The following is a 71,692-nucleotide window of genomic DNA, read 5'->3' on the forward strand; positions in this document are numbered from 1 at the left end:
TTCAATAAACCCTTGGTACTTTCTCTTCTCTTAGTCTGAAGCAGTAGGGAGATAGGATAGCCTCGCTACTTTTTTGTGCCAGTTTTTCTGGGAATTTATAGACTGTGAAGCTTAGTGGATTTTCATCTCTTTGATTAGAAGTATCAGCAAGTTGAAGAACATAGACTTATAAGCTAACTTTTTTTTTTGTTTCAAGTAACTTGTTAGGAGCTGACTTCCTAATCTTTCTTTGGAGTGCAAGTTGTTAGCTTGTGCCTATTCTGACTCGCTTTAAAAATAGCCATGAGAAAGAGGCCATAATAGTGTGGGAAGATGGTAAATCATCAACTACTGAAAAACAAACCATGCATCTGTTACACTGTGGAAAAAAATGCCTGTTAAAAAGTTAAGCTGCGGCATGTTTTTCGTCTAGTGGCAGGAAGGCCCTTGAAAGATGTTTAGAAGTAGTGATTAGAATACGTGTGTTTACTTTTATTGCAAGCTTTCTAAAGTACTCTTGTTTCTTGCAGAGACTCCAACCGTCATGTTAAGGTAAAGCAGAAAAGTGCAGTGCTGAACATGCTAAAGAAGTTGGACAAAATAAGATTCAGAGGTCACAAGAGAGATGAGTTCCTTGATTTAGCAGAGTCTCCAAATGCTTCAGACACTGAATGTGGAGATGAAATCCCAATGAAAATACCTCGAACGTCAACTCGAGACAATGAAGAGCTGAGAGACCCTGTAAGTACTTGATTTAAGTATCGTTATATTATGTTACATAGTTGTCAGGCAGAAAAATAACATAAATTAATAATTCTTTGTCCCTACATTTTGGATTGAACACTTGAAGATTTGTGGACTAGGAAGTAAGCTTCCAGTAATAGGTTTCTATTTTGTGGAAAGATCAAATTAATTTCTTAGTATTAGGGTTCCCTGTCCCTACTATTGATTTTGGATGTTGTGGGTTGACAGGTTTGTTAATCTTGGATGTGCTTCTCAATGCTATTTGGTTTTTATTTTGTTGAATTACTAACAAACAGATCTGAAGGAAAGACTTCTTTTCAGTCTGAGGAAGCTCAGATCTGCTCAAATGGCACTGACCAGGACTGTAGGGATAAGACTTCTGGTGACTTCATTGGAGTTAGAGGGCCACCTTATTCTTCACTCCAGGGTTGTATCCAGTAATGCTTCCATGCTGTAGAGCTGGTTTAAACCTACATAGGTGAGCAAGACTCTTCAGGTGCTAAAACTTTTTGGTGCTTGTAAGCAGAAGCAGTCAAACAGACCTGCCTTTTTAAAAGACACTGTTTCAGGAGAAGTTAAATTGTGGTTAAAAGAAAAAGAATCTTGCTTCCACTATTAAAAAATGGCTGTGGATCCTTGAGCTTGGAGTGCTACAATCTAAATTAGGATTTGTCCATTTATCTGTATTCTAGAATGTGACTTGGGAGTCAGAGTTTATACCACCCTATTTGGAAACTCACCGTACAGTTTTTATCCCCCAAATGTGGTCAGGCTGTTGTCTAAAAGCTCATTTCTAGAAGCACAGGGCTTGTTCACCACAAGTGTTAAACTAGAAGACTTCAAACTGTATATGCTTAAGCATCTCCTTTGCGGTTGGCAGCTTGTATCCTGTTCTGTAGCTATTAGGTTGTTTTACATTTAAGTGGGCTTGTATGGTATCACATATAGTCCTGCTTGTATGGAGCTCTTTTTGCCAGAATTTTTTTCCTATGATCATGGAACAAAGAGTGGTAATGACAGAGCATTTTTCAGTCACAAAAAGTCTGTTGTATGCAAATCCTCAAGCTCCTCAGACAAGGAAGGTCTGTTGAATGCCTTTCCTTTGCTCTTACTGTACAAAAGACATCTGTCATTTGTTAAGATGTATGTATTGCGTATACTGGGACTAATCTGTGCTGCTACCCTTCCAACATGGTGTATTCTGAGTTTTTTGTAGGTAAACACTGGCTTATTTTCATTAAACTTAAGGCATATTTATGTGTGGAGAGCAGGGAATACCCTTTGTATCTCATCAGAAGGATCTGGGTGGCAGAGCTAGAGGCTACAGAAACATTTGTCTTAAACCGTAGATACTATTTTCTGTATTTCTTTAGGAGGATAGTAGCTCCAGGATGGTATGGCTGAGGGAACAGCACATTAAACCTGCAGTTTTGGCTAGTTATAAAGCCTTACAGCTACACGTCTGCAGTGATGGTCTCTGTTGTCTCAAATTGTTGAGTTCTGTGTGCCAAGAAGGTAATTTGAAGAGAAACACTTTGCTTTCTGGCTGATCACATACTGTTAAGTAGGCTGTCGTGATCTAAGTCCTTGGGATACAGTTGAGTATAGTTCTTTAAAAAGAGGGAGAAAGAAGGGGAGAGAGGAAAGCAGCAACAGCATCAGACTTGTTGTTTGGTCCTGCTCCTGATGTTTGGGAGTTCCAAACCCAGTGCGATGCTGGAACAGCCTAAGAGCAGTAGCTGTGTTACGGATACAAGCAAAAGTAAACTTGTATGAGGAAAGAGTTCTGATGCATAAGGGATAAATTTCGGATGGGAAGTTTAGGGGATTAGCACTTGGCCCTCACAGACACCTGCCCACTAAGTGCTGCTGCCCATCCATAAAATGAAGGCAGAAGAAATAATCCCCTGTGCTGCAGAGGTGCTGGGAGCAAAGAAAGTAGTGCTTCTGTATTTAAGCCAATATTAAAATAGTGGCTGAGATTGTGTGAACAGGGCGATTCTGAGTTATGTGTCTGTTTCTTATTGAGATCACATGGTTGAACTGTGTCTGAATTGTTTTTAATTCCGTGACTAAAACTGAAATCTTAAATTGCGTATACAGGGTGGTTTTCTTCTATAGGCTCTGTAAGCAACTTGGTATTATACTTTTATTACACTGATCATGAGAAGACCGACTCTTGTTGGCGTCTTCCTGTCTAATACCTTTGGGGAACTGCTGAAAGCATACAAAAGTCAATGCAAGTCTTGTGTGTAAGTTGAAGTTAGGCTGCATGTCTTTTCAGATAGATGTGAGCTGTACTGTGCTTCCACTTCTGTTGCTTCACTGTTTCTATTAAAATCTGACTACAGAACTGATGGGCTTGAAAGAGCAAGATTGGTGGCTTGGCATAGGCATGCAAAATAGGGAGTCCTGGTCCCCTGTCTGCATCTTCAATACATCGATGTCTCTGACTCCACTGTCAACCATTCCCTTGACAAAGGCTTCATCTCTGCCCTCCTCTACTTCTTTGTGGATTTTGTTGTTTTTTGTTTTTACTCTGGTGTATTAATCATTACAGAGCCATTAAAGAAAGATTGCTGTCTCTTAGAACAGTACAGCACAGTCATATGAATGAAAGGCCCTTCTGTACTGTGCCTCAAGGGTACGTAGTGCACTTAGAAATGTGCATGTTAGATGCCTCTTCTTTATGTACATGTCTGAACTTGACAAGCGTATGCAAAAATTTGCCACAATTGGAAGCTTTGGAGTAAAAAGCGTTGTCATAAAAGCTTGTGAATGCAGAGCCCTGCAAAGAAGAGCATCCTCGGTTGTGTACCTGCAACAAGTGAAGTGAACATTCAGTTCCAGGCCACAGATACAGCAGTGGGAATTAGTCTGAACACTTCACACGTCTACTGAAGTAGTGTGTGCAAAATTTACACCCTGTGGAAGGACAGAAAGGATGGCCATATGAGGTCATCTTATATTTTTTATCTTAAAACTGTGAGCTTTACCTATTCAGTTCAATAATAAGCATCCTAACTCGTGTTTGGGTAAAGCACACAGCCAGCTCCTGGTAGGAGAGCCCTGAGGTTGGAAGGATTTGTTATTTTCCTTTGAATTCTCCTCAGTGATTTCTGAGATTTTTTTGTTCAAAAGGTGTCTTAATTTGAGCTAGTTTGGTCTCAACTTACAAGCTGGCTCTTTGCCTGTGTGGGTATTTTCCCCCTCTCATTTAAGTGCCCTGACTACCAGGTACATCTTGGATAGCAGGCACTTTCTTAGGTCTCTGTGGGTGCTTGGACACTGTGATCAGATCATTGCCAAGACAGATGTGTTGGTTAACAAAGTAACTCTTTGCTAAGCATCTCTTTCAGTTCCTGAATGGCTTGCCAGATTTCTTCCTCCCTTCCCTCTTTACCATAGGTGGCTGGCTGGTTTTTTTAAAGCAAGGACATTCAGCGCTGCATGCAGCACTCTTATTTCTACATGGTTTTGTAAAAACACAACAATCACGAAGTAGGAAGAGGGGGTAGCCTGGTCCATTCCTATTTCCTAATAGTGAACAAATTAACATTTGTCATCTTGTGACATTGGAAATTCAGGTAATCTTGCTTGCTCAGTAGTTAGTCCCGTTTATTTAGGGACATCATGGTTTCCTATTCTGTAGATGCAACGTGGGTTCCTTCCTGCTAGATCACAATTCTGCACCTAAAAGAGCTTTAAAACATTGCTCCGGCAACGTGATTTGCTAAGATGCAAATGTTCAGGGATGGGGACTGTGCCCTGAAAATCACGGATCACCCTTGTATTCGCCAGTTCTGGCTTGATTTGCTTCATTTTAACTTATGTCTCGTTGTTTTGTTCTATAGGTGAATTTATGTACTCTTAATGTGACAAATGTCCTGTTTTTATAGAAGGGAGAAAATGTTCAGTACTATGTAGAGGTATATGAATGAATTCAGTGCAGAGGAGGATCATGTCCTCTCCAGTAGAGGTGGGGAGAGAACAAATTTGTGTTTAAACCCATGGAGGTTCTGCACTAACCTGACAGTAAGTGTTGCAAATCGAAGTGCTCTCATACCTGGCATATTGTACTGAGTCTAATCTAGTTATGCAAGTTCCCAAACAGTGTGGTAGGATTAAATCTGAGTTATTGTGGTTCAGAAAACATTAATTTAATTGCTGTTCCAGTACAGTTTGGCTTTTTCTGAAACATGTCAATTAAAACCTTAAACACTTCTGTATCAGTCACCTCATTTACAATGATTGGAAGGTATGAAGCATGGTGCAAACTCTACAATTAAGATAATAAAGTCTCTAAACCTGGCTAGCACTAGATTTATGTAAAATATAACTGTGTTTCAGGAGCTTGCTAATATGGGTATGCTTCCCAGAATTGCTGCTAAGGATTCATGCAGATGCTTTTGTTCTTCAGCAGTGTTGCTGGGTTTTCCCTTTCCTTACAGCAGATAAATGCAGCAGCCACGGGGAACCCTTTCGTAATTTGAAATAAGAAAATGCACATGAAGTGTCAGTTGAGAAACTTGGGAGACTATGACCTCTCTAGACAAGCTCTGTAGTTTGTTGTATTACTGAAGAATCATAGAATAGTTTGGGTTGGAAGGGACCTTTAAAGGTCATCTAGTCCAACACCCATGCAATGAGCAAGGACAGCTTTAACCAGATCAGGTTGCTCAGAGTCCCCTTCAACCTGACCTTGAATGTTTCCAGTGATGGGGCATCTACAGCCTCTCTGGGCAACCTGTTCCAGTGTTTCACCAGTCTCATCGTAAAAAATTGATTCGTTATATCTAGTCTGAATCTGTGCTCCTTTAGTTTAAAACCATTACTCCTTGTCCTATTGCTACAGGCCCTACCTGACTTCTTTTTTCCCCACCACTTTGCTGCTCAAATGAAGGCAAATTAAAATTTTGTATTTTAAACTACCTCTTCCCTCTGTTGCGTCCCAGCCACTGCTGGGCCCTGATGAATGACTTGGGCGGGTGGTTATGACCCTGGGCTTGGCATGCCATGTCCTCACTGCTCCCCATACTCTGTGTTTGAGAGCTGCTCCTCTCTAAGTTAATTACAAACTTGGAAATGAGACCAGCATTTTGTTAGATATTCCTAGAGAAAAATTATCCACGTGTGATGTTGTGCAAGTAAAATAAAAGGAGGGGGTTGGCCGGTTACGTTTCTGTGTGATGCTGCAGATGGAGAGGACAGATCTGCATCTGCTCGGTTAAGAAGTGACTTAGACCTTTTCCATGGCTGTACAGTGAAGGTGGTGTCAGTGCTTAGTGCACAAAACAAAATCCCAGGGCTTGGAGGACAAAGGGGGTTTGGGGAGGAGAAGGGAGGGAAGGCAGAGAGCTGTCAGGTTGGGAGGTGCTGTTATGAAAAGCCTGAACTGCAGATGGCTTGAAAAACACATTTGTGGGTAGATGCGGTTTTTCAGATCCGGAGCTGGATGTGGCTTGGAGCAGCAACTCTGAACTCTGCTGGTGGGTTAGAGGCAATCTGTCGTCATCAGAAATCTTCCTTTAACCTCTCTGGCTCTGATTGTCTGCGCTCGACTCTGGCATTTTGCTGGCTTCCTAGGCACCACTAAGCCTTGTGTGCTGTCTTCACTAAGTAATAGTGATTGCCAACATTTTAAGAGGGCTCCTGTATCAAATACTGTCAAAGCTAGAGAGGCAGAAGGAAAAGCAGAAATCTTTGGAAGCCTTCAAGGCTTTTACTGTGAGTCAGAAGCAAGAAAGGGCGACTGTAGTTCAGTTGAAAGTGTAGTTAATCCAGCCCAAGTCCCAGCACTAGCCTGCAGAGGCAGCAGAAGAAAGAAACACTACCCAGATAACGCTGGAATTAATACAAGATAATTTTTTTGTTAACTTGTGAGTTGAGTCAGTTATGCTAACTTCAGACAGAGGTACTTCTTGAATTCAGAGGCAGGCAGTTGAGCTCCAGCAAATGTACAGATCTTATTTCTTGTTTTTAGTCCGTTAACATCTCTTGACACAATGAGGTGTGTTTGGTTTGAGGAAAAATCTTCTGGGACAAAAGAAGCATCTGGTTAAATGTCTCCCATATCGCTGCCCTGGACATGCTCAGTTTTCTGAATGCTCCTAACTTGTATTCATTAGTACCTTATGGTGTCGCTAATTTTGGAAATTGCATGCTTTGTTTTCCACCAAACTTGTATCACTGTATCTTACTACTCTGGTTAAACCATTTTATTATTATATGATAATTGCATGATCTTGCTCCTAGTAATCTTAGCAAGCAGCCTTATGTTTTAGCTTAGTGGATATTTTTTTCCTTTTTTCTCTAACTTAGAAGGTCATTGTAACCTTTTGGGGTTAGTTTAATTACGTGTACCTGCTGATTTTTAACCCATTAACCGATGTCAGACTTCTTCTGTCCAATGCGTTAGCAGATACACACATTTGGAAACTTTCAGAAAGAGTTCTGTTCACCCATGTCACTCACTCCCCAGTCCTAAGCATCTTTTGCTTTTTCCTGCTTCCTAAGAGGCATAGTCAAGTTATCCTGGGCTTTGATTAGTGACTTAATGTCTCTGAAGAAGCAAAAGTGGAGCTCGTTCTCTAGATGGATTTCTGAAATGTAGCTCATCTCTTGGTGAAATACCTCCCCGGGTGCAGGTGGAGATCTGCTCCCCCGTGGAGCTCCATGGGTGCAGGGGCACAGCTGCCTCACCAGGGGCTGCACCAGGGGCTGCAGGGGAATCTCTGCTCCGGTGCCTGGAGCACCTCCTGCCCTCCTTCTTCACTGACCTTGGTGTCTGCAGGGCTGTTCCTCTCACATGTTCTCACTCCTCTCTCCGGCTGCAGTTGCTGTTCTGCAGCAGCTTTTTGCCCTTCCTAAATATGTTATCCCAGAGGCGCTACCACCGTTGCTGATGGGCTTCGCCTTGGCCAGCGGCGGGTCCATCTTGGAGCCGGCTGGCATTGGTTTTATGGGACATGGGAGAAGCTTCTAGCAGCTTCTCACAGAAGCCACCCCTGTAGCCCTCCTGCTACCAAAACCTTGCCACACAAACCCAATACATGCGCAGAGCCTGGGTGCATTCCTGATGAGTGCAGCATCTTGCTCTTTGACCTGTACGTGATTTTACTTATTTATCTATTTATTTATTTTTAAGTAGTGGCACTGTTTCTTTAGACGGCTCCATATGAACTTCTGCATGCTAGGAGCAGAGATTGTCCGTTTGTACCAGATGTGGATATACAATATAGAAAGTCTTGGGCAGCAATCTGGATTTTAATAATGCTTTCCTTTTGCCTGTCTGCAGAGGGTGTTGTAAGGGTGCTGCTGTTTGACTTCAGCCAGATCTTCCTCCTTGGGGCTCTCCAAGTGTCTGGCAAGTGATAACACGAAATCTTCCAATGTCAATAAATGCGACCTAGCTCTATAGATAAGAAATCAACACAGAGACAAATTGCCATCCTGTGCTCATCTGAAAACAGACAGCTGTTACTATTCAGCAGCGGCTGGAGGGGTTGCAAATGGCTTGTCTTACTGCACCTCTCTGGCGAACGTGTGAACGGGAAATCTGGAGCGCAAGGAGGAGGACGCTGTGCTGCAGCTCCCCGTGTGAGGACTGCTCTGGGGTCTGTCCATCTCTGCTATGGCATGGTTCATGCTGGCTCCAAAATGGGAAGCAGTGCAGGGCTGCTGCTGAGCTAATAGCTTCTGCTCCTCACCGGGGCTGGCAGCGTTGGCAGAGTGCTGTGTGGGTGTGACTGCTGCTTTCAGGACTGGAAATAGCATCTCTGCCTGGCACTGTATTGAGCAAGCCCAGGTGGGGAGTTGGTACCAGGTAAATGCCATGCGGTAAATGCCTACAGAGTGCTAATTTGCCTGTGTAGACAAATTCTGAGGCTTAAACTCAGCATCTGTTCGGCTCAAGCAAGAAAACAGATGTTTAATAGGTATCTCCACACTGTTTTATTTTAAAAGTACAAATCATTCCCCAAAGCGAAAGTACTTTGCTGCCAGTGAACTTTCAGTACATCTTTCCTAAACCGTAGAAAATGTCTTTTAACTAACTTTCTTGTAAACTAGTTGAATTTATAAATATATGTAATTTAAGCTGTCATGGTTAAATGTATGCAAGCTGACTTTTGAAAGCAATACAGCTCCTGTATGTTTTCAGAGCTCAAACAAGGGGTAGGGGAATGGTTAGGATAGGTAAATAAATCCCTTCTTGTCCTGCGAGCACGTCTTAGATGTAGGCTTCTGTAATCTTATCACTTCAGTTTTGAGTAAAAGCTGTTGGAGAAGCTCCTATAATTCTCATTGACAGACTTTTTGTACCTGGTGGGGACTGCACACAGTGCCTGAACAACCATTACCTGGGAGATGCCCTTCACCCACCATTTATCTTGCTTCCTGAAAATGTCCACTTTGTGGGAGAAGGACAGCATCTCCTGCCTTCTGCTGTGTGGGCTTGGGGTTTTTCTGTGCTCCCTTCATGGACACGGCAGTCGTCACTGCTCTTCTTAACTAATCAAGTCACGCTTTAATTCTTGTGTTCTTCAGTATTTCTAGTGCCAAGTTGGTTCAAGGGGTGCTGGTAAATCAGTCGAGACGCATAATCTGCTGACTCCCCCCTCTCCTGGCCTGCCAGGATGAACTTCTGGGCACCAACCACATCCTTCAGCAGTAACTGGGCCGTACTGGAGGTGGAGGAGCAGCGGTCCCCTGCACTGATCTTCCCTTGCAGAGAGACCATGCTCAGAATTACACATCCATAAATGGATATTAAAATATACAATATATGTTTTCTAATACCTCGGTGAATATCTGGAAAAGTATTACTTTTGCTAGCTTCACAATTTTATATGTAAAGTATGTTGCATTGACCATTCATTGAATGGGAGGAGGAGAGGGATGGTGTAAATATGCCTTTTAAAATAACAGAAAAAAGGCTAAATGATGATGCAGGAGAACTGGTAAGGGGGATAAAAAAAAAAAAAAATCTTTGTTTTCTGTAACTCCCTCAGGTCTGCAGAAGTGCTTTTTGTAAACACACATGGGAGAGATGCTGTGCATTTGATTAGCTTTCACTCATTTTGGTAGTTTAATGCTGAATAAGAGGTATGTAGACTTGTTGATGCTTGCATGTTTCTTTCGTGGCTGTTTCTTTACTGCCCGTGCAGTAAGTTGATGTATTTAAATGACAAAAAAAAGGTGCCTCTGAGCTGTCAGTGTGTTCTGGCTTTCTTATAGGCTGGTCCAGGGACCATCGTCATGGCTTCAGGAGTCCAGGATTTTAACAGAACGGAATCTGACAGACTGAATGAGATCAAAGGTCACCTGGAAATAGCCTTACTGGAAAAACACTTTTTACGTAAGTATAAAATTAATGCTTTGTGGAAAGGAATGGCTTAAGCCTGCTGAAATAAGGCTTCTCTAAACTATAGAAGTTGGCATCAGAATTCTGAGCTGGGCTGATGCACGGATAACATGTGGGCTGATGCGTGGATAGCACGTGGGCTGACACTTCTCTAGGAGGAACTTAAAAACATTCCCAAGGTTTCTAGGTCACTTGGATATTTTTTTCCTCATTGCATTCCTCAGAAAATACACTACATGACAAAAGCTGCTTAGTTGAAGTCTTGGTGTTGACATCTTCAGGTTATCTTAGAACTAACTCAGCCTTAATGTGGTTGCAATAGGTGTTTTTTGTCTAGTAGTAATTGTAAGAAGGAAGAGATTTCTGAAGGGGCAACCAATGCATTTCCTTGGCAGCTGTTTCAAGAAGTAGTATGTCGTAAAACACATATCTCTTAACGGTATATGAATTACTGGTAAGTGATGTAAGAAATACAGATGAGAGTATCTGTAGATTTCAAGTGTTACTTGTTTGGTTTTATGTGTGTGTGTGTATATATGAGACAAAATCGTCATTCATGGCTAGAGGCACCCGTAAGACTTCGGGGATTTTTATCTCAGCAGATCTGAACTGCTGACTTGTAAGACAGGATAGTTAAAACCAAAAAAATGGGAGACAAGCATTCCTTTAACTTGATAGAAGTAGAGATCTCTGTAATAAATCAATGAGAATTCTTGCTCAGTTGCTTCCCAAAATGGTCATTTTAATGGATTATTTTTGAACTTCAGAACATGAGGGTTGTGTTTGTGTGTTTGAAGCTTGTCAGATATTTTCTAAGGGGTAGAAATAACAAGGCTATAGATTCTATTCAATTTCTGGATTATAATCTTAACAACAAAACTTGTATTTTATCTTCAGCATATTCTCAAGGATTTGGAATTAATTTTCTGTGACTTTTTTATCATTTGGCAAGATTTCTTTGATATTTTTTTTTCCTTGTGAATGAGAGGGAGGCATGATAAAGGAGACTGGGCAAGAATTTATAGTGAGCTGCTATCAGCCTCCGCTGGTATCTGGAAGAGGTATCATGATTGGAATATCAAGCAAAAACTGAAAGCTCTGTTTGACTTGCCTTGTTGGTTTCAGTGATTTATTTGAATTCTTATTTAACTGTGCAGTATGGAATTACCATGTACTCCTTCCAGCCCCAAAGACACATTGCTTAAGCTCCTGTTACCAGACTGTTTTTTAAACTAGACAGGACATTCGTGATTTCCTGATGTAATCCGATGTGTAACAGAAACAGGACTTCCCAGAACTCATTTCTGTTGTGAACTAGGACATGCTTTTTTCTATAAAACCATGGTATGGTTCCCAAACATTTCCATGGCTGGTGAATCTATTTTCAGTCCGTAGTATGTGGTTACACACAGGGCACACATTTTGTGAATATGTGTGAATATTTTTACTCTGCAGGTTCTTGCTGTTGTTTGAAAACCATCTGATCAACTGTGTTACTACTTTTAGCTGAATCTTTTTCTTTGCACAGACCTTTGTAGCAAACTCCAAGGTAAAGGGTAATGAAGCTCACCCTTTCACGGAAACTTTGAGCAGATGGTTGGAGGTTCAGGCCAACAGGGCAGTTCAGATGAGTGGCGTGGGTCAGTCCTGGGTGGCTCCAGCCCCTGCAGCTAGGTTAAGGGTTCTTCACCAAAGCCTGAGGTTTGATGTAGGTGCAATTATAGTGTTGTTCTGGCAGGTTGGTTGTAAGTCTGTATGTAAAAACAAAAGAAAGAATGATAAAGTGGTAGAGAAATAAGCTCAGTAAACCTTATCCCTTATTCCTCTACACCCCATTCAAAATTTTGGGCTGAAATACGTAACTCTGTCGGTTGGAGTGAAGTAGAAGCTCACTTTTTGGATATGGTTCCTGTATTCTTCTATTTTCTTCCTCCTGCTCTTTGAGGGGTTTTTTTTGTGGTTTTTTTTAATACTAGAAACGCTTCGTTATTTTTTTTTTCCTTCCCAAAAGTGAGCTGATGGTAAGCAAAAACAAAAATTGAAATGTGCAGTTTGTTTACTTTAATTTGCCCTCGGAAGAAAGCCTGATGATTACTTTTTTTTTTTAAAATCCTATTGCTGCAATAGGTGTTTTTTAAGAAGGCTAGTCACTCAGCTGTATTTGCATAATATTTTTAATTATGGCATTCCTTAAGGACACCTTGCTATAATTTTATTATTACATAAACCGTTTGCCACTTCCTCTTACTCTGTTTCCTCCAGCTAGGTGTGCAAAAATCAAAGCAACTGTTAGCATGTGGGGGAAATATTTAAAGTTCCATGGATTTGCTTTTTAATGTGTTGGTTTTCTAATTGCTGTCAGCCTGATCCTGTAACTTTATGTCTTCTATACCTCTTATTTCTATAGGTGTGTTATTAGCCAGGAGGTTTAAAGAGGAGAGATTTCCTCCCAGCTGTATGCTGTGTATAGTGTACAGATATACAACACAGCTACAAGTCAGTGTGGGTTTGTAGTTGCAAGTACGTGGCTAAAGGAATAGCAAACTGGTAGTCTTCTCTAAACTCCATTCAGCCATTAGTAGGCAGAAGTAAAATGTGCAGTTTGGCTCAGTGTTTTCAGTGAAACGCATCCCAAACCTAAGTGTAGCCTCTGCAAGCTGCAGAGGAAATCTGGAGCAAGTAGTTACTGGAGACAAACAATTGTCAGTAAAGGGAGAATATCTTCATCTAAGTTGCCAAATGAATCTACTCCCTAGCAAGAGATAATCTAAACATCCAGAGAGGTGAAGATGGAGAGGAATTGCTTAGCATGTTGCATAGCTGTAAAGGCAAATAAAATGTGACTGGAAATGCGAGGGGTTTAAGCTGCAGACCGTCAGGATGATGAGGCACGCGGAGGAAGGGATCTTGGATAACAACGTCTTAAGCAAGGGAGGGATCAGCTGACTTCCAGCCAAAAGGGCTAAAGTTGCTTTTCCTGTCTGTGCGGGAATGGCCTTAATCCCTGTAATCTAATGGCTCCTTCTGAGCCATAGTACAGGAATGCTGAAAACATTCAGTGCATGTTGGGTCTGGCGAGACAGCAATATTGGGGTGGGTTCCTGCAGAACAAGGCTTGAACACCTGCTGAATGGAAAGAGCAAAGTGCTCAGTCTGCTGGACCTCCAAGTGCACATGGATGGATAAAGTTTTGTCTTGGAGCTGTCGCCATCAGAATCATCCATTGCTAAAGGACTTTGTGTATTACTATACCTTGTTTTTAATGCATGTGAACACTGCCTTGGTTCAGGGTTTGGAAGGCAACTACTGCACTGGGGCAGCTAAATTAATGTGCCAAGGTTAGTAGTGGTTTAGTGCTTCCATTTCAAAACGTAGTTGTATCTAAACAAGGAATAAAAACTTGCTTGCTGTTCTTGCATTTGAAAGAGAAAATGACAGGCGGTATCTTTTTGGGTTTGCACCTCATTGAGGTATACGTTCTGCTTTTCTTCCCATCGCTGTTTTGTGCCTGCTTATGGAGGGCAGTTTTGCAGATATCAGCATTCTGGTCCCAGTACTACAAGGTGCTTTGTAAGCACGTGTGCATCCTGTGGTTTAAATGAATTATTAGCTAATTCTCATTCAAGGATGTTCAAGCCTTTTGCAATGCTAATTTTAGCAGCTCAGGGAAGAGGAGTTGGTGGTAGCAGCAGCTAAGAGTAAAGAAACCAGGTAGCTGTTAGAGAGGAGAGTTAGTCATGAACTAGTAAATCGAAGAAACACCACATGAGGATGAAGAGCTTTAGGAAGAAATAAAGTCCACTCCCACAAGGATTTTGCATTCCGTTCTGTACAGCAGGGTGTGGCAGGAGTCTCTAGGGGCTAACAAAACCGCTGGTTTTGGTTATGATTTAAATACCAGCATTACAAAAGAAGTCACGATTACGCTGCTTTCCCATTGAAATTTCTGCTCCCCCACACTCTTCATTCTCATGTGCCTTTTTAAACCATGTATGTGACTGACTCCACAGTGTTTTGTCTGGCTTCTGCTTTTTGGTATAAATGACCTGATGATTCTTTGTAAGAAGAATGACCTAGCAGAATACAGACCTCATGAAAGTGGATCTCTAGAAAACCATATGTGGTCCTCAGGGTGTTAGATCTGGGATGTTAGAAAGTGGTAAACCTTAGAGGTGAAATATGTGGTGGGGGTTGTGGCCAGCAAAAGACCTGTACTACAAAATCCTGTTCTGTACAGAAATGCTAATACCTCCTCGAACAGCCCTAGTAATTGTATGCAACAAATTGACTGTGAAGCTGAATCAGAGTCCAGTTGCCAGCTGTGTCAGAACACCCTTGGTGTAATTTCTCCTGACATAAGGGTCAAACACCTGCAGTAGCAGAGCTAGAGAAGAGCAGAGGAATAGTTTCACTGCATTGGTTTTGCTGTCTTCTTACTGACCTGGCAGCCTATAGTCACCTTTGGTTCAGAAATCTTGAAGCAGAATAAAGAGTTGATTTGTATAGCAGGTGAAGACTTTGCTAAGAGAGTAAGTAGCTGCTGTGTTTATCTGAGGTACCCAAATACCAGCTGTGGGCCATAGTTGCCATTCCTGGCTAGATGGTCAACCCTGGCCAAGGGATCCTGACGCTGTAGCACAAGCTCCTAAAGCGTGCTGATGCTGGTGAACTTACTCTGGGCTTCTCCCATTCAGCTTAAAATCCTGGACTCCCAGACGCTAACAGGGTGTTCCTGGGAGATCTGCATGTGTCCCTTGTCCCTGTGGAGTTCCTCTGATGACGACTGTGGTTTATGTATGGTGACTGGTGGGGAACCTTCTTGAATGTTTTCCCTGGGCACCCAGAGAAGACGCAGGAAAAAAAAAGATGTGAGTCCAGGCTTTGCTGCAGAGCTGTCTGTTCACCAGAGCTGCTCTCACTTGCTTTGTACTAACAAAATTGATCAGAAGTTTTTCTAGGTCTGACTTCTAACTGAGAGGCTTTTCATAAAACTAAGGAAGCTTATTAAGAGGTGTAGGAAAGGTCTTACTTATACCCAGAGATGCTTACATGATGCACCATGTCTACTGAGTTCATGTGTAGCCTTCCTGGACAAAAAAAAAAAAAACCCTCCAAAGCTCTGGCTCAGTTTTCCTGGGAACACTGTTGGAAGAGGCAATCATGAGCAGGTTAGAGCACTTGTCCGGGCTTTAGGAGGCCTCAATACAGACGAAAGAGATTCAGACCTCCATTTCTCATCTGCAAGGACTCTGCTCTGACTGGTGTAGGATGGGTTGTGCTCTTGCTTGCTCTCAACTTGGCTTCCAAGAGCACAAGTTTCCCAAGACCAGGAGGGAGGGAAAGAGTGCCACTCCAGCCCAGCCCAGCAGCAGGCTGGAGTCCTGGGCTAGTCCTTGTTCCAGGTCTGGCTTGTGCAATCTGCCCTCATCATTGGGCCAAGCATGTGAATGGTGGTGGTGTGAAGATGCCAGAATGCTGGAGAGCCCAACCCAGGAGGATCACGTGCTGTCACGCCACCTTTTCATGGGGCTGGTTAACCAAAGTGCAGCACTGGGCTGACAGAGACGTATTGTTTTAGCTCCTCCACCAGCTCAAACAGATGCCGCCTACGCATCGCGTTGTGTAGGTGGGGTGTGCTCTTGCTTCTGCCTTTTTTTGGGTGCCCAGCTTGGCTTCATGAATTGTGGAGTTAGTGTGAATGCTCAGGCAGGGCAGCAGTCAGCACTGCTGTGCCTGTCCCTTTTGTATAACCGGGCCGGAGATTTTGGGAGCCCCATGCGGAACCTGCTCTTCCTGGCTTAGTAACATAAAAGCCTTGGAAGAACCTACTGCTATTCCCGAGCCAGACGTTGAAATGTTTATAGTCTGTTTCACTTCTGCCAAAAACAGGGAGTGAAAACAGTTCCTGCAATAATGACAAAATTTTTGCAGTTCCCTCCATTTTGAATGCATTCTGCAACTCTTCTGGCAAGTTTAGTCTCTGAAATTTCTGAAAATTCATAGAGCAGCAGTACTTTTCATTACTTTTAAGCTGGCAAAAGTGTATCTAGCAGTAGCAAACTTCCCACTTGATGTTTTGAGAAGGGGATCTGTCTCAGTAAGCTATTGACTTTTAAGATAGTTCAGATATTTTCAGGAAGCTTAATTTAAAGTCCTTCTGTAATGAAGGGGTAATGATCCTGTGTCTGTTATAACACAATAAAGCTCCACTGAAAACACTATATGTAACTGTAAAGTTACTAATTGGTTGTTAGCATAACTGTTCTGTACATGCCATAGTAATGACATCTTAATTTTTTCTAACCTCACCCACTTGAAGTGGGACATAACAGGAATGGTGAGAGAGGAGACTAGACCAGTTTGCACACAGAGGAAGAAGATATTGTCAAATACGACGTGCTTTGTAAATCAGTCTCCCTCATCACATAAAATAGAAGAGCACTTCACATGAAACTCTGCTATTGAGGTGAGGAAAATAGTACCAGGGGAATGTTAATTGCACTGAGAAGCAGGATGATGGTTCAGACTTAGCCTTCCCTCTGCTGTATCTGGATCAGAGTTGGCTTGTTTCCTATCAGCGTAGAGAGAGCCCACGCTGCTCCCTGCCCTGTAGGTGTATGCAAAGAGGCTCAAAAATTGGTCCTCAAAAGCTGTGCTTATTGTTAAGTACTGGAGCAGGAGCTCTGCCTTTGAAAGAGCAGAGGGAGGCACAACAGAATGATGGAAACAAAAAAAGTAAACAGAGGGATTGTTTAACTGCCAAAACTCTGTTAGGGGCTTTTTAAGGCAAATTGGCATGACTGTTTCTGAATATGACAGGTCACTTCTTCATTCTGATGTGTGCAGGTAAACCAGACTGAGATGGAGAAAGGTTGTAGTGAAAATGTGGTTTTTATATTTAACTGTTTCGTTTCTCCACTCTACCAAAATGCCTATAATAAAATGAGGTAGAGAGGAGGAAAGGCTATGCACTCAAATGTAGTTCATCTTTAAAGTTTCTGTCTGCTACTTTGGCTTTTTATGACACCAGTATTCCTATTAGAAAAATCTTATTTCCCCTTTTTTCTACATGAAGGACTCATGCAAACAAGCAACAGGCCTGACCACAAGGAAAACCATTAAATTGACGAAGCAAAGTGTTCTCAAATGCAAAAACCCCCAAATAGTTCTTCCTTCAGTTTTCCTTCTTTGCTGACTTGTTTTTGTTTTTGTGTCGCCCCCCTGCCTCCTATCTGATTAGCATTTGGATGTCTTACTTTTTGTCCCCATCCATAGACTGGTTGGGTTAAAAAAAATCTTCATATGTTTTTAGTATTATTTTCTTCTACGCAGTGTAGCTGAGCAAAGATCAGCTGAAGATAAATTAGTTCAGGATGAGTCTTTTGGAACAATAGGAAAGGAAGTTTTTGAGGAAGGAGGAATGAGAATTCGTTGAGGATTAGTTGTGTAATAGTGTGTGGACAATGCATTTTAATCCCTATGTAGTAGTAGATCATGTGAGATGGTGGTTTGGGTTTGGTTTTTTTTGCACTTACTCTTGATTTTACTTTTTCCATACAGGGGTTTCTTTGCTCACCTAGGACTGCTCACCACTGAATAAATAAGTTGTTGAATGATACAAAAAATAGGATAGAAGTTCACTCTTGCAGTGGGGAATTTCACTGACACTAACTGCTGAAGGTTATGGAGGTGATCAGGATTTGTAGACGGCTCTGTTCCTTCTAAGTAGCTAATGCTTTCACTGGCACCTTAAACTGTGCTCCTAGAAAGAGGAAACTGTAGTCACAATGTGTTGAGAATAGTTTTTGTGCAGTACTGTCTATGATACTGTAACATTGGCTGCTGTTCCACTTCGTAGCATCCCTGGTAAAGGAAGTCCCTGCACTGCAGGTAGGTGGTGGTTCAGAGGGTACTGCCACAAGTCCCTCTTCTTGTGTCGATGGAAGAGTACCTCTTCCTAACCGTCACCAAATGCAATGCTGGGCTCAGTAACTCTTCCATTTCACTTGATGTAGCTGCTAAACGTTCATATATGACACTTAGCCTCCTCAGTGTTGCTTCAGAAAATACCTATGGCAAGATAAAGAGAAAAAAAATTATTCTCGTCTTTGTGGTGAGTTGTCATAAAGAACCACCTCTGAGTTAGACAAAGTCTGGGAGCTGCTGCCTTCAGTGTAACAGGACCTCCCCTTAATCTACTTCTTTTTTAAAACTAAATGGTGTAGTATGGAGTCCACATAACACATAGTTACCTAAAAAACATTCTGAGGAAGCACTTGGCAAAGGAGGGATCAGTGATGCTGAAACCCATCATTATGCCTCACCAAGTTCACTTGTGGCTTTTCTGAATTAAAGGGAATAGAAAAATAAAAATCTAGAGTACGAACATAGGTTGGCTTTAGTCTGTTGGGGTAAAAGGGTTGCTGGACTTAGAGTCAAAATAATGTGGATTCCTACTTCTCCAGCAAAGAATGTGAGGACAGTGTCCACAAAAACACAACATGAAGAAGTCTTGCTTAAAATGCGGTCAGTTTACAATGTTGTACTGAATTGTCTTGGTAATGGTATCTGATGTTTTTATAGTAGGAAGGAATTTCTGAAACTGTGATCAGATAATGCCACAGTCGGGCTGCATCTCCCACCCTCTTCCCACTGTTGCTGCTGTCCATTCTTTGTCCAGCTCTGGAAGAGCTATGAAGAACAAGAAAGCTGGTATCCGTTTCAGAAGTGACCACCTAACCACAAAAGACAAAGGAAGGGTTAGACAGTCAACCTGGAGTTTGGGGCTTGAGAAGGGAGATTTTTAGGTTCTTCCTTCTTAAAATGCTGAGAGTAGTCCTCCTAAGCAGGTGAGCTTCATGCTTCCCAAGCATGAAAGAGGACGTGAACCTAAGAGGTGACTTAAAGAAGAAAGGACAGCTAATAAAGTGGAACTGCTAGAGTGATGGCCTTAGGCAAGCCCTTTTCTTTCCCAAGCATCTGGCATACAAAGAAGTAGAATGTTTTGCAGTGTCTGGGATCAAAGGCTATTATTTTATCTGAAGTAATTTGGATAGATTTGTGGTAGGTCTTTGGCAGGCTCTGTGGTTCTCAAGTCACTGGTGGAAAGGACATAAGCCCTGGGGAAGGAGATTCAGAGACTAGAAGAAGAACAGGTAACAAATGGCACACAATTAAGCTGTATCCAGTTATAGCTATGAATTGTGAACTTGTCTCCAGAGGAGTATATGAATTACAAAAGAACTGTAAACAGTTAAAAAACAGGTTAGGGGTTTCTATTGTGGGTCCTTCCTCCATCACTGCTTGTTGGTCAGACAATGTTCTTTGTATGTCTTTGCTTTATCACAAGTGGTGGAGCCGTTCTGTCTTCCACAGCACTGCCATTTGCCACTGGTGTTTAAGATAAAGACTAAAAGCTCTTCATTGTCTATGATGATGAAAATAGACATGTTTTCAGACTCCTAACATCTTGGTTTAGTTGGGACAAAGTTAAAATACTAGCTTTTTGTACGAGTTGGGAGTCTGGCAAGGGTAGAAGCTGCCTGCGCTGGAGAAAACTCCCAGTGTCTGGCTCCGTCAGTGCGGCTGGCAAGATCCAGTTTGATGGTGTGTGGTTGGGATTTAGTGCGTTTAGTACCAATTAACCAACATACCTGAACTCTGGTAGTGTTCAAAGGGTTGTAGGGAGATTTGCCATAATTAACATAGACGTAGAAGGGTTATTTCTGTCTTGTTAAGTATTGGTGTTTCCCCATGTAAATATGATGGAGTGCATGTGCGCTTTTTGGTATTTCTATTTTTTTAACTCTGTCTCCTTAGATTTAACACTAAACTGATCTGGTAGGTAGTAACAGCGGTCTGCAGTCCCTAGCTATGCTCTGAAAGATTGGTCATTTTGTCCCGGGGGGATTTTGCAGCATACCTGTAGGCCTACGAAGGAATGCTATTATGTAAAAAAAGCTACTAGGAGATTCCCTAATCCACCTCCAATCCCCCTATTAAGGGAGACAGCCACTTCACTACACATGCAGTATTGAATTAGAAATCCAACCTGCTACCGTGCTTTCCCAGCCTGATGTATCATCCTTCTTTTCTAAATATTACTCAGATACTGTTCAGTCTCACCTGAACTGAATACTTTGGTATTTAAGAGCTTTTTATCAAAACATTTCTTAGAAGCTTGTGTATTCCGGGGAGCAAACTGAAATTTTTCAGTTGCTCTAGTGGCTGATGACATACGATGATGCAACGAAATGCTGGGTAGTTTGTCTTTTAACAATTGCATAGTATCAACTAAACTTTTTGAATTGTTAAGTCTTTAAATTTAAATGATCAAATCCTGAGAGGGCAGGTGCAACAATTATGTTACACCTAATAGGGGATAATATGCTGTAGAAAACCTGAAATGGATACTTTTTTTGGTAACTCGTGAGATGCATCGCTGATGGTGGTCTTTCCTACGGGGTCAAATCTCCTAGGGCTTACAGTGCAATAATATGCAAGTTAATGTGTTGAAACACTATTGTTGCCTTTGCTCACGTTTTTCTCTCATTTTTAAAGGTGCAATATTATTCAGATATTATCCTGCTTTTCTATACAAGTTGACTGTTAGAGAGATTTTAAAGCATTTTCTCAGGGTCACACCTGCTGTCACAACCTAAAGGGTTGCCCCGCCTGCAGGTATGTAGAGATTGTGACTGTGGGTTGGTAGGATTCTGTAACATACAAGGACAGGGAGTTGTTTTACTCTAAATTTCTCTACTTTATTACAGATTTCCACAAATACCACAAAAATCACCACTAGCAACTATACCTGTGATTGATAAAGCAAATATATATGAATGAAAAACTATGTATGTGTGTGCGTATATATATATAAAGCTGTTATAAAGTATTGGCAGCAATCAATAGTATGGCAGAAATCAAGAAGGTGTATGTTATTACAGGTTACTGCAAACTTAGCAGTAGTGAAGCAAACTTATCAATAATATAGCAGCAGAAATAGTTATGCTAGATTACTTATATGCGCATATATATGAATGTTCACAATAATACCAGTATCAGGCTTATTAGACAGATCTCAGAATATGCCACATCATCCCAGAGGGGGACCCAACCATCCCAGAAGTGGGAGGACAAGCCAACCCCCCCCAGCAAGGGTCCAAGATCTCTTAGAAAGTTTATGCGGCGAGTTCAACATATTTAGGAAAAGAAAAGTATGTGCAGCGCAGGAGGTTCTCACAGAGAGAAGCTTCATTTTGGATAAAAATTAAGTCATTTTTATATCATAGAGAAATAAGGAGGTATAGGACACCAGCACTTCAGCAGCCAATAGATGCTGTTAATTTCTGGTTTTCACTCAGAATAGCCAATAGATGTTTTCTGTTCTTTCAGGCCAATTTTTATTTTTCCAGACTGTTGTCCTGTTCTTGCAGATAGAACAGCCAATGGCGGTTACCAATTCTTACTTTCTCAGGACGTTTTCCCCTTTTTCGAGACTATTTTTCACCTTTTCAGTTGGTAAGTTGCTGTTACAGTTCCTTGTTTTTGCTCTTGTCAATGGTATCTCAGGATGTCTCTGGTTTCTAGGTACCCAACTGTGTACTTGTAAGAGGCCAGCTGCACTTCTTAAGGATGCTTCTGGTTCCCAGGCTGGCAGGCATTTTCTCTGTCACCATTTCAGCAGACATTTTCTTCTGTTCAATAATTTTCCCCTTCTACCCAGGTCACCTTTATAGCTGCGCGCATCACCCACATGTCCAGTTAAGACATGGACTGAGCCTCTTGTAATATTTTAAAGTTTCTTTCCCAGGTAGGTAGTTGAGATTGATATACCTGGGAGGGAGATTATGGAAGCTGATTAACCTTGGACCTGAAGCTTGACCTTTTATGTTTTAGCCTTTAATATGGGTGTGGAGGATGATTGAGTTTTTACTGTCTGAAGATGAAATCCAAGGAGCATTCTGTTCTCATCGTCAAGGAGGATACTGATCTGTAAAGCTCAGTAGACAGACACCATGGTGAAATGTTCTTACCGGCTTTTCTCAAGGGTCCGTGACCTCTGCTCTTTGTGGCCAACTTCACTTGTTCTGCAGGAGGACCCCTAAGGGCTAGAGAAATGTCCTCTGTAAGTTCAGTTCAGCTTGGCCAAACTGTAGATTATTTCAGGGGAGAGAGCAAGGAAGAACACTTCCCCCTGCCCCGTAATTTCTGTTGCTAAGCAAACATAAAGTATTTAACCAAACACAGAGGTTTTACAATGCCAGACCACACTGCTGCCAAAGTAGCAACAAACACTGCTTTAAAGAGTTGGAGGGGCGAGAGCAGTGGTAGTGGGGTGGATTTAAATTGCAAAGTCATGTAATTGAAAGTTAGGAAATGCTATGAAATGTGAAGCTGTGACAGTCCTTAATGATGAGATGCTGTATTTTTTGTTTTGTTTTATAGGAGTTCTACCTCGTTTGTTGCGTACCCTTTAACTCTGCCTCGTTGCATAAAGAAATTCTGTATCTCTGGCACTACTTGTCCTCCTAGTGGTCAAGTTTATGGGGGTTTTGTTTTGTTTTTAATATAACAAGATGTAGCACAATCAGAACAACTGGAATTAAGGAAGCTGGAAGATCTGAGTAGACTTTCAAGGGCATTGGGGTTAATTTACACTACTTGTGGTTTTCTTATGTACACACAATGCATAGTCACTTCCTCTTTAAAAGAAACAAAAGTGCTTAATGAAGAATTTTTTCCCTTTAATGGTCTTGAGAAGATAACATCCCTACTAAGCTTTGGAATTTTTTGTGATATCTTCATGATATTGCACAAGCTCCAGTGCATTTGAAGTGCAGCAGATGTTTCACCTCAGCTGTGTGCATGCCCTTGTTCTGGAACAAGGCAAGTCCTTGAAAGTAGGGTAAGCTAATTATAAACATAGTTTTCTTGTAGGATTTAAAATTCCGTGTGGACACATAATTAGAAACAGCTCCATGTATAGGTATGCCCTTATGTCCATATCTTTCCATTTATTTACAGGAGAGACAATACCTGCTGCAACAGTGAAAGTTCCCTACCCTACCCTACCCTTGGGAATAAATTTTTGTTTCAGTTGCTGGAGGATAACTTGGTTTCTGGGGTCACTAGCAAAGCATCAGTGGCGAGATGATAGCACTCCTTTCAGTTTGGTGGAGTACAACCTGTAGCCTCATGGTGGAAGCTGTTACATTGTACTGTCCTCTCAATTCATGCATCTTTTTCCCATCTCTCCTAATTCTGTGCTCTAAACCTCTTAGAGCTGCAGGAATACAGATAATGTACCACCACCGAACTTGCACAGCAGATAAAATGATCGGAGATACTGCACAAGGGCCTCCTGCAGAGGGGGGAGAGTTTATCCGTTCTGCTGAATATTTGCACTAGGGCTTCAGACCTTCTCAAAACACATAATGATTGGAGTCGGAGAGGCTCAGATATCAAAATTATCTGATTATCAAAGATTTACAAGGCAATATGTGAAAAAAACAGAAGAGGGTAGAACATAATATACAAATCCTGTAAAATGACATAAAGTCTGAACCCCTGTGTCTGTGTTGATAGTGGAATTAGCAAGTATTTTCTGTTCTGGATTGCTTTAAGCTTGAAATACACCTGCTGTTCTACTATTTATTGTCCAGATTGAGCTTAAAAAACAGTCCAGAGACAAAATGTAGAGTAATTTTTGTTTGGGAATCTCTCTCTCCCCCCCTTTTTTTTTTTTTACACAATCTTCTTTTTGGCATGTCTCTTGTATATATATGTGGGAAAAGTGATCAGTGATAATGACCCTGTTGTAGCTCTAGAGTAAAATAAGGTCATGAACAACAATACTGCCAGTGACAAAAAAGCAAGGCTAATTAGCCACAAAAAAGTCTTATGCATAGTTGATACTGAGTTCTTATGAAAAAAGTTGTGAGAGTGTGTATATGTGTTTGTATAAGTAAATATATGTGTGTGTATGTATGTGTTTATATATAAATCATTATATGGAAGTCAGTAGGGCATACTGTAACCTCAGAAAAGGGTAAAAATCTGAACTTGGTTCCTTGTCTCATAACCCCTTCTTAAAACTGTAAGATACTCAGGTCCATAATCGGACCATTGACTTCTATAAAAATACAGGGGTGCCAGAAATTGTTGGATAGAGGGTTATAAGGCATCATATAACTTTATGTGAGTATATGTTTGGGGTTTTTTTCTACCCATAGACATGCAGGAAGAAAACAGATACTTTTTTTTTCTTGTTATGACGACCAGATTTAGCAATAGACAGCCTTTCCTGCAGGTTATTTCTTTTGGGAAGTGAAGGGTGAAGGGTACATCACGTATTTAGATGAAGGTAGCTTGTACCAAGGGCTTATTTTTTGACATCTTGAAAAGAAAACTTTAAAGTTGTTTTTCCTCCTTGCTTTAACAATTGTAAGTAAACATTTTCTACGTGATACAGCTGTTTGCTTTTTATGAAGTGTTTCTAGCTGTTGATTACTTGTTTTTTCTGGTGAATATATTTGGTATAGCACAGATTAAAAAAACCCCACCTAATCTGTCATAATCAGGTTTTAATTTTCTTATAGAAATACTTCAGGGTAACTAAATCTTTTTCTTCTCCCTTAATTAACAGAGGAGGAGCTCAGGAAGCTGAGAGAAGAAACAAACGCTGAAACATTAAGGCAGGAGCTAGAAAAGGAACGGCAGAGGAGATTAGAACTGGAACAAAAAGTCAATGAAGTACTTAAAGCAAGGTAAGAGAAATATCTAAAGCAAGGTAAGATAAATATCTTCACTGTAAAGCTGAAAGCCACTTGAGATCTCTGACTGTCTCTGAGGAGTTCTGGTGAAAGCATCCATTTCCAGCCTAGGCTCTCTTAAAATAGATTAGTAGCTCACAGAGAGAGAAGCTGTCTATGTTTTCCTGTAAAAGTACATCTTGTACACCCATGTACGCCTGAATTACTTGACCATACCTACTGCCCTAGCTACAGAGGTGTCCTGACACTTGTCTGGGTGAGATGTTCTTCATTTCACCTTCTCTGATGCCCTCCCTCTGGGATCCCTGTAGTCCTAAGCCCTTTCAGCCTTGAGGACACCCACCTTGATGATGCAAAGCATCACATTTGATGTTGTCTCTCCTTAGTCTGCCTAGCTGCAGGGACTTTAGATCTTAAGACCATAGCAGCTGCTTGGTGGCCTTGTTGGTCTAGACCACTTGTGTACGCAGCTGCCTGTGTTACCTTCCTCAGCAGTAGCTAAGATTACTTGGCTGAGTGGTAGAATCTGTGGTTCACCATCAACTACTGTCATCAGTAGGCGAGCAGCTCCGGTGCTGGCATGATTGTCAGCAGAGTGCTCCAACGCGGTGCACTTGGGCTTCCCAAATGGGGGAACCTCAAGGGAAGCCAAGAGAGCCACCAGGAGCCTGCAGCTCGTGCGATGGGTCATTGTTATAGGAGATTCCCTTCTGAAGGGAACAGAAGGCCCAGTATGCAGACAGGACCCACCTTAGGGAAGTACAGCTGCGTCCCTGGGGCCCTGGTTAAAGATGTGAAGAGAAACCTTTCTACCCTGGTACAGCCCTCAGATTACTATCCAGTATTGATTTTTCAGGTAGGCAGCCATGAAGTTGCAATAGGAAGTCCGAGGGCAATCAAGAGAGACTTCAGGGCCTTGGGATGACTGGTTAAGGGATCAGGAGCACAAGTAATGTTCTCCTCTATCCTTCCAGTTGCAGGGAGTGATGAGGGAAAACACAAGAAGAGCCGGCAGATCAATACCTGGCTCCGAGTCCGGTGTCACCAGCAGAATTTTGGGTTTTTTGATCATGGGCCGGTTTACATGACACCAGGCCTGCTGGCGACAGACGAGGCACACCTGTCTCAAAGGGAGAAAAGGATCTTTTCACAGGAGTTAGCAGGGCTCATTGAAAGAGCTTTAAACTAGATTTGAAGGGGGAAAGGGATAAAACCAGGCTTGCTAGAGGTAAGCCTCGGGGTGGCATGCCAGTGTTTGAGGGACTGTGTGCTAGCAAGGTCCTTCGGTCTCAGTGGAGGTAGGGGATGGAGATCCATGTGACAGTGAAGGTGGAAGGGTTATGGATGCATTAGAAACCACGGAACCACCTGAGAATGGTCACATAGGAATTACGGTTTCTCACTCCAAAAAGGTGGTGGGATCAGTAGCCCAGCTGAGTGCATCTACACCAATGCACACAGCATGGGCAACAAACAGGAGGAGCTGGAAGCCATTACGCAGCAGGAAAACTATGATACAGTTGCCATCATGGAAACATGGTGGGATGACTCAAACAACTGGAGTGCTGCAATGGATGTCTATAAGCTCTTCAGAAAGGATAGGCAGGGAGGGAGATGCAGTGGGGTAGCCCTTGTATATTAGGGAGTGTTTTGATTGTCTAGAGGTTAAGGATGATGGTAGGTTTGAGTGTTTATGGGTAAGAATCAAGGGAAGGCCAACAAGGCAGATATCATGGTGGGAGTCTGTTATAGACCACCCAAAAAGGATCAAGAGGCAGACAAAATATTCTAAGCAGCTGGGAGAAGTCTCACAATCACTAGCCCTTGTTCTCATGGGGGATTTCAACTTACCAATGTCTGCTGGAAATAAAATACAGCAGAGAGGAAACAATCTAGGAAGTTCCAGGAGTGTGTGGAAGATAACTCCCTGACACAGCTGGTGAGTGAACCAACTAGGGAAGGCACCCCGCTGGACCTGTTGTTTGTGAACAGAGAAGGACTTGTGGGTGATGTGATGGTTGGAGGCTGTCTTGGGCATAGCAATCACAAAATAGAGCTTTTGATTATTGGAGAAGTAAGGAGGGCTGTCAGCAGAACTGCTACCTTGGACTTCTGGAGGGCAGACTCTGGCCTGTTTAGGAGCCTGGTTGACAGAGTCCCTTGGGAGGCAGTCCTGAAGGGCAAAGGAGTCCAGGAAGGCTGGACATTCTTCAGGAAGGAAATTTTAGAGGCACAGGAGCAGGCCATCCCCGTGTGCTGAAAGACAAGCCTGTGGGGAAGACAACCGGCCTGGCTGAACAGGGAGCTTTGGCTGGAACACAGGAAAAAAAGGAGAGTTTATGACCTTTGGAAGAAGGGGCAGGCAACTCAGGAGGACTACAAGGGTGTTGTGAGGTTATGCAGGGAGAAAATTAGAAGGGCCAAAGCCTAACTAGAACTTAATCTGGCTACTGCTGTAAAAGACAATAAAAAAATGTTTCTATGAATACATCAGCAACAAAAGGAGGGCTAAGGAGAATCTCCATCCTTTACTGGATGTGGGGGAAAACATAGTGACAAAGGATGAGGAAAAGGCTGAGGTACTTAATGCATTCTTTGCCTCAGTCTTTAAGATCAATTGTTCTCCAGGTACCCCACCCCCTGAGCTGGAAGACAGGGATGGGGAGCAGAATGAAGCCCCCATAATCCAAGGGGAAATGGTTAGCAACCTGCTACACCACTTAGACACTCACAAGTCTATGGGGCCAGAAGGGATCCACCCAAGGGTACTGAGGAAGCTGGCAGGAGTGCTCACCAAGCTCCTTTCAATCATTTATCAGTAGTCCTGGCTAACAAGGGAGGTCCCAGTTGACTGGAGGTTAGCAAATGTGGTGTGCACATACCAGAAGGGCTGGCAGGAGGATCTGGGGAATTACATGCCTGTCAGTCTGACCTCAGTGCTGGGGAAGGTTATGGAGCAGATCATCTTGAGTGCCATCAGGCAGCACGTATAGGACAACCAGGTGATCAGGCCCAGTCAGCATGGGTTTATGAAAGGCAGGTCCTGCTTGACCAACCTGATCTCCTTCTATAACAAGGTGACCTGCTTAGTGGATGAGGGAAAGGCTGTGGATGTTGTTTGCCTGGACTTTAGTAAAGCCTTTGACATTGTTTCCCACAGCATTGTCCTGGAGAAACTGGCTGCTCATGGCTTGGACAGGCGTACTCTTCTCTGGGTAAAAAAATGGCTGGATGGCCGGACCCAAAGAGTTGTGGTGAATGGAATTAAATCCAGTTGGCGACCGGTCACAAGTGGTGTTCCCCAGGGCTCAGTACTGGGGCCAGTTCTGTTTAATATCTTTACCAATGATCTGGACAAGGGGATCGAGTGCACCATCAGTAAGTTTGCAGATGACACCACATTGGGTGGGAGTGTTGATTTGCTTAGAGTAGGAAGGCTCTGCAGAGGGATCTGGACAGGCTGGATTGATGGGCTGAGGCCGAGGCTCAACAAGGCCAAGTGCCGGGTCCTGCACTTGGATCACAACAACCCCATGCAACACTACAGGCTTGGGGAAGAGTGGCTGGAAAGCTGCCTGGCTGAAAAGGACCTGGGGGTGTTGGTTGACAGCCGGCTGAACATGAGCCAGCAGTGTGCCCAGGTGGCCAAGAAGGCCAACAGCATCCTGGCTTGTATCAGGAATAGTGTGTCCAGCAGGAGCAGGGAGGTGATTGTCCCCGTGTACTTGGCACTGATGAGGCTGCACCTGGAATACTGTGTCCAGTTTTGGGCCCCTCAATACAAGAAAGACATTGAGGTGCTGGAGCGTGTCCAGAGAAGGGCAAGGAACCTGGTGAAGGGTCTGGAGCACAGGTCTTATGAGGAGCGGCTGAGGGAACTGGGGTTGTTTAGCCTGGAGAAGAGAAGGCTGAGGGGAGACCTTATTGCTCTCTACAACTACCTGAAAGGAGGTTGTAGTGAGGTGGGTGTTGGTCTCTTCTCCCAAGCAACAAAAGCACTAGCACAAGAGGAAATGCCCTAAAGTTGTGCCAGGGGAGGTTTAGATTTGTTATTAGGAAAAAAATTGTTCTCTTGAAAGGGTTATCAAGCATTGGAACAGGCTGCCCAGGGAAGTGGTTGAGTCCGCATCCCTGGAGGTATTTAAAAGCCATGTAGATGTGGTTCTTAGGGACATGGTTTAGTGGTGGACTTGGCAGTGCTAGGTTTACGGTTGGACTAAATGATCTTAAAGGTCTTTTCCAGCCTAAACGATTTTATGATTCTGTCGGGAGATAGTGCAGGCTGTGTTGGTAATCGTGTGCGATAAGCACTGCCAGTTACTTAGAGGTGACAAGCAAGAACAAACAGGTGAAACTTTTTGCTTGGAATACGAGGTTTCCCAGTGCCATCCAAACTCTTCTCAGCCTGCTGCTTCCTTCCGTACTCATCCTGAGTGTAAAAATGCCTTTCTGATTAGGCCAGCAGTCCATGTCCACTGGTATTCTGTAGCAATGGAAGTAGGAGCCATTTATAGGTAACATGTGAGCCTAATTGCTTTCTGTGGTCTGTTTACCTCCTATTCCTAAGGAACCATAGAATCATTTAGGTTGGAAAAGACCTTTAAGATCATTGAGGCCAACCATAAACCTAACACTGTCAAGTCCACCACTAAACCATGTCCCTAAATGCCACATCTACACGTCTTTTAAATATCTCCAGGGATGGTGACTCAACCACTTCCCTGGGCAGCCTGTTCCAGTGCTTGATAATGCTTTCAGTGAAGAAATTCTTCCTGATACCCAGTCTAAACTTCCCCTGGTGCAACTTGAGGCCATTTCCTTTCAACCTATCACTTGTTTCTTGGGAGAAGAGACCAACGCCTATCTCACTACAACCTCCTTTCAGGTAGTTGTAGAGAGCGATAAGGTCTCCCCTCAGCCTCCTCTTCTCTGGACTAAACAACCTCAGTTCCCTCAGCTGCTCCTCATACGCATCCAAACCCTGTATTTAGAAGTATCAGAAGATACATTGCTGCCTTTTCACTCACTTCAGTATCTGTTTGCAGACCTGTTATCCATGAATTTATTTAACCCCCTCTTGAAAGTGCTGGAGCTGTCTACCACTGGAAGCTATGGAGGCACTACATTACAGAAGTCCACTCTTGACTCTAAAAAAGAAATTTATTTTCTTTTCTTTTTAACAGATTTCTTAGTGGTTTCAAGAAGCGCCCCATTGTTACAGAATTGTGAGATTTGGTTCAGCAGTCATCTTATTTACCATCCTTGATCAGTCCTTTCCTCTCTTACTCTTCTCCTCTCCAGACTGAAGAGTTCCAGTTTTCCCAGTGTCTCCTTAAGAGTCCTCCATCCCTTTCATCACTTCAGTTGCCATTCTTTAACTGTTGTGTCTTAAGATGAAGAGGCTCAGTTCATGTAGTATTCAAACTGTGGGTTCGCCAAGACCTCATATAGAAGACAAATTAGGCCTTCCCTCTTATCCTCAGTACCCAGTACAGTGGGTTTTTTTTGACTGATGTTTCACGCTGATAGTTTTCCATAATCACTGGTTCCACGCAAGGTTGGTCCATGTGCAGTCTTGACCTGAGCTTCCAAGTTTCCTTCTTGGAAGGGGCTCTGTAATGTCCTTGTGGAGGAGTTTTGTTCCCAAGCTAGCCCTGTGACCATGCACTTGGAAGGTGATCTGGATGGCTCTGATCTGGGGGGGTTTTTTGTGACGTTTTACAGTTGCTCTTACAGCTGGGAAGTGGGAGTGCATTTTTATTGCTAATTATGCTGGTTGGTCTGGCTGTATGTACATGTAACTTCCATTTTGTGTCTAGACTGATGTTGCCTGGTTGAGTGGGCTACTGGGGACAGCGGAAGAGGACAGACTTGGACCTGTCCCCGCGCTGAGCATACCTTTAGCTCCATAACAGCAGTACAAAGCAATGAGTATTGTTTTCTGCTATCGGTAGGTAAAGCTGACACTTCAGGATACCTTCTGTCTCTGACTTGCTGCCTTGGAGAAGTCATTTGAGATGCAAATTCCACGTGCTTCTCTTTGAGCATGGTACAGGTTTATACCATTAATGCTGGCACAGGCCTTTAGGCTTTGTCCCGAGAGCAGGTATGCCTGGGCTCTAGGTGACACGCCAGAGAAGGGGGAGAGTGATCCCATCATTGCTGGGAGCCTGGAGAAGGATGAGGAGCTGCCTTCCTCTGCAGGAAGGTACTCATCATCCTGCCCTATTTCAGAGTAATGAGGATGGCCCAGGGTCTGATACGGCCCGCTGCGACTTATGAGTACATGTGTTTTACAGAAAAAAGAGTTTGAAGGTATTTGTTTGTCAATATTAGTGTCAACATCTGTGTCTTGTTGGATTGTGGACAACAGCAAATCTCTAGCAGGCATGCCATTGCTAAATTAAGGTAGCATGATCTGTCTGCTTCAACTCTGTATTCCCATTTAGATATCCTAAGGATTACACTAGCCCTTTAAGCTTGGGTATTGCACTTGGGGATTACATTCAGCCAATTATCCCCTTTATCGGAGTCTTTTTCTAACTAGTCTTGCTAATGTTCCAACCTTTTGGGGACAGTCAGGTATATGTAAGATGACAAAAAAAGACTTTGAAGGCTTTCCCAGTTTCTACCCAGAAGAAGAAAAATCAGGTTGCCTATGGTTTTTCCTTAACTTATGCTCTATTGCGTGAAATTCTTTTTCACTGCTTCTTACACTTTTGCACTTCACTGCAGGTGTTTTAAAATACTTTAAGAACTACAGGCAAAGTGTTGGCTAACACAATCAAATACATAATAGGCCAAGTTTACACCTGATGAAACTTAATTTTATTAAGCAAAGTTACTGCAGAAAGTCATCTCTGCTTTTGTTGACAAGACTAAATTTGCCCTGCTTATGTGTTAGCTAATTTTTCATATGCTCTTTAAATAGATGTGCATATAAACATATTTGCATGTACTCTCCTTTTTGCTTACAGAAGTGAACTACTAATGAAAACCAAATCATGCTGTGGTGTAAGAAGGAAGAAATTATTTTAATAGTTGCAGCATTCAAAAGTAGCCATGAAGTAGATCAATACATGTAGCTATATAAATACATGCTGCAGAGTGTTCAGCAAGGAGAAAGCAATAAGCTAACAATCTAGATTTTTTTGTTTGTTTGTTTTTGTGAAGAATGTATACTTCTTTCATTGAATTGTTCACAGGGAGGAGTGGAAGAAGAGGATATTTAGTGATTTTGTTTGTCATGGTGTTCATTGTCTGTATGTCCGTGTATTCAGAAACACAGTGGCCTCAGCTGAAGCTTTCCATAGATGCACTTTGGGACAGCCCAGCATTTGGTGCAACAGCTGAAGCTTATGACATTTTGCTAGTGCAACAATGCATAAATAATTTGGAATAGTCTGTGTGAGCAGTGCTTGTTTAGTGTAAATTGTGGACTGTTGCTGCCTTATTTTACAAATTGTGAGCTAGCTCCATCACACAGAAAAGAAAAAACATTAACCAAAGAATGAAGTTTTGCAACAACACCTACCAACAAGCTGTGACTTATGCAAACCTTTTTATTAGTACCATTGTGAGATATTTTTAAGAGGACAAAATAGACAATGCTTCTGCATAAGCCACTATTCCTTCTGTACCACTTACCCTGGTTAACTTTTCCTGACCTCTTGTTAAATTATGTCATCTTCCACACATGTTATGTTTTGAGCACGGCTGAATTTGTATGTTGAGAAGATGCCTCAGCTTGAGCTTGCTCTGGAGGCTGGAAGTGTTCCCTCCTGGAAGGATCCTTGTCAGGCTGGAACTCCACACAGGTAGCAGGAACCTGAGACCCAGGCCAAAAGTTTCTTGCCCTGCTGCCATGCTGTGCTGGGATTGCTGACATACATACGTGATTGCTGACATACCCAGTTGGCTGAACTTTGTGCATGCCTTTATTTTTAACTTAGTAGATTTGGTGACAGGCTGCTGCTTGTAAAGTAGCTCCTGTCAAGAGTTATTTTTAGGGAGTTTTTTCTGCCCATGAACATTTAGATCTTGTACAACTCTGGGTTGATGATACTTCTTCTGAAACCTTTTCTTTTGTTTCTGAAACTACCAGTTTAGGACACTAGCCATGTAAAATGTGGGAGTATCTGGTGAGGAGGACAAAGGCTTCTGAAATGTTTGGTGTATTTTAATGGGAAGGACACACAAAACATATGAAGTTGTTTTAACTCAGTTTTGTGACAGCTCCTCAGGCTAAGAAGCCATGTGTACTCAAATGATTAGTCTTTAAACTAGGCTGTGAAAATACCTCCTTTATGCTTTTTTTTTTGCATTTCTGAGGTTGTAAGATGCTTTTGATGGAAATGCACACACATTCACATTGCTTTGAGCAATAAGAAAGATATAATAGCCTTGACTGGCTTCCACAACAGCTGTCAAAAGAATGATGATGAGTTGCTTGTGAACTCAGTACTCAGAGTCAGCCTGTAGGAAAATTGCTTTTAATATGTCTGAGAACATCCCAGCAGTGACTGGACCTGTTGTGTGCAGCGAGTCTGGTCTTCACACAGTTGTTCAGGAGAGTCTGTTGGTTCATACACGCCTCATCTCGCAACTGTGGTCAAGGCCAAAGATGCACAAACCCAAAATGTTTGGTTAAGGTAAATGGCCTCCAGTGTCAAGGCTCCCTTAACTTCTGTGTCATGCTTGCAGCTACAAAAATAATCCTTTGGTGCTATTCTGTGGGGCAGCATCAAGTGGATGCTTCATCAGTGTGTGCTGGTCATTTTTGAATGCTACACAAGTCATGAACAGCTCTAACGGTCATGCTTCCCTGACTTATATATTAAAAAAATAAAAATTGGCACACTTGTGTTTGTATATTCTCCATTGGCTGTAGTTGCTCTTATTTGTTTTAATCAGCCTGTGCTTTTAAATGGGTGCAATCTCTAGTTGTGTGAACATGACCTAGCCTCAGATTGAGGATCTGTTGGCATTACTAATCACACCTTTTTTTTCTGGTTGAAAAGCATGGTCCCAGAGAAATTCATGCAGCTTGTTTTCTTTGGTGCAGGCTGCAGTTAGGAAGCCTGCATAGAAACTCAGCCTTTTGTGGTGTTTTGGAGACCATTTATGTTTTCCAGCCTTTTAACGGATCTCTGGCATGAAGAGTGGTTCAGAAGCTGTAGGAAAGATAATTCCTCCCCTCTGTAAGTGGTCTTGATGTACTGGCTGTTTCAACATGACCTGGTTTTGGGATTGAGCTTCCTAGTGGGTGTGCAAGCATAAACAATGAATTCTGAGCTTCCTGGCCCAAATCTGTCTGAAGTGGCTAATTATAAACTGATTCACAGGTGCAATAATGAGCTGTCATTAACCTGATGATTCGTAAAGGTCAGGTTCTTCATGGGGAAGGAGTAACAGGCAGATGGCAAGTAAGGCATTGCCAAAATAAACAAAACAAAAAACCACCAAGAAGGGCCAAAGCCAAACCATCATGTGCTCCTGATGGAGCCCCGTGAGGCTGCTATCCAGAACTGCTTCTTGATGAGATTCTTTGGATTTTTTTCCCCCAAGAAACATGGGGATTGATGACTCTGTGCTGCTTCTGAAAATATATCCTAGCATGTCAAAGGAAGACCCAGCCTGAAGGCTATGATGGTTGGCGGTAGCAGGATCCTTTCTTGGCTCTGTCACTGGAGCGGTTCAGGTGTGACACCTCCCAGTGCCTTCGCATGACTGGAACGGGTTGCGTAACTGGCTCCTGCCTGTGTGAACCTGCTTGTGAATGACTACCTCCTTTCTTCCAAAATGTGTCTTCAGCTTCAATGAAGCACGGTGGCAGTGACAGATTGAGGATGAAAGTGCCCACCTGTATGCTATAATTGTCTGATGTGCTGATAGAGGAAAACAAGACGCTGCTATGTAATAGTTTGTGCAAACTGGATCACGTTAATTGCTGTCTGTCTTTAGAGAGGTAGAGCTGGAAATGGAGGAGATGCAAGGGTGTGGGGGAGAGAGTAACAGGAGGAGGAGGTTTTGGGTGGGGAACCTGTGGTTTGTATAGAAACTGAGGAAAAATAGCACAGAAACCAAAGTTAAAGTTTAGCTAGAAAAAAGAAACTGGTGTAATTTCATGTGGCTTTTGAAAAGAAGAGTTGCTGCAAATATAGAAGCTGTGTGGAAAAGTCCTGAAGAGTTGTGAAAACAACTGGCTTTGAAAGCAGAAACCATTGGATTCAGCTGCTGCACACTGATAGATGTCCAGTCACGATTTTAAATCAGTAAATTATTTCTGAATGTTCCTTTTGGAAATGAATGAGGATGTGGAAAGCTCATTAACTATGGGAAGTGCTTGGAAGGAAGGGAGGTAATTAGTTCTGTAGTTTCTCTATCATACTTGTTCAGACTGCACAAATTCATAATGGCCTTTTCCATGTGTGGACAGTACAGCGAGATCTTCCCCTAATGTACTTTCTAGAGGGACATCAAGAGAGAGGACTATATCTCCATCTGTATTGCTGTAGTCTGCCCAGTACAGTGGGATCTCTCTTCCTGCTCTCCATTTGCTGACCAGGGAACCACTTGGTTCCCTTCCTGAGGAGCAAAAGATGAAGGGAACATTTGAAAGCACCTATATTGTCTGATAAATGAGTGATAATGAAATTGCACGACCAACACATTTTGGTTTCAAGCAGTAATCTTTCAATCATACAACTCCCTGTCAAGTAAAGCTTGCTGCAGCTGGTGTTATGTTGTCAAAGCTGCTGCTTCATTAGAGAAATCTTTCTGTAGGATATCTACATGGATGGCTGAAGACTTTTGGACTGAAGCCTGAGGTGTTCTCAAGACAGGTTGGCAGTTGGAGGCTGTGGATAGTGCAGATGTAATTTGAAGCCTTGTGCATGTGCAGAATGGCAAAAGCATTTGCGTTTTCCAAAATCTGTTCACTTTTAATGGATGAGGATATTATTCTTAACTCGTTTTGAAAGATGAGACCAATGATGCCTGCTACTTGCCATATATTTATAGAACGTGTTTGTCTCAGTTTTTCAGACCATTATTTAAATTTTGCAAGTCTTTAAAAAGGTATTTTTAAAATTGGTTGGTATCTGTGCATTTCAAGAGCTTACAACATAACGTTTTAAATAATTCTTGACACCCGTTCCTCTCATTGTGAAGAGGAGTGGTGTTTGACACTAGTAATGATGGCAGAATTGAAGGTTCATGCATTAAACTGTGGTTTTGTTCTAGTGTTGTGGTTATCAACTAGCGACACGGAATCCCTTTTAATTTATTACTGTGGGAAAAGTCAGGGCTCTGAAGAGTTTTCCTGGCAGGCATTGCAATGAATATACAACACAAAGGCATCAGTAATGCAACAAATTTGATACTAAATTATTTAGTTGTAAGATGAAATTGAGCTGTCGGTAGCAGGAAATGGCTAAACCATGTGTCTCCTTCCAGTGGATGGTATTTCCCTGGATCCTAAGTGCAATGTGCAATGAGTATTTTGAATCTTGCAAAAGGGCATAAGTTTCGTTTTCTCTTGTCGTGGTTGTATTATCTCAGCTATGGAAACCGTGGAGGTTCTGGTGCTCCCTTTACCTAAAAGGGAAAAAATTCTTTATCTGTAGCATTTCTCATTGTTTCCGTTTCCTTTGTAGGACGGAAGAGGTGCCTGCAGCTCAGCAACCTGCAAAGCCACAGACACAAGCCAACGGAGCAGGTAATCTTGGTCAGATCTCTACTAGCAGTCTGATTCAGTTGGATTTTTTTTTTTACCCCTTTCATTTGATCTTTAGAAGATCAAACCTTGCTGAAAAACTCCTTAAGCAGGCTTCTGAAGAAGCCAAAAGTAAAAGACCATTTGAGCAGCTTCTTACCTCTCCGTACATGATTCTGCATTTGCTTTTTGTAGTTGACTTTGCACACCTGAGCAGGGAATTTATTTTGTTTTGTAAAGCCTTTAGGAATGTAATGAAACCTGTTGCCTGACTTCATCATTCTTGCATGCCTTGCTGATCCTTGACTTACCAGAAAACAGGTGTAATACATAGAAAAAATGTTCTATTTTGTTCTCGACTGCAAAAGTTCTTTTATGCCATTAACTGTATTACTTCTTTCTTTTTTTAAAAGAAAAGACCTTCTGGGGAAGGAATAAGCTTAAGAGTTCCTCATTTTTTGGACACCTCTGCTGTCGTCTACATTTCTCAAGCTGCTGCTTATTATGAATTCAATAATATAGTGATTTCCAAAAGAACTAAGGCAACAGGCAGATTCTCAATCTTTCAGTACACTTAAGGGGTGTGGGGAGGAAAGTTTGATTGAGACAACTTAGGCTTTTAAATCTGCGGATTAAATTTGAAGTTGCTTCTCCTGTACTCCCATAATGTCAATACTTTCTGTTATGTGAACTACAACCTGCCATTTTTGTATGTTTTGTGTTCTCCAAATCTCTTTCTCGGTACTATCTGAAGTATTAGCATGTGGGAAGCTACTTTATATTTTTTTATTTTCAAACGTAAGTGTTGTCTCGGCTGCAAACTGCCACTAAATTCCTTGTTTTTCTAGGTATCGCTGCTATTTTTTATTAAATGGTTTGATTCTAACTTCTGAGCACCAGTAACTTTTTCTCACATGCTTAAAAGCACCATTTTGGCTGTTGTAGTTGACTGATTAATCTTTCACGCTTCTGTTTAATCATATCTTAATTTTATGGACTTCTGTACTAAGTTTGGTCCTGGAATAGTTGTGAGCAGTGTCCTCTTAGTGACATTGCTGTATTGACCTACCTTTCCAAAGAACAGTCAGTCTATTCCTTCTAGACAGTGATTTTCTGAGTTACAGGTAAAGCAAAAGGTGATTGTTTTGTTCTCACCTGTGCTGCCTTAAGGCTTTTACCCTTATATTATTTCCATATACCCATGTATTTATGCTATATTTTTTCACCGAAACTGACATACAGAAAGTGCGCATTGCTTCATTACTTTGCCATATAAGACTTTCCAGGCTTATATATGACTATATGTTCCATATATAGAAAGTGGCATATACAGCATAATTTCTGTAGCCTGGCTTTAGAAAAAAGAAAGTGCATGGTTTTTTTATATATATATGTATGTACGCACACACAAATGTGCACATACACAATCTTTACAGCCTATAAATGGTTGGAAAGTGGTAGTAAAAATGCTTCTTGCAGAATCTTGCTTAAGTTTCCACCTCCCTTTCCTGTCAAATTCGCATGGCTGCAGGGTGGTTCTCCTGCTGTCTGTTCAGGAGTGTTTTGCTTTACACTTGCTTTTCTTGAGGTGACCCATCAGTACAATAGGAGCACTGGGATTAACATCAGTCTTTTGTTTACAGGAGCCTCTTAACCAGCAAATGTTTTTACAGTGCTTGCTAAAAATTCTTGTTTGTTAGGATGTTCAAATAATCTCTGTACTTCTGGTAATAAGATGCGTCCATGTGCCATACTTACAGCAAAGCAGGAGTCACCTTCAGTCTTATTTTGCCAGCTTAGCGCAGGGCTTCTGTGCAATGGTAGAAGTAAATTGCATAGCGAGTTTCCGTGAAGAGTGTTGGTGAAGGGCAGGAAAGCTGTACAAAGTCTGCTTCCCAATGAAGCATGGTGTGCGGGAACAGGGGCAGGCTTTGTATGAAGATTTCTTCTAGTATTATCCTGATGCTTGGTGCTTCTTTTTCGCAGATAAGCGTAGCCACACAGTCTGTTCAAGACTCCAGAAGTGGTTTTGTGACAAATTTGGGGAGTATGTTGAGGACTTCAGATTTCAGCCGGAAGAGAATACAGTGGAAACAGAAGAGCCACTTAGTGCTAGAAGGTAAATCTCTGATGCGATTATGAGAAATTGTTGGCTTCTTTAGAAGTTGCTTTTTTTCTCTCTTTTCTTTTATTTACAACCTTTTACATGGTTTGAGCGAGTGTGTGTGTAACAAGTAATAAAACTGAAGGTACAGAACCATCTCAAAAGGTTTGTGAATGCTTTGGCCAAAACATGAAATTAGAAGTTTATCTGCTGTCTGAGGTAGAATAAGAGTTATATTATTTACCACGCTTCCATTATATGCCCCTTGAAAACTGTGGACAAAGTCTTAATTAGGCTGGAGAGCTTTTACATTTCAGTTTTTGATCTGATGCGAGGTAGGCTGTATTAGTTACTAGAAATACGTTTCATAACAGGCAAGAGTGAAGCTTTATACACAAGCATCTAATTTATAGCTGTGAGCAGTATTTCAGGGACCAAATGTGTACTACTTGCCTATTTAACAAGTTGCTTTTATCCATTATTTTTCAGGTTGACTGAAAATATGAGAAGATTAAGTAAGTACTTAGCAGTGTTTTATTTTCTGGAAGTAAAAATAGTTCTTAGCAACCCTGTTGGAAGGATTGCTGCGTTTTAAAATACAGTGTTTTGAAATAGTTCTGCCAGTTCATGAGCAGAAATTATTCTGAAATACTGAATTAGTGTTTGGAGTGCAAAGTAATTTAGAGGAGCAGTAGTAGAAGCTTGCCTTTAATCTCAAATTACATAGGGTATCTCCTGAACTAAAAATAGAATGTTAATTAAAAGGTGTAAACATGTAATGAATGAGAACAGAGTATTTGTCCAATGGCAAATGTAATAGTGTTCATACACTTATGCCTGAGCAGCAGCTCAGTTCATTTGCTAGTCTATTAGCTTATGCTTTCCAAGAAAGAGGGGTTGGACTATGTGTACCCTGGGAGTGTGTTGCATTTCTTTCTCTTGGATAGCTGATAAATTATTTTGGAAGGTGGAGGATACAAGATGGCAGGTAAAACAAAGTAGTTAAGCCCTCCAAAAGTTCTGTGCAGCCAAGAATTGCTAGCCTGAAAAAAAAAATGGTTTATGTGTGCTCCAAATTGGTGAATTATTTTAGGGGGGAAGGTGAAGTTGAAATAAGGGTCTGTAATCTCCATGTAAGGTCAGTTTTGTTCTCCTTATTCTAATACTGGTATTCATCTAGTTTCATTTGGGAGAATACTTGTGACCTGTTCTCTGTGGTGGATGTGCATTGCCTTCAGAATAGCTTTAAAAAAAGCAGTATTAAGCTTAAGCTTTTAGTGGTTTTTAACTTCCACTAGGCAAGCCACAAAATGTAGATCCCTGTTGCCCAGGGGTACTTGATGACCACCTGGAGCTCCCGAGACCCTTGGTTGCTCTTAAGGCCCCTTTTGTCACCAGCAGTTTCCAGATGTTGACCTTCCCTGCAGGTTCGGTGTAGGATGGTGGAGCAGCACTTGAGTCCATGACCTCCTCCAGTGCCTTGAGGATGCCCTTCCACTTACTTCATCTGCTGCTTTGGTTGTACCACTGATGCTCGGAAATCTAGCCGTAGTTGTTTAATTACTTCCCATAGGGAATGTATCAAGGACAGCTGAATTTCAAGCCAAACAAACTAGGACAGCAAGTCACAGGCTGTCTTGAGGAAAGCTTTCAAAGTTGTGAGCTGTACTGCAAACAAGGGCGGGTACTCCTGGGGCCCCCTGCGCAAGAGGAGTCTTCAGTCTTCTCAGCAGGGAAGGCAAAACCGGTGTCTTCCAGCAGAAAGAGCAAAGGTCTTGCAGCAGCCCTCCTGTTTTCTTGTGTCCCCTAGCTAGTTTGCCCAAGTGGTAAATGCTTAGAGGAATAGAAAAGGGTAAAGGACAAGCGTTTTTTAGGGAGCTGAGGAAGAGCTCCTCTTCCTGTCTCTGGCTGGCTGTGGGCATCTGTGGGTGGGAGCGACGCCTCTCCCAGCACGGGTTTGTCTCCTCTGCAGTGACAGCGAGAGCAGAGCTCTGCAGGGGTGGGAGATGAACATCTTCAGGCAGAGAAGTCCTGTGTCTCTTGGCTTAGGAAGAGTAAGCAGCAAAGTGCTACCAATGGATAGACTCCTGCAGAAATGTAGCCAAGAGCGATCTAGCCTGGTTTTAAGCTAGCTTGGTCAAGCAGCAGCGAGTTGTTCTTCGGTGGCTTGGAGTGCAGTCAGGCTGATTTACCTTGTTTTACGGTGGAATGAGCTGACCTGTGCGGAGGTCTTCGGGGGTTAGTATGAACAAGGCTCAGAACAGACTGCTATCAGCATTCAGGGTACCTTTGTAAAGGATACTGATTTTTTTTTTTTTTTTTTGGTCTATACTGAAGAGTTTAGACATAACCTTTGTCTTGAATAATATTAGTTTTTGAAATGCATTCCTTAACTGATTGTTCAGTTACATCGATGGATTTCGTTTTTCGTTTTTCTTAATTTGGATATGCCTCTTTATCATTACGTCTCGAATTTTCCTATTAATTTTCTAATTTGGTTGTTTGTCATTTACAAGTTATTTAACCACTGCCAGCTAATTCTAACAGTTGTGGTTTTTCTCTGCTTCTGTTTAGAGAGAGGTGCCAAACCTGTTACTAATTTTGTGAAGAATCTTTCTGCCTTATCAGACTGGTATTCTATCTACACTTCTGCTATTGCCTTTATTGTAAGTTATCCTATTCCTCCAGGAGACGTAAGAACTTTTAGAACGTATTATTTACTGAAATTCATTGAAACTGAATATCTGAGTAGGGGTTGTGCTACATTTTAAGTCAAATCAAATAGTGTAATTTCATTTAACACAAAATACCAGTAGTTGGCACTTCAGTTATATTTCAAAGCTGCTTAAATTATGTATTCTGGGTTTATTGTAGCATAGTTTTGTAACTGTTAAAGTAACTTACAACAATCTGGGCATTGTTCTCTCATTTCTTGTTCCTGTCTCCCAGTCCTGTAATTTGACGGTTACTTCAGCCTCTGCAAGATGTCTTGATGTCTAGGGTTGAAATGCTGATAGCGGCTATGTTTGATAAGAAGCTATCGTTCACCATCAGTGCTCTTTGCCATTTGTTAGGATCATACTTACTGATGAGAGACAAAATGCCTTGAGTATCACTTAATGTGCAGACATGGGGCCTGTGAGCTAAATTCGAGCATTTCCATGCTATGTAAGGAGGTGTGCATGCCACAAAGTGACATAACTATTTAGTGAAGTTTAGATTTGTTCTCCTTCTAAATATTAGTTAAATGATTTAAATTGTTTTGGTCATGGTGTATGTGAAATATTTTGATACTGGAGGAAATTATTACTGGTAGCTGCAGCTGAATGAACCTCTTTGGTGAAAATGTCACACAACTTTTCATTAAATGATCCCTCCCTATAAGTTATAGAGCCCTATTTAATGCTGCTTTGCATGGCACAGCTGAAGGAATTTTGAGGAGGAGACTTTCCCCTCCTGGTGCCCTGTGTCTGTCCCTTCTCCTAATCTACTGATTTTTCTCTCACCTCTCCCGACAAACCTATTCTTTCAGATAAAAGCTGAAAGAAGAAACTTCAGCTGAGAAAGCTCTGGGACCTCAGAGCCAGAGTGATGCTTCATTTTTTGGGGTTATCAGTAAAAAACCTAACGTCTCTCGGCAGGGAGGCTGGAGTCTCTGTATTTCCAGAAGCTGGGAAAGGGACAGAATACCTTTTGAAGTACTCTGTGTTTGTACTTGTTAGTTAAATAAAACCTGTTTTCCTGCAATCATTTTAAGCTTGGTAAAAATATGGGGTTTAATTGACCTGAAATAATAGAGCGAGAGTTTATCCTGTTGCCCTGTATGGGGCTAATTGTTATAACTCTTCTACTATATCATTGCTTCAATTGCCCTAGGTGACATTAGACCATATCATGGTCACGTAGCAGATTCACAGACTTTAGGGTTTACTTTTTCTTTTTCCTACCCCTTCCTGTAATTGCAGTGTTGGAAATACTCAATACTCTCTCTCAAGCAGCTGAGAACTATTTAAATGTCATCTCTGGAGATTTGGTTCAATCTTAGTTTCCATTTTAGATTCATGAATGCAGTGCTGTTAGTCATGGTGTGGCTGAAATTTATTAATTTTTGTATTTGAATTGCATGATTCTGAACCTAATAGTACAGTGGGAAAGTGTGTTTCATGCAACTCACTGTACCCCAGTTTATAATCCACATCTCTCTTTTTTCTTTTTTTTGTTTTTTCCTCCTTAATCTGCAGATTTACATGAATGCTGTGTGGCATGGCTGGGCCATTCCTATGTTCTTATTTTTAGCCATTTTGAGGTTGTCCCTAAATTACCTCATAGCCAGGTATTTACTTAAATACTAGATTATTCTTTTGTAACGCTTTGCTTGAAAGATGTTTTATTATTCTTGCATTGAGTTGTAAACTGTTACTTTCTCTGACGTTGTGAGTTAAGTCCAGCAAAGTGAAATTCAAACTCTAATATCCTTAATTTTATTGCTCAGTTTCTATAATTTTTTACTGTTCTAAGGAATTATCCTCATATCCTGTGACTTGGGTCATCATAAATGATGCTGCATGTTCTCAAACAAATCCTTCAGCATGTTAAAATTTAAAAAAAAAAAATCTGCAGCATTCAGAGTAGTTGGAGAACGTCATCTTAAATATTGAAGTCTGCCGCTTTTCCGTGGAGAGAATTTTCACCTAGGCCTAAAATTGTAGTCTTGCCTTTTTCAGTAGCTCTTGGCATACTTTACCCAAAGTATCTTCCATTTGTAAATTCAGTCTCTATTAAAAATTAAGAGGTTTTTTTAAAATGTACATTTTCTGTACTGAGAGGATCTTTTTAAAATGCTATTTCAGGCTGATGGTGTTTTCCCCCTTAAAATGGTGGAGAGGACCTTAATGTGCATATTTTAAGATAATTTTCTGCCTTCTTAATTGATACTTACTGTCTGACTCTGTGCACACAGTTCACTCTTGTTGTAAAACCCACAAGCAGTGATTCTGTGTAGTATCTACCTAGCTAATTTTTTTTTTTTTAAATGTATATACCTTTAAAGCTCTCTGTGGTTGGTCACTTGTGCTTTGGTTATGTTGAGGATTATTTTATTATTTTTAAGCCATAGTGCTTATTGCAGAAAACTACTTTTTAACCTTTTGCAAATAATCCGTGTTGGCAGGTGGAGAAGAAGTACTTGCTCTCTTTAACTATTTCCATAACTTCTAGGGGTTGGAGAATACAGTGGAGCATTGTGCCTGAAGTTTCCGAACCCATGGTAAGTCTTTGATCGGTTTGACCTGTATGCGTACACTAAAGGTTGCACCTTTAAAACATTCCTCTGCATTTATGTGGGTAGTTGTGAAAGGAAGGAAGAACGAGGTGCAAATAAAGACACTACAACTTTTTTATTTCTCTTTCAATTTAGAATTCTTCTCTAACAGCACTTTTAGGTTTGGGTGTTGCACCCTAAAACATTCCAAACTTGAATCACGTTTCTGGAATCAGTGTTAATATGCCAGCTTGGGACAAGTTAGACCCTGTGGGATCTTCAAGAAGCCTTGCATTCTGTTTTCTTTGTAACATTTTGAAATTAATGTTTGCATACCCTGCTTTAAGCAGGAAGGATTTTAAATGTTACTGTACAATGGAACTCTTTGAATTTCAAACCTTTCACTAAGACTTAGTGAGGCCTTGCTTCCAGGATAATTTTGTTACTCTTAAAATGCCAATAATCTATTTAAATAAATAAATTAAAATTATCTAGATGTAGAACTTCTAAAAAAAAAAATGACGTTTCTATGCTAGACCAGAAATAGGTCAGTTTAAACATGTGGTCACAGACTGAAAATCATTGTAACCGTGCTGCTCCAAAGACTTACTGTGTCTTTCACAGCCTCCTATTAATATGTTTGCATATACCATGAAGGAAGAGCATAAAGAACTAAAGATAACCAGCAATGAAAGACATAAGCAGTAAATCTGAAACAAGGGAGGAATTTGGTAAATTTAGAGACTGTTTAAAGGGAGAGGACTATTGCCACGAATGTTGAGGGGTTGCCCTGTCATGGGGTGTTTTGTAAAATACCAGTTTTATCTGAGTTGAAAATTAATGGATTGTCTCTTTCTTGCCCAAGGAACCCCCCAAAGAGGACCTGACCGTGTCTGAAAAGTTTCAGCTTGTTCTAGACGTGGCTCAGAAGGCGCAGGTACTGTGCTGCTCTTGGACCTCTCTGGCTGCTTCCTTAGAAACAAGGAGGTTCATAGCCCAAGTGGTCAAAGGGCATTGTTATACAGCATGTGAAAACAAACACTCAAACAAGCAATACTTTTCTTGAATAGGGGTTTTTGCCTACGAGCAATAGAGATCTCAGTAAGATTCCTGGAGCTTCTGAAATGGCACAATGCTTCAGAGAACTGGTTGAGGTTCTCCAGTCACAGCTCTGAGTGAGGTCTGGAGGGGAACAGAAGGAGCTTCTGACAGTTTTTCCCCACATGAGCTTCTGATAATGTAGATCCAGGTGGCAACTCTTACCAATGTAAGTGTGGATCCATATCCCAAATCTGCTAGTCGCAGAGCTGGTGTAGGAGACCCTATGCCTTCAAGATCTAGCTGAAGGCTACTGTCTGTTTAGCTGTGTTAATTCAGCAGTTGTACAGCATCTCTAAAATAGCCTGTTTTAAACACCACCACCACCCCCGCCTCAGCCCTGAAATCTGCTGCTTGTGTGGGAGAGGGTGAAGGAAGGTTTTCTCCCAGCTCCATTGGTTTGATGAGCTACCCTAGCAGCTGAGTGACTCCACCATCCAGTTGAGCTGCAGCCTTGTGCCATATCTAACAATGTGCCATAGCTAAAGTAGCTTACCTTTCTCTTGCCACTCGCGTATGCTCATCTCCTTCCTTCTGGTGGTGGTACATATGTTTGTATGAACACCTTTGGAAATTTATTGGGAAGATGAAATTTACAGGTGCTGTGACAGCAGGGATTGGTCAGAGAAGATAGCTGAATAACCCTCTTAGTCCTGAGCAGGGGTCAGTTTGCATCACCAATTGTTGGAATTACATGGAATCTAGTAACTCCAAGGGTGTGTTATAAAAACCTGATAGTGGTGTGTTTCCAAAGAAGTTAACAGTCCAACAATTGATGAACTCGGTAACCATTTCCTGAAATATCAGTGCTCGAAAAGTGTGAAGAAGCTTCCTGTTTTGTTACCTACTGACAGAAGCTCTTAACTTTTAGATTGACAGCTTAATTTAAAATTTTTGCAGCGATGTAAACACTTTCCAGTCGTGACAGTGGGGTCAAATAGCTTCTTCACTTCTAACAATCAATCAGGAGTTACAGAACAAGGTGTTAAATAAGGTGGAAGTCATTGAGTATTGCTATGCTGTTCTGTATTTACTCAGTTATGAAGTACGTAAACAGCTAAAAATGAGTTATAAAAAGTCACTTCTGAGAGTTGCTTATTATCAACAGAGTAAGATAACTCTGTTGGTTTCTATTATGTGGACAGAACTCCAAAATTATGCAGGACTTGGTTTTAATTCTCTTGCTTCTTATGCAGAACCTTTTTGGCAAGATGGCAGACATACTGGAAAAAATTAAGAAGTAAGTTACCTGACATGAGTCTTTTTTCTTCTTAAAACAAGACTTGACCAATGTCTGGAACACTAGTAATAAAATGTTGTTTCTTTTTTTGTTTTCAGCTTGTTCATGTGGGTCCAGCCAGAAATAACACAGAAGCTCTACATTACTCTATGGGCAGCTTTTATTGCATCCTGCTTTTTGCCCTACAGGATTATTGGGCTTGCAATGGGTAAACACAATAAATAATTGACCTGTTACAGTCTAGACTTAGTGCGTTACAACTTAATGTGATCTTCAGAGGGAGAATTTTAGATCTTAAGAAAGGAAACCCTGCATGAATAAGCAATGCAGTGTTTTAAAGCATTTTCATTGTGCTTGGCATTGTTTGTCATATGCATTTTGAAAAACATTGCTGAATACATAATGTAATAGAAAAAGACTTGGTTAATGCATTCACTTCTTGAAGAGGGGAAGTTTATGTTGAGCTGTTAGCAGAGGTCTTCAAACTGTCAGCTATAAGGCTTCCAGGAAGTGCTATATTTTGGGGTTTTTTTTGCTCACACATCCTTGCAAATGAAAAATGTGGGACCAAATGAAAAATGTGGGACCATATAAAAGGCACAAAGATGACAGGGTTGGAAAAAAATGAAAGGGTTAATGGGACTACTTGTAAAACTTGGAGGGTAGGCTGGGCAAAGTGAACAGATTACTGTGGGTGAAGTTGCAGATAATTAAACTCTCAACTGGGAATTGGGAAAAGAGGGTTCTCGCTACAGCATGAGACTGTCTTTTCTCTAAGATATGAAGCCACGTCCTGTGAACCAAGAATTCCCTATTTTTTTTTTTCATTAAAGTAATGATATGATCAAATGAGTTACTTTTAGTGGCACTGAACTTCAAACTGTGTTAGTTTGAACATAAATGTAGGTTTGCTTGACATGACAATTGAATTAGATGCGTGAGGAATTATTTTTTTACTCTGACTCTTAGAAAGAGACCTGAATTGCATTCAGTAAAGTTTTGAGGGATTATTCCAAGCCCTTTTTAATCTGGCAGAATGCAAGGAAATATCTTGTACAAACTGGAAGATAGATTTTAACGTAGTACATGAGAGCCCTCTGTTGCCATTTAAATTCTTGCAAGGAGCTGCACAGTTTAGTGCTCTGGTGTGTTTTCTGTTTTCATGTTTTCAGAATGCTTCTGGTAATAAGGAATGTATGTTTGAATTATTTTAACATTCTTCTGCAAAATAAGAAGCTACCTAAGTGGTTTAAAAGAACTGGGGATGGGGAGGAAGGAATCTGGGCAGGGGAGGAAAAGAAAAATAATTTCCTGCCTTTGGAAGAAGAATCAAAGTATTAAAACCAAGAGAATGGTTTAGCACTATGACTGAAGATACTTACAGAATCTGGTTTCATTCACTAATTTGTTAAAACATGATCAAAACAGTGATGTTCTTAATGACCTTTCAACATGCATACTAGAGTGACCTTTTTTTCAGGACTTTATGCTGGAATCAAGTTTTTCCTTATTGATTTTATCTTCAAACGATGCCCCAGACTAAGAGCTAAGTATGATACTCCTTATATCATCTGGACAAGTCTCCCGACAGATCCTCAGCTGAAAGAAAGGTCTAATGCTACAGTATCAAGGCGGGTAAGGCTAATAAATCTTTTTGTCCCTCTGTTCCCAACATCTGAAAATCAGATCCCTTTCTCCCTTCCCCTTTTCCCCAGTGACTAGAGCACATTAAAGGCGAGGTTAATTAAATCCTAACAGTCAACGTTAGTTCTTTTTTTTTTTATTACTTTCAAGATCCACAGAGTTGGAAATTGTATGAAGCTAAACGCACAAAAATAACACCATCCATATTCATATCAATTTCTGTAACATACATTCAGTGTGATTTTATTGTCAAAATTTAGTCTTTTTGTATTCCCTTTCTCTGTTCTCAGGCATTCTTTCTTAGTGGAAATTCAGCTGCTTGTGTAGATTGAAGAACAGCTAGTTAAAAAAAAAGGCTTGAGTATAATATTCAGCTTACTAGTGGGATAAGCATTAACAGAGGTAATAGAGTAGTTTACAGATTTGGGCATTATGTCTTATGGTTATTTGCATTATATGACCTTTTAGCATAGTGGTGATAAATGACTTTTTCATCACGTTGGTACTCCAACAGTATATTTTTCTTTTGTTAAAATCTCATAGTTAAATCTTTAAGTATTGTGTTTTGTGCGCCTTTGCAAATTGTTTTGTGGCCTCACAAGATAACTTTAAAGCAAGTCATGCTTTTCCATATCCTGAATTTGTCAATGTTTATTAGTTTAAAAAAAAAAGTTGTAATAAGACTTCAGTCTAATCCCATTTTAGCATTTGCTTAATGCCTCTTATCACAATACCTAATTGCATTCATGGAGTATCTGAGTACTGTCAAAAGCTCCCTGACTAAAATGTGCAGCACTTAGTAATAATTCAGCCTGGGTACACAACTGGAGAGCAAAAGGGATAAACATACCAACCCTTGGTTGTTAACCTGTGAAGAAGAAGACGAGAAAGAAATATGGGGTTCTGGGGGAGATGGAGCAGTTGGTGGTAAAATGAGAACTGCAGCATAATCTGAGTATTTCAGAAGGAAGTAGAAGAGAAAGTCTCTGACAGAAAGTGAGTCTTTTGCTCCTGTTTTCCAAGGGATGAGAGAGGTGGATGAGCACTTGGACAGAGCTGCCTGTAGCCTCTATTTCTCTTGCTTGCAGAAGATGGGCTTAAAAGTTTCTGTGTCTCTCGAGCTTACAGGTTATCATTCACATGCTGTGGTAGTTGTGGCAGCTTCTTGGTGGGTCTCTCTAATCTGCCTTAGAGGTGGAAAGGCTCTGAATTGCTCAACTTGAATCCATAAACTTAGAGAGTAATTATCCCTTCTGGCTTTTCCTTTTGGCTTAAGTTTTGACAAATAGACCAGGGTTTTAGTACTACTGTGTCTGACTTGATGGGCTTTGCTTGTCTCCCTGGAAAGGATGTGCAGGACAGCATTATCTGCTTCCAAATGTCTTTGAAAACATTAACTTGGTCTCAATAATTTTAGACAAACTGTCTTACCCCTTGAGAGATTTCTGGAAACCTTGTAGTATAAAAAATAGATTTTTGTACAAAAAGGTAAAAACCAAATAGGTTTTTCATTTTTTTTGTAGAAAAGACAGAGCCCAAAGGAAAGGTAGTGGCAGCATATGTGCACCTGCTTTGGCTTCTTATCATTAAACAGCGTACAAGACACCATAAACCTAGACACAATGCGATATTCGTTGCCTATACCACCACTCTGACCCCATGTCCTTAGAGAGCAATCCTGATAACGGTATTTGATGGGTGAAAGTTGTATGTCAAAAGCTGATGACAGATCAAGTGAAAAGGAATACCTCCAGGTATTCCTACCTCCAGGTTTTTTTTAGGCAGTCAGGACTCTTCCGGCATTACAAATCCAACCACTTTGAGTCAGATTTAAGGCTTATCAAAATTGGATGCAATGCTTTTCTTTTAGTAATTGACCATAGGTTGTCTCCAGCCTGGGTGACTATGGATAAATTAGCTGCTGCTTTTAAGGGCAGAGGAAACTTTTGCCTGTTTGAGGAAGGACTAGAAGTAAGGGCAGAATGTTCTCACATCTTCAGCCACTGGATGGGATGTTGTACTTAAATCTCTTTATGTAATGGGTAGGTAGGAAGCAGCGTAGCAGAGAGCAGGAATAGTCCTCATTCCAGCGCAAAAAACATTAGACCTCTTGCCCTGACCTTTTGTATGTTTTGGGCCATGGAGCTTCACCTCGTTACATGCATATGGAGCCAAACAACTTGTCCAAGAAAGCGTTCCAAAGATTCGTCTGATATTTACTTGCACACAAATTGCTGGAGAAGCTATTCTTTTCCTTGGTTCCAGGGGCTCCGTCATTGCTAAGGGCACAGCAGAGGGGCAGTGACTGAAGCAAGAGTACAGTTATCATCAACCATTTGCTTTCCATGTCAACTTTCTTTATTCTTTTCCCCCGAGGCATCGTTGTATTACAGTTACCCTAAAAGCTGGATGGTAAATACCCTCTGTCATGCCTGTTTTGTCAGTCTGGTTTCTAGTCAGTGGTTGCGGTGTGCATTTTTTCATTTGCTTTGGATTTCTTTTGTTAGTGCTAAATCCTGCAAAGTGTCAAGTGCTGCCAACTTATGTGCAAAAAAAAGCAGCAGAGGCTGGGTGTCCTCCAACAACATCGGGCCTTTACAGAAGAAAGGCTTAGTCCTGAGCTTGCATGTTGTCAGTTTGCCAGTTGTTTAACTGCATGTGTACAGTAGGACTAAGAACGGAGCTGTTAATGCTTCAATGACAAAAGCCAGCCTTTGGAATCATGTAGTGTCCCACCAACATGAAAAAGCAAATGCAAGCAAGCTTTCCAAAAGAAACTGCCTGCTGTCCTTCCAGAAGCAAGGCTTGTTTGCTAGGGCAGTCTCCAGTGATTCAGGAGCTCTGTTTAAAAGTAGATTTTACTCAAATACTTTGGTTTTGAGAACTCCATGCTACCTTTCCCCCCCGCCCCCCAAGGGTGCTGACAGCCATTCTGATTTCATTCCACATGTCAACCATCTCCAAATTCAGTGCATCTTCAAAGCAAAGGAAAGCTCAATGGCTCTAACGCAACCTGAATGAATTGAACTGGTGTGCTCTAACCACTGATAACTCTTCTTTTTTTAATTGTGTGTAGTCTCTTGGTTTGCGAGCAAGATATTGCAGCTTCACTCAGTTCATGTTTTATTCTATGTATTATAGTGTTAAATAGACTTCACTTTTTTTCTTTTGTCATTGTCACATTTGTGTTGTTTGTTTCTTTTCCTGCTAGCTGTCAGGGCATGAAAAGGTATGGATCGTAGCGTGGAAAACCTTTCAATTTCAGCATATGTGTTCCTAATGAGCTGATGCAGTTTTGTGTGTTTTTTTCTTTGTTTTCTCTTTTTTCTTTCTAAACTTATTTTGTGCAGTAATATTTTGTGCTTGGTCTGTCTCTTGAAGACAAGCCAAATACTGATAATACATTAACTGTTATTAGGCCCACTAGTATAATGGAATTGTGTGCAGTGACTTAGCTCTATCTAATCAGATATACCCTTTAATATAGAAAAATGGTGTTTTAAGAGAGGTACAACTAGCACCATGTGCTTTCACCCCTGCAAAGGCTGTCCATCAAAGGGCAGCACTTTGAAAGGTGGTCTTCAGATAGCACATTAGAGCTTTGTGCTATAGCAATAGTATAGTGCAATAGTCCAAAGTTAACTTTATTGAAGTAGTTAATGAAAATTGTTGCATTACAGACTTTTTTTTAGGAAGAATGGTTAGCCAAGTTATTTTTAAGAGCACAGCTTAAATGTCGCTGTTCGAATTTTGGAATCGTGTTTATTTTTCTGCAGCTTCAAACAGCAGCATCCAGAAGTTACGTGGGCTCAAGTGCCCCAACCGGAATAAGCAAAGATGAAGACACAAGTCGTTTTCATACCACCAAGAGGGGGAATTTCCATGAAGTTTTTAACCTGTCAGAAAATGAGCGTCCTTTGGCAGGTATTATGCAACAGGGAGGCTACATCAGTAGAGTATTTTCTAACAAACCAAGGGTAGTTTAAAGTTGAATTCCCTTTCTGTGCAATGTACTGGTATAAGCTTTTGATTAAAAAGACTTGCTTTAAATTAGGATGAATGCAGACGGTGTCTTTCATTTCACATCCTTACAGTTCTTCGAAAGAGTGCACAGCCTGGTGTGCCTTTTGTGGTAATGCAAATGGAGTAGTCAAGTTAAAGGGAATAATTGTGGGGGTGGTTTTTGTTTTGTTCTGGGTTTTTTTAAGCCAGCATTAAAACAGATGTTATGCTGTTTAAAAATGCCTTATTTAGGCTTTTCTTTGTAAACACTTCTAGTTTTAGGTATCTAATTTTCAGTGTTTTCTGCTGTTTTATAAGGAAACTGTTGGGGGTAGTGCCTGTCTCTTTCTTAAAGTAAGATTTCTTTCTTGTTATGACTTTTTCAGTGTGTGAAAATGGCTGGCGCTGTTGCTTGATTAACAGAGATAGGAAGATGCCTACAGACTACATCAGGAATGGAGTTCTTTATGTCACAGAAAAGTGAGTCATTGCACTCCACACATTTCTTAGGAGGGAAATGCAACAGACATTAAAAAAATTGAATCTGAAAGTAATCTTTCAACAGTGTTTTGAAACAAAAATGCCTTTTCATCATGCTTTGAAACCTCAAGAAAGCACCAAAGGAGAGGGAGAGCTGAATCTGGGGTGTGGTAACGCTTAACAAATGTGGTTTTGCCTTGGAAAGGCTTGCAGAGGAGTGGAGAGTAGCTCCATGTAGTCAGTTGTTAGTAGCTGCAGTTCTTGATGTGGATAACATGCTATCTATATATACACCAAAAAAAAGAAACCTAAAAGCTAAGTGTATTTTGAGAGTTCTGAGCAATGGTTATTTGGCAAATACTCTTAGTTTCTTTTTTTAAAGCAAATTGAATGTACAGCTTCCTTGAAACAATGTGCAACAAAAAGAAAATAGAAATTCAAGCCTTGGTTTCAAAGCTAATACTTGATTTTTATCTTTTTTAATCCTTACTTACCACCCCCCCAGCCTCCCAGGGCTGAATAACTATCATCACTACTGTTTGGATCTTGCACTGAAATTCCTTTGGAGTGTAATGAATGGAAGTAAGGCTCATCTGTATGCAATGTCACCTAGTGATGGAGACCACTCTCCAACGTTTAGAAATCTCAGCTTTTGTCTGCATCACAATAACATGAAACTAACACAGTGTTTTCCATTAATCTTCTTTTAGGATGGTAAAATATTTATAAGCCTTTTGAGATTTAGTATTTCAACTGTTTAAGGATATACGTGCCTCCTGTGTCTTTAAAATGCTTGTCAGGTTTAAGCATTCAGTGCAGTAATATAAATACAAGCTTTTTTTGTGTGTGCATGCTGTATGTTCTGGGCTTTCAGACATGTTATCCAGTTGCTAGAATTTATGAATGTTTGCTCTAAATTAGAAGCCATAACTGAATTCCATATTGTGTGCCTCTTTCTTTTTTTTTTTGAAGCTGATTTTAACCTGTGAGATTTCAAACTTCCGAAGTTACGGGAGGGATATTGAGAGCTTTGTTTTAGAATACTGTATCAAAATGAGCATTTTCTTTCCTTGTCTTCAGTTACTTGTGCTTCGAAAGCTCCAAATCCGGCTCATCTAAAAGAAATAAAGTTATAAAGCTAACGGATATAACAGATATTCAGAAGGTATGTCTGTTTTGTGTTGTTTTTGTTTTGTGTACTGCTTCTTAGTACATCCTGCGGCCACGAGTGCCACAGATTAAATCATGCTGTGCAAAGAAATACCTTGGTCCGGTGTCTACTGCTTAAGTACCTCCACATTTTCAAATTAATTCCTTCTATTTATATCACATGTCTATAACAGACACATTCCCATTGGAATTAATAATTCATATTGATGGATTTTAAACATCATACTTGAAGTAATGCTGGCTTGTTGTTTAGTAGGCCTTTACTGCCGTAAAGGTCCTTTTGCATCTGTGTAGTTTTTCTCAATGAAGGTGAGACAGGGATCATGCAGCCAAGCATGAAAATGCACTGCACCTGGTCTGATTTGGGGGTGGGAAACACAGGCCAGACTTGGGGTCTCTTGCCCCTTGTGGGTATTCCCCAGTTCAGCCAACTGTATTGCTTCTTAACATTACAGACTTTCTTTAAAAAAAAAAAAAACAACCAAACCCCAACATATGCATATGTTTAATTTTGAAAAAGAAGCTTTTTCTGGTCTGCTTGCTGCTCCTTTAAACAGTGGGTGAATGTTACTTCTAGGGAAACCTCTAGGTGCTTCTCACATCGGTATATATGCGAAGGGCCGGGGCGTACCGCCTGCCCGCACCCTCTAGGTGCTACTCACAGGCGCACTGTCACATCGGTATATACGCGAAGGGCCGGGGCGTACCGCCTGCCCGCACCATCCAGCTGCCGGCGTGGTCCCTGGCATCGTGGCTGGGCCGGCGCCCATGCACCGTAGCGGTACTGGGTTGCTCACTTTGGGGCTGGGGCTGGTTCCAGCAGGCAGGCTGGGTGCTGTGGCGCATGGGAGGAAGAGGAGAGGCAGGCTCTTGCTGTGCGAGCGATGCTGTGCACATTGACTCTGGGGTCAGAGAACAGCATCTGGCCTCTGGTGTGGAATAGAGGTCTGTTAGCTGTGTCTGGGAGGATACACCAGTGACAAGTGGTATAACCTTCTCGGCACCTTTTGCAGTTGTTCAGTACATAAGATGTCTTTGGTCTGTGTTTTTTTTTCTTTTTAGTATAAAGTGCTCTCTGTTCTCCCGGGATCAGGGATGGGTATTGCTGTATCAACGCCGTCTACACAAAAAGTAAGTAGCTAGTTGCATCTGTATTGCTGTGCTTGACTTCATGCCCTTTTTGTCTTCCTTCTCTGGCTAGCACCAGCATGAAGGCTTCTTTTTCCCCCCTTATGCCAGTGTTTGGCTTTTTTTTTCTTTTAATTCGCTTGTCTATTATTCAGTATATTTGGCTTCAGAATTTTAATGATTTAAACATTTACTTTGTTCTACTGCATCTGGACTGTTTTACTATAACACTTCAGAAAGATTTGCTCCGTTATTTCATGACCTCCATTGAGCGTTCCCTCAGCATCCTTCATCATGAGCATGGGGGCTGCTTTGCTGTGCAGTCTGGAACAAAAAGCTGATGGCTTGAAAGTGTCTGTGGGTGAGGAGGCTTTGGGGTGCAAGGGCCTGACCCTCAGATGCAGTTTTCCTATTTCAGTCTTACAGTGCTGAAGTTTTAAGCTTCTCTAAGCCTCACATACCCTTTGGGCGACTGAAGCTTTCCTTAATATATAACTGAACTTTATTTTAAACTAATCACCTATAAATAACTTCTCTCCAAGTCACATGACTCGTTGTACCAAGCTTTCTGCTCATTGTTTGCTATTGAGAAGTACTTCTTAATTACGAGGTTGAAAATGTTCATCTACCTAGATAAATACTCTATTTGCTGAAATGAAAAGGCACTGATAAAAGTTTTCTAGGTATCTTTAATGCAGGCAGAGGTCAATCAGGAGAACATCATGCACTGAGCGGATAGAGAGGAAAGAGAGTTGAAGTGTTCTCCATTGCTAATGCTCTGTGCAGATGCTTTTTATGCCATGGTTGTTTTAAGAAGATGGAGAAGTGAAAAAATCTTAGAAACTCTGCCATATATCTAAGGATTTAGTAGAGAAAAGGATTTTTATGTCTTTATTGATGCACTTCAAGAACGGTTCATCTCCTGTTCCTATTGATTTGGCCAAAACTATACCTAGAGGAGGGGCTGACATGATCTTTTTTTCTGTCATTTAGCCTTTGGTGTTTGGTGCCATGGTACACAGAGATGAAGCTTTTGAGACAATTTTCAACCAATATGTGAAAATAACCTCTGCATCATCAAGCAGTGAGAGCTAGTATCTTATCTTAGAAGATCTAAAGTAAAGGAAACTTTCTTATTTTACAACTTGGTAGTGAAAAAAATGAACATCCTCATCTATTTTGCAATAATTTTTCTTGTCTGGTGGTTTATATTCTATCTGTTACATAAATCAAGTGTATTTTATATATGCCTTCATGTTTGTTTTTACGGTTTTTGTAAAAAAAAAGCAAAAAACAAAAAACAAAATTAAACAAAACAGTGAAAGTGCTATCATCACTATTAGCCTTGCACATTAAGCACTTTTAATGTTTATTTACTGACATTAAAAGCTGGGAAGATACTTGGAGAACTGACTAAATAACGAAGTGAAACAGATCGATCCCTTAACTCCACTGATATCATTGGGATACATTTGTCCCTTTATCTTAGTTATTTTTCCCCAAGATGTGAGAGCGATGACTGCAGCAGCCTGAAGTCGCTTTCTTCAGCTCAGAGTTTTTAATTGGGTTCCTTATTAAAACTGATATCAATGCCAAGGAAGTATTAGCATCTTAGTATTTCCATATTTATAACCACACTTAAAATAACTCCTCCTTGCTAATTCTTGCATTGCAGAAGGGTATTTTACCGGTTTGGTTAGGTTCAATTTTTCCTGTGTAGATGTTTAAATTGCTTGTACAGTGAATTGGAGGAGGAATTTTCTAACTATATCTTCCTTTCCTAATTAACCAAAGTAAGAGGAAGGAAGGCAGGCAGATACTTTTTATAAAAGAGGGCACCAAAATGTTGTTCCTAAAATGTTAGGCATCGTATATTTGTATTTCTGTAGATACTTGTCATAGAAGGGCTCAACTGTTGTACATGTTGTATGTACAAGGTGTTTGTATGTTAATGCATTAAAGACTTGCAGGCTTTTTGTGTTGGGGCAGATGGGAATAATTAAACTAAACTGAGACATGACTTTTTTTTAATTTGGCTTTTCTCTTGAGTTACCTTGTAATAAAATAACACTATAATACAGCAGCTGAAAGCACTAGTTCCTTTTCAAAGCATACTTTGAGGGGCGTTGGTATGTTGCTGTCTTTCCCCCTGCAAAATTAAATTTTAGTAACAACTAAACCCAACTGCCAGGTAAAGCAGGAAGGCTGTGCTCCTTCTCTAAACTCTCTCAGGCCCTTCTAGCAGCAAAGCACATATTGACCTTTGTCTTTAATATTAGAAAGTTTTTATACTCTACATAATAGCACCCATCTGAGAGGTTTAGAATTTTATTTGCATTTGCATGAAAGCACAGTAGGAGTTATACCAAGCCTTCCAGTGTGTCTTTTCCTTTGCTGTGTCTTTTGAGTTGAGTAGTATGGATGTCTCCAGACATTATATGAATGTCCCCAAAAACAAGCAAAGGAGATGCAAATTCTTATGTAAAAATGGGACTTAATTTCATGGGTTTTTTTTCTCTTTTTTTTAAATGTGAATTTTCTTTCTTTGTGGGGAAAGGGGTAAAACAAAGGAGGGAGAGGGGAGATAAACACCAAAGGGTGTTTAACTCTTAGCACAGTTTTTAATTAAAGTCTCTCAACAAATGCAGTAGTAATGAAGAAGGTGGCAGTCAAACAGTACAAACCTTATTTCAGTCTGGCCGTGAAGAGGCATGATATGAAGAACTTAATGTGAACTTGATATCAAGAAATACTGTTGAATACTGTGATTTGGTTGGGTATTGTAAAGTGAAACACTGACAGGGTAAAACTCTGTGCCCTGGGGTGGAAATGCAAACAAGCATAGGGAGAAGCCACCGTAATGGCTAAAAATGCTATTTTTTGAGTTCTCCCTTTAGAGTAGCACTTCAACATGTCTTTACATGACCTGAAAAAGGAGTGCATTTCTAATATCTCCTTAGGTATGCTGTAACTCAGGACCTGAAAACTTAAAATATAAGTGAAGCTGGTGGGAAATCCATTTTGCCACCGTGTAATATGGATGTAGCTTGACAGTTTATGGTTTCTTCACTTTACACATTCAGGTTTTATGTTTATGTAAAAATCCTTGATCTTAAATTTTTCTCATCAAACCTACTTTAAAATCAATTAATCTCTTTTTGTAATTGCTGTGTATTATCATTTGGCTTTCCTTTCTAGAAGCTTCCTTGAATAGTAAGTGTGGCTAACAAATAGGCATTAAAATCGCTTAATGTTACATAAATCTTAATCAGATTTGTTCATTTTGTCTTAAGAAAAAATCCCTTGGGTGTGTTTAAGGTTATCCTTTTTTTTTTTTTTTTTGATGAAACAGAAAACTATATTTTTTACAGAGGCCATGCTCTTTTTCTTATTTTTCTATCATTTTTCAAGTGTAATTTATACCTTCACGCTGATCATAACAGCAGTTTCAGTAGGAAATCAGTTGACTTGCATTTATTACCTCCTCCCCCTCCCACCCTTCACTGGTGAACCCTAGTATATAGGGTTGTCCTAGATTCTGGTTCCTGGAGGAGCTATAGGTTCTATGCTGATGGTGCCAGGACAATTAGCCATACCTAGGCTTCGGAGAGGGAGAAAAGAAATTGTTATCCTTTTCCCAGACTGAAAGGTTTCATGTGTACAATATGCTTTTAAATTTTTTTCTGGACAAAGAAATTAGAAACTTCTTATAAAATCTAATGTGTTGACGTGTGAAATTAATCCGCACTTTAACAGTGTGAATGTAAAAATTAGCAATTCTTAAAGCAGTAAACCTACTGGAAACTGCAGTGCAACATTGTTTCATTCTAATATATAGAAAACAGACTGGATTTTTTAAAAAAATAGAGTTGTAATATAACCGACAAACATCTATGTACATATTTTGCAAAGTTCACTTTACATTGGGTTGTCCAGGTTCCAGCTCCTGTGGCGTACGTAACATCAGAGAACGCTAGAAGATAACCTCGGTGTGTTTGCTCGCAGGTACTCCTGTGCTTTTCCTCCTACACCCTCACAGGTTTGGAGGGCAGGAGGGGATGGGCAGTGAGTAAATATATACTTGACTTCTATAATTACACTGAAGTTCACCTTAAATTCCAATCTTCCTACGTAGTTTTGCAGAATAACCTGCTGTACTTCAGTAACAGGCTGGGTCGTACCGCTTAATGTAAAGTGCAACTTTCTAATAGCAGAAAGTGATGTTCTTGTCATTCTGTCTGTCTGTTTGCTGTTTATATTTGCAATTCTGTTTTGATGTCTGTGGTTCATTGCTGGATCATTCACGTGTAATTGGATGTAACTTCTTTAGAAGTGCATTGGTTAGTTTGAGTCCCTTTTAAAGAAGAAAAAAAAAAGGGAGATGAAGACTGACTGCTTTAATTCTTTATCGGTGACCATTTAAACTCAAAAGGAAAAAAAAAGCTGAAATATGAAATCATGCCTTTCCATGCACTGTAGCTTTTGTGAGGCAAGATTGAGTGAAACAAGCTATTTATTAGTAGCAACATCACACAGGATGCCAGCAGCAAAACCCTACCCTTGTTCCTGCAGACAAAAGAGAAGAGATTTTACCCAGTCGTGAAGAGATGAAAGGACGTACTTTTTTTGGCTACTTAAACTTGTATTAAAAACACTGGTAGTTTTTATTGAATTCTGTACATTTTGGCAGATGTTTAATTTCTACTAATCATTGAAATATAATGGATGTTAAAATTTTTATGTCTGAAGTTTGAGTCTATATTTTGAAGTTGTAAATAATTCATTATCAGTGTAACTTTTGTTTGACAAAAGACTTATACTGTATGAAGAATTGAAATAATGAAATGATTTGCCCTGTACATTTTTTAAGAAAATCTTGTTTGTTTAAAAAGTCTTGTATAAATTATAATTTTTATTTAAATAAACCTAAAAATGCTTTGTGCTAACACTTCTTGCAAACTTTAATAACTTATCTATCAAAACTACACCTGATTTCAAGAAACGAGGTGAGTTCGTGCTTTTTGGCAGATTCACAGCCACCTCAAGTCCATCACTGGGGGGTGGCGGGTGGGTTTTGTTTCTCACTGCTTTTGAAGCCCAAGGAACATGCTTTTATTTTAAATAATCCTGTTAATATATTAGAGAGCATATGTATATTTTTGGTTAGATCTTTGTCAGTACGTGCGTCACTTCGTAATCCTACGGTTAATTTAAGGGATGAAAAAGCAACCAGTGATTTTTGCAGGAAATGCAGGAGGCCATGGGTGACACGAGACTGTTCTTAGGAGTACAAACTCATATCTGCCAGAGCTCCTTCTCAAAACAAATAGCTGCAGACTGTGCTGCAGGTGAGCAGTGGAGATAAGAATAAGCCCTTCTCCACCCCAGAGGTATGCAGGAGGTGTGCTCAGCAGAAGCGTTTCACATCCAGATCTGGCTGTTCTTCTGCAGCACCTGCAGTCTGTGGAATAATTGCTGGAGGTGACTTAGAAATTGAACTTGCATTCACCTTTTTTAGGAAAGGCACAGCACTGAAGAAGCTTCCAGGGTGGAGTGCGGCTGGCATGCAAGGAATCCATTCCATGGCAGTTCCCTAGGCCTGCAACCTTAGACGTTGGCAACACCAGGGAGCTTGGTGGGTTGGCTCTGAGAGGCGCTGGCCGGGGCGTGGAGCGGTGTGGAGACACCGTGGCCAGGCTCTGTGATGATATGGGAACTCGAAGGTGCCACGGAACCCATAAGCTGCATATTTGCTACCCTGGGCCAACAGTCTGTCGTGTTTTTGACAAAATGCTGTGCTTTGGTAAACTTTGCTCATTCTACTATTGTTATAATACCAAAACACGCCTCCATCTCAAAAGCTACCTGCCTCTAAGGTGCGACCACCCATCACTGAGCTTGCGCTTTGAATTTTTCTAGTTCATACTTCTAAAAGCAAAGCGAGAAAATTTTACACCAATCTGACAAAGGTATGTATGACTAGAGTCACTCAAGCTCCACCTGAAAGGTAAATAATCGTATAAAATAGCTTGAGAGAGAGAGAATGTTAGGGAAGATACCATCATGTACCACTCTGACTTCTGGGAACAGTCAACGGGCTGAGCCTCTCTTCCCCTGCCTTCGGGTAAGATTCGAACACTTGGTTGTACCAAATGCCTCCCCAGGAAACTTAGAAACCTCTATAGAGTCACTTTATATCTTTTCATGCATTTGTAACCAGGCTGTGTTACTCATACTCTTGGTATTTGCACGTGCTTCGCAGACAGTGAATTTATCACCGGTAATCCAAAGGCACCTGTGTGTCTTTTGCTTTAATAAAGTGCATTATTCATTAATCTAGCCGTGATAGTTCTCATTGAAGGCGACCGGACGCTTTGAGTGTGGCCGTGGTAGTTCATGAACGCAACTAGACTGAAGGTGTATTGCATTATTTGTGCATCCGTAATCGTGATGGTTCGGTACGCTGAACGCAACTGGACTTAAAACGACGAACTGGGCATCTGCCAAATTAACCTCTTAACGCAACACAGTCACTTCAGCTCATCGGTCGCGCCGACGCGTACCTAATTGTTGAGCCTTTGGCTTGCTCCTGCGTAACCTGTAAGCCCGTTGGGGAAAAATGGCAGGGCTTCTGCATCCATGGTGTGTGGCAGGGGGGCTCGCTGCCCGGCACTGGCTTTCGCTGGGTACGCAGGCGTTTGGCTGCAGGTAGGAATGTAACACCGGGAGCGAGCTGCCTGGTCATCTAATCCAGACCTATTCGTTTGCCTCTACAATGCTCCTTTCTGTGTTTTGCTCGGCTGAAATATATCAGTCTGTGAGAGATCCTCCAGTCGTGAATGCGTGCTGCTCTATTTATTTCAATATTTAGTTTTCTCATGATGGCAGCAATGCATCTGGCAATGCAGTGGTGCTTTTAAGCCGGTATTTTATGAGTTCTGAGAATCCTTAACTTCACACTTGCAGTACTTTAATGCATTTTTCCTTAAGTATTTGTACAAGATGAGCTGCATCTGCAGCTGTACTCACAGAGATTGGATTCAACCCTGCCCGATTCAGCCTGGAGAGTGTGGTGCCTGGAAGTCTCATTTTGGCCGTGAACTGTGTGGCACTTGGGAGGAAGGGACAGTCTTCCTGAAAACAGGACTTGCTTTCTCTGGCTCGCTTTAGCAGCCCATGGAAAGAATAGAGTTGAATTGAATGAGCCATTCACCTGCTCTCCGTGTAGCTCTAACGCCTATGTGAGGCAAGGAGGCATGCTGGCGGTGGTCTGCAGGGTGCTACCAGGACACGTTGGCTTAATGCAGATGAGCAGATAAAAGCATGGCCTTGTGCAGTACCGGGACTAATGGTAAAGGACAGTTATAGCATTCAGCTTGTAGAAACTGAGGGTTTTCTTTGCTATTACTTTTAAGTAGTCTTTATGTCTGAGTTCCTCTACTGAATCCCTGGATTCGCTAAATTCCTCTGTTTGAACAGTTTTAGGGTAAGCTAAATGTTTCATTCACAAAGTACTGGCTCCTCTCAGACCTTCAAATATTTTTCCTACATCATGAGAAAAAGGAACTGCAGATGCGAGGGGTTCCTTTTCCGTGTTAAGAGAAGTCAGGGCATTGCAAAGGGAACAGTCCCTTGCAGCAGCAGTGTCCGCACTGGGCTGTGGATGCTCCAGAAGTTAAGTGAGCTTAATACAGTGCTTCAAGGATGTAGTTGTTGGGAACATGACTTTTGATATATTTAGCCTACACTGATGCTGTATTTGGCCAGGTTTGGATTTGGCTGGGAGACAGACAGGGAAGATGAGGGGAAGACAAATACCTCTTTCTGTGTTTTAAATACCTGGCTTCTCCCTGTACCTTGTGAGCTTCACAGCTTACTTGAGATGTGAATTAGGCAAAATCTCTGCTTTTGCATCCTCTGTTGAAGCTCCATCCTTGACGGTTTCCATGAAAGATAGTTACATGTGGAGAACGACTTCCTTCAGTCTTCCTTTTTCACTATGTTTTTCTATTAACTACTAACTTCGGTTATTCTGTAGCCGCTGCCTTATGCTTCACCCTCCCCTAATTCTCTGTATGTTTCCCTTTTTGCTTCTTTCTTGCTTCTCCTCGCATGCACGTACAAACTTTCCTCCAAAACCACGTGGCCCATTTAGCCTACTGCATCCTTTTTCTTTATCCCGTGCTCTTTATTTCATCTCTGAATGATCTCATGTGAATGGATAAAATCCGACTAGCACTTGCATGCCTAGATGAGAAATTTCTCTTAATCCCTACTTCATTTAGTAATTTGTGGTTGGCTTTTACCTTATAGTCTAGCTCAAAGTTCAAGCTGAACTATGTCCAAAGAGAAGTTGCTCTTTTTTCATTCCTAAACTGGCAAATTTCTGATTTGCCATCTATGTGAGTACTCAGTTTTTGAATTGAGAACTTTCCTGTTTCCTCTTATTTGTGGTTTTCTGCTTCAGTGTTGTTCCAGTTTTCTTCCTCTGAGAAAAATGCCATCATACTTTCAGTCCTGATTATTTAGAAATAGTGACTGACCGGGTCCTGATGAACATGTCACAGGTTCACTAAAGCTGCCTCCACCTGTTACATCTTCCATTTTGTGTAAATTGGAGCTAAATTAGTATCTCTGCTGGTTTGGATTACTCAGTGGCTTCCATTTTCTCACGCTGATGTGTTAGGTCTTTGCTCCTGATGACCTGCACAACTGAAGGGAGAGGATGCTTCTTGGAACTGTTGAGTGAGCTCTTCAAAGCGGACAGACTCTTCTCGACAAAGACAGTTTTACTGGTGCAGGCCTATATTGAGCAAAATATGTGTCTGTGGAGGAATAAAGATAGGATTTGCCTAGGCATTTGCCTGCTGCAAAATGGTATTTGGCAAGGACTGTTTGAACCTAAGCTGGTATTTGCTCAGGCATCTCTACGCTAGTCTCTTCAGCACAGGGTGTAAGGTTTTACCCTCTCACAGCTAAGTCAGTGAGAACTACTGGAAATCCTCTCCGTAAGTTTTTGTGGGGGGGTTTTGGGGGGGGGGGGGGTTGTTTGTTTTTTGGGTTTTGTGGGTTTTTTAGGTCAGATAAGTATTTGGGAAGGAGTGCTCCTAGTATAAAGCCTGTAAACCAAACAACTATATTCAGTGTTGGGTTTGCTTTTTGAAAAATCTCCTCTGACCAGAAATGTCATTAGCCGCTCATAAATGTTAACCAGCCACACAACAGGAATGAAAGTCACATGAGCTGTTTCTCAACCCAACAATCCTTAAAAATATCATGCAAGCCTATAAATTTGCAGAAGTGCGATCTGTATGAGAAGCATTTGGGACCAAAAGAAGCTCTTTGCAAAAAAGATCAGGAAAAAAGATTAAATCTTCTAGATACTATTTGGAAAATGCTGGGGGTGGGTCTTGGAGTATGAGCTAACAGCAACCTCCACTGGACATTTCTTGGCGGAGTGTATATATATAATGGTAGCATTTACCTTTACTCTCAGTGGGTAGGGTTTAATATATTAATGCAAGGCTTTCCTGTGTTCAGATGGGTTTTTCTTGCAATATCCCGTGTTTTGGATGCTTGCAGGAAACATCTGAACAGTGTTGGTTAGTGGACATGCTCTAGGAAAGTTTCCAGAGCTACACAGGGCATCATCTTTGCTCACAGTGCTCACCTGGCAGGGAAGGTGCCTCAGAAAAACATCTTCCTGCTTATAGATGGAGCTTCACGTTGTTTCTCATGGTGTGTTGACCCCTACAACTTCCCAAAATAAGCGACCTTGACTGTGTAACTCATGAGGTAGTGGCATCTGTGTTTGAGCTCAAATCCTCCTGCAAGATGAGTGGCTCTGGGCACGTTCCAAGGAAAGCAAAGCACAGCGGAGGGGAGTTGAGCCTTGGACTTGGTCTAGGTGATGCAGGACTGAAATGGTGTATGCTGGAAGGGAGGACAGATGGGATGCTGGGGACAGGCAGCTTTGAGTCCAAAACTGGACCTGTGATGGCTGTGGGTGCTTCCCCCACCATCTGTGGCTGAGCACAGTTCAGAATGGCTTTTGGAAAAGGAGAGGAGATGCTGTCTTCAAAGACGTGTAAATATGTTGAGGCTCTGCTTTTAAATACACCAACAAGTGCATAAAGAATGTTTATGTGCAGAATGTGGATTTATTGTATTGCCCTAACAGCCATTTTCATATGCATATGACCACTATGGTCTTCATCCGAGGTCGCTGTGGCGAGTATCAATGCATTTGATGGCTTTTGGGGAAGATAAACACACAGAAAAATCATATATGGCCTCAGCAAACAACCTGGACATACTGCTCTACTAATTCATGCCTAAGATTTATTCCTAATATTTGAGTAGGTTTATTGTTTATATTCCTGGCAATGTTGACTGGTTAGTGAAGCCTTCCTGTGCACCCTACAGCTTTCTCCTAACTTGTAAATGAGAGGTGTGCCAGGCTCCAGGTCCAGCTGGGCAAACACCTTCTTGAAAAGCACAAACGCTGGCCTGTGCTTCAGCAAACATTTTAAACTGACACCAAACTAAACTAAGAGCTCCCTGCCACCTACCTTATGCCAGCACTAGGGCTCACCAGACCTTCCTAAAATGGCAGAAACCCAGCAGAGGACCTGAGAGCAATGAGAAGAGCAGCGTACGACTCCCTTTCCAGCACAGCACAGCAAGCTGTTACAGGCTGCCTTAGCTGCCCTTGGACCTGCAGCCCCGGCTATGTTTTTGGTGACCATAATGGAGCTGATATATACAATTGCCTCTATGTTCCCCTTTTCAGTTTTGCAATGTCCATCAGATTTAGGAGGTAACTTTTGAATATAGACTGGGTTTTTAATTATTATTTTTAACTATTTATTTTTATTATTTATTTTTATATATATTATAATTTAATTAATAATTAAAGGCTTGTCCTGAGTTTATAATATTAAAGAATAATGCAAAGAAACTGAGCTAATGTCTGTGTGTGCAAGTTAACTCTTCATAAAACCTGATTGCGCAAATATTTAGAGAGTCCGTATGCTGTTGTTAGAGCTACATTTAATCTGCTAAAACTGATTCCTTCAGGCACTGATTTTTTTCCCCTGCTCCCTCTCACAAAACTTCAACCGGAGCTGGCAAAAAGAAAGCGAGGAGGGGGTGGTAGTTGCTCATCTAGTTTTTTGGGTCATCGCCATCAGAGCAGGGATGGTTGAAGGGGAGCCAGGAAGCATGGCCAGCAGAAGTCGTGGGCTTTGCCTTTGAGCACGTTGTCCGAGGGGCTGCGGCTCTGCCGGCAGCGCGGAGCGCGCGGGGAAGCGCTGCGCCGAGCCGGGCTGGTCCCTCTTGGAAGCTGGGGGCAGGTGGGGGCTGCTGTCTCAGAGCACCCATGCAGGAGGCGCATAAGGCTTCTCATCTGCAGGGTAGTGCATTCTCTTAAAAATCTCAAGTAAAGATCTTGGATGTTGGTAAATTGACATAAAAAAGGATTTATTTGTTGGGGCTTTTTTAACCCATGTTACTCTCCAGTTTTAGCTTTTCCTTTCTGCATTCGTTCCTCCGGGCGTGTAGCTGTGCACACTGGCAAATGGGCCAAAAACTTACCTTTCAGCGCGCGGCGGATGCGTTCGCGTGAAGGTAGGCCGCCTTTTCCCAAGCCTTTAGCCCCTGCCCAGCCGTCGTGCTCCTGCAGCTCTCCCCACTTCCATTCCCGAAGCTGCCTCCAGCTGCCCCGTGCTCCCGCAGGGGCCAAGGGCGACCGCGTGGCTCAGGAGGTGGTGGCCCCGCTGGGGTGCTCCTGTTGCTGGGAGACGTCTCTGGCATCGCCTGGAATCTGCAATACTGCCAGGCTGGGAGTGCTCCTGCCTGCTTTAGCTGGTTAATCACATTTCGGTTAAATCTGCTGGGAAGTTTGACCTCTAGAGGGTTGGGGCTGGGGTGAGTTTTTGCCAGAAGGAAGCTGTGGTGCCTCCTTTAGCAAAAAGGGGTGGGCAGAATAACTGGCAGAAATGTTTTTATCACATTTCTTGCAGCCCCCTCGAGGAAGCACAACACCCTCTCTGTTCTTCCCTGATGCTCAGTGCTCATCATCTCTTTAAAGTGCAGCTTGGGCGGACCTATACTTGACCCAGCTTCAGTAGGATCAGAGATGGATTGGTATAAAATGCAGGTAGATACAGGACTGGATTGTGAGCCTGTGTGAAAAGGGAGTTGCTGGTGGTGCCGTCGTCCTGAATCTTTGCAAAAAATCTCATTCTTGACGTGTAAGCTGCATGCAGAGATGATGCTGGTTGTACCAGCAGTGGCGGCTGCCAGGGCAAAGCTCGGGCTTTCCAGATCCCTGTTGGCATATGCCTGCATGAGCATTTTTCTCAGGCATACACAGTTTCGGACACTTCCTTTTAAAACCTAGATAGGAGTAACTCGCATTCTAGATGGGGTATGTCCTGCTCTTCTTATGCCCTCATACCTTTAGTCTGCAAAGAAAATACTATCTCGCTCTTCAGCACACCCAGATCTGTGTCCTTGCACAGCTGCCAGCGATTTCAACATTTGCTGTATTTACCTCTGTCATTCTGATTTTGCTCCCTTGCTTTTCAAAAACGTCAGCTGTCTGGGTCGTGGAGCTCACCAGCACCAGGCTGGAGCGGGGACTGTTGGGCCGTGGCTTGGCCCTTGGCACTGCCGCTGGCCTGAGCTACTGCTGATGTGGAGAGGTTTCTGCGACAGCTCTGGGAGCCTGACCTGTGAAGGCCATGTGAAAATGCATCACACAAGTTCCTTTATAAGCTATTTATGTTATTCTATGGCTGAGATACTTTATAACACTGTATTATGATCCTCCTTGCTGCTAACATTTTTGCTGGAGCATATAAAATAAGAAATATAGATGCCACTTTTCAGTTACATCTAAGTCTTAGTTCTTGTTTTTAGGAATTAGAGTTTTTTCATTACTGTCATGAAAGCCCTGATGAGAGACGTTTCCCCTGCTTTCAGCAGTGTCATTTTGGCAGTCGCATTAGATCGCTGAGAAACAGATCAGCCGATGAGAGAAGACCTGAGCACCTGGCGTGAGATGCCACAGGCTGTGCAATAGGACACTGACGGGGGGGCACAGTGGTGACAAACTTGCTCAGACTTCTGATTGCTGGCAAGGCTTGATCTCCGAGAGGGATTAAACCCCAAATGTAGGTGCTTTAAAGCTCCTTTGGTGGGCAGTCCGCCCTGCAGTTGTCTGAAGGGACAGAGCTGGCTGAAGCTTTTCAGCCCGGAGGAGACCCACAGTGCCTGCAGGCTTGATGACTCCTCCAAGCCCAGCTTGTGGTGCTCTGCTAGCTTTAGCAACTGGTTGGAGGTGCCTGCACCGAGCTCCAGGCTCCTGCGCAGCTGTATGGGGAGGCAGGAGGGAGCAGCTCCCGTCCCCCAGCACAAAGAGGGGCTGGAGCGAGGTGCTGTCCCTCTGCAGCTTCCAGCTGGGTACAAGTTACTGCTTCATTCTCCTCTTGGCCAGGAAAGTCATCACCCCCTCAAAGTTGAGCTTGTGCCAGCTAGGACAAGTGACAGAAACACCCGGGCTTTGCACCTCTGGCAACTGGCATGTTGGATCGGTGCCATCCCCAAGCCACCAGTGAGTGGGCAGAGATGGAAGGGGTCCTGCCTTTCTTTCCTGTGGCTACAGCCGGAAAGGTTTCAGTCAAAACCTGAACTTTTCCCTTAGAAAAACAGAGTTCTTGTTTAGGCCATTATCCTTGTTTTCACCCTGCACATTTATGTTTTCAATCAGCCAGCTCTGTGTGGGAAGAGCTGCACTGCTGGCACTGCGCCTTGTGCCAAGGTAAGGAGAACAACCATAACCATGGAATCACGGGATGGTTTGGGGTTTGGAAGGGACCTCAAAGATCATCTAGTTCCAACTGCCCTGCAATGGGCAGGGACACCTTCCACCAGACTAGGTTGCTCAAAGCCCTATCCAACCTGGCCTTGAACATTTCCAGGGATGGGGCATCCACAACTTCTCTGGGAAACTTGTTCCAGTGCTTCACACCCCCATCATAAAAAATTTACTTCCTTATATCCAATCTAAATCTACCGTCTTTCAGTTTAAAGCCATTATTGCTTGTCCTATTACTACACGCCCTTGTAAAAAGTCCTTCTCTAGTTTTCTTGTGGGCCCCCGTTGGGTACTAGAAGGCTGCATTAAGGTCTCCCCAGACCTATTCTCCAGGCTGAACAACCACAACTCTCTCAGCCGGTCCTCACAGGAGAGGTGTTCCAGCCCTCAGATCATTTTTGTGGCCCTCCTCTGGACCTGCTTGAACAGATCCATGTCTTGTACTGGGGCTGGATGCAGTACTCCAGGTGGGTCTCATGAGAGTGGAGTAATACTGGGGAGAGACGAGCACCGTTACAGAGGAGACACGTGCCTATCCTGTGTTGTTTATCCTCTTTCATTAGGTTATAACAGTTTCTGTCTGGTTTTATACTGCTTTATACTGTGTGGCTGAGGTGCAGGAACTAGCTGGTCTCTCCTTTCTGGAGGCCAAGTCTGCAGATCAGAAGCACCACCAGCAGAGCCACGGGGACTGTACTGTGCTGAGCTGGACTCAGAGCGGGGCACCCTTGGTCTCCGTTTCCTCTCACTATTGATGTGGCTGCAATGACCTGAAAACCCTTTCCTGCTGTTCATTTGTTGCTAAAATACAGCTCATGAGTGAGACTTTTAACCAATTTAAAGAAAAGCCCTTGCAGGGGATGAAGTTGAAGTGCATTTACCAGATGATGGTTTTGATGCTCCCTTTAGGGAGAGCTACCTTGTAGTCTGTATAATTTTATATGTTTTGGATGAGCAGCAGGCACCTTTGTCACCAGCACTTGACTATTCGCTGCTGGGGTGGGTGACATGCAGGAGCCTGTTGAGTTGTGAGGGTGACGTGCTCCTGTGCAAAGGATGAGGAAGAGCTGCTCGTCCCCATGTGGTACAAGGATTGTTGTGCTGTGCTGGTGCTGGAAGTCTCCATCACCCAGAGCACTGCTCAGCTGGGCACCCCTGAGACCTCTGGGGTGGGTATTTTAACCCGTGTGTTTTCCTGTAAGCTCTCGCCTGGCGGGTCCTGCTGCATTCACCTCATGGTTAAAGATGACCCACATCCTCCCCACGCCCTGGGCATGGTTGGGTACAACCTGAAGCTGAGTCCATCTGCTGGTATTTAATAATGAAGCAAAGGAACTTGGAGGAAGTGTACTGCGTTAGATCTGCTCATTGGCAGTTTCTACACACTTGTCAGCACGGAGGTGCAAACAGCCCCTGGCTGCATATCAGCGTGCAGGTCTTGGAAAAGATCTTCATACTTAGTGATTACAGTGGTGTCTGGATGCAAATTTTTGATGTGCACCCAAGCTCCTTAAAAGAAGAAAACTATGTTTGTGCGTTTCAAGAAGAGAGGCAATGCAGTTAATCCAGGTGCTCTGTAATACTGAAATGCCTTTGTACCAGGGTGGAGGCAAAAGGCTGAAGTAACACAATTTCTTGTACCTCTTGATGCAGAAGCCTGGCAGCTGTAGGTAGGGTGGGGAGGGGTGGAGAGGCCTCATCTCTGGTGGGATGTGTGGCTTCCTCAGGCTCCGTCAAAGCAAACAGACTGGAAATAGCTGGGAAAAGGTCTTTGCCTTCGAGGGTGTGATGTCTGTCATGTTTAATTGGTAACTTGAGCAGCCCAGGGCTGGTCAGCGTGTCTGGGGGTAGCTGCCTACCGCTCCCCCAACCTGTCCTGTGCCCATGGCTCGCTCCTGGGCTCCAGACCCCATCGGGTACACCCGCCTCGTGCCTTTGCAGTCAGGGCACAGTCCCTGTGCTGCATGGCACTGCAGCACACCAGAAGGCAGGCCCTCCAGAGCAGAAAAAACTCACCACTGCCTTCTTGTAGGGTCAGAAGGGACTGTGCACTGCAAAATCCTGTCCTCTAAGGCTGCTAAACGATGCCTGCATGCAGGCAGGCGTCTTGCCTGTACCTGCTGTCTATTTTGCCTATTTAGTGCCTAAATAGAACAACTGTTGTCAGGCATTTTGGGGAGGAAGAGCTGTCTTTCTTTTTGGGAAGCCCAGAGCCCTCCTGTGGTCAGTGGCTTGGCAAGATAATGGAAGTAGGGGGTAGGATCTGGCCAACAAAAAACTGGCCTCTGGCTCCCCCTTGCTTCTCAGCCCCGGACCCAGGGTGGTGCCATGTGCTGGTAAAGGGCTGGTGGCAGAGGAACATCCCAGCACTCCCACCTCAGCTGCAGCTGGCTTGGTTTTCACAGGAGGAGTTTTTATCCAGAGAGTTTGTCAGGCATACGTGCACGTATGATTCAATATTGGCGGGGGGAGGTGGAGGGGGGGGGAAGAAGAGAGAGAGAGGTTTTTAAACAGTATTTTTATATCCCTTTGACTCAATTTGCTTCTTCCTGAGACCTATCAAGTCTTTCCGAAAGAGGGAAGGGTAGGAAAGAGACAACCAACAATAACTACTTCAGTGTCATTATTCTTTGTAGACAGATCTAAACTTTTTAAACCAGGCAGTAGTACACACTTTTTTAAAATTTTTGTATCTCATCTCTAATATAATTATCTGTCTTATGCCAGTGTCTAAGGAACAACTGAAATAATGATGTTAGTTAGACTGTGATGTATGCCATGACAGGTCATTTTAAGGGTCTGTGAGTGTTTACCAATGGAAGGAGGAGGCAGAAGCAGGAAAAGTCATCATAAAAAAAGCCCTGAAGCCTGAGGTACAGCAAAACACTGTGGTCTTCTTCCAGACCTCAGTTATTTGCTCTCCCAGGTGTAATATTGCCTTTTTGCTACTGGAATGCATTATTTACCCCAATGCATACTTAGTTCCTTCCTGATGTGCTAATTCCTACTTGCTTCTCTATTTATGTCCCTTAAACTCTGCTTCAATAATCAGAAGTGTAGATTTGGGGATATTCAGTGCTTTCATGAGAATGTTCATATTTTCTTCC

At 41.9% G+C, this 71,692-nt stretch overlaps 1 protein-coding gene across 1 annotated transcript; it reads left to right on the forward strand.

The window, feature by feature from the left end:
• Positions 1-519: 519 nt before the first annotated feature.
• Positions 520-57,437, forward strand: GRAMD4 (GRAM domain containing 4). Its single transcript, XM_075723063.1, has 19 exons — positions 520-720; positions 9,961-10,081; positions 24,735-24,855; positions 36,519-36,580; positions 38,564-38,696; positions 39,171-39,196; positions 41,256-41,347; positions 42,923-43,014; positions 43,899-43,947; positions 44,807-44,878; positions 46,236-46,279; positions 46,378-46,487; positions 47,760-47,914; positions 51,700-51,847; positions 52,312-52,405; positions 53,486-53,570; positions 54,638-54,706; positions 55,697-55,793; positions 57,352-57,437. Exons 1-19 carry the CDS (start codon positions 559-561, stop codon positions 57,435-57,437), a joined length of 1,818 nt encoding a protein of 605 aa, XP_075579178.1. The 5' UTR covers positions 520-558.
• The last annotated feature ends 14,255 nt before the right edge of the window (positions 57,438-71,692 follow it).

The sequence above is a fragment of the Pelecanus crispus genome, chromosome 1 (genome assembly GCF_030463565.1).
Source record: "Pelecanus crispus isolate bPelCri1 chromosome 1, bPelCri1.pri, whole genome shotgun sequence".
NCBI classification, from domain to species: Eukaryota; Metazoa; Chordata; class Aves; order Pelecaniformes; family Pelecanidae; genus Pelecanus; species Pelecanus crispus.

Bases quoted from the DNA above. Each gene is read 5' to 3' on its own strand.
- GRAMD4 (XM_075723063.1), top strand. From the start codon at position 559: ATGCTAAAGAAGTTGGACAAAATAAGATTCAGAGGTCACAAGAGAGAT. The intron at 44,879-46,235 runs GTACTGTGCTGC...CTTCTTATGCAG, and splicing joins ACGTGGCTCAGAAGGCGCAG to AACCTTTTTGGCAAGATGGC. The intron at 46,280-46,377 runs GTAAGTTACCTG...TTTTGTTTTCAG, and splicing joins ATACTGGAAAAAATTAAGAA to CTTGTTCATGTGGGTCCAGC.